The following is a 72,089-nucleotide window of genomic DNA, read 5'->3' as shown; positions in this document are numbered from 1 at the left end:
TATTTAAAGACAATTTAATAAGGTACCAGAAATTAAAATAGTTTCTATTCTTCTTTCCAATGGGGGAAAATCATGCCTGAAAAGTAATGGTTCTTAATTTCTTTTCCCCAATCATTTCAGTCTAGGTGACAAAAACTATCATCCAATTTTTTTTAATCCTTAAAAGATAGAGATAATCATTGAGTGGTTGTAAAGAATCCAAATTAAGACATGAAAATGCATAAAAATTAACTATAAAACCACTAAGGAGGGATTGAGGAACAATGACTGAATGTTACATAAGCACATCAATATTTTTGACCCAAGCTCCCAGAATAAGCATACTTGGAAGATAAATATTTTTGGTTCCCTGCTTATTTGTCTAATGCAACTGTTGTATGCAAAATTAAAACAAAAAAGAAAAATGCAAGTCAACAGTAATAACAGCTACTTATAATGAAATGTAATGTGATAGAGATTCTTCTTCTCTTTTGAGTAATTCTAACTTTTTTTTAATTTGAGATAAATATACTTTTATGACACAATTTCTACCATGAACAGTTCAAAGAAGAAAAAAGACCAAAAGAATTACTAGTAGTAGATCATTATAAGAAAGATTGCTTTAAGACACTTGAATTTCCTTCCCTTTTCATCTGACAACACAGCAGGGGGTGTTTCTGTGTGTTAATCTGTTCTCATAAATTCCTTTGGCTACCTGCTTATCCATACTTCTAAAAGATTCTATGATAAAGGGAAAAAAATTGAACTGTGCCAAGTTTCTTTCTTGGGGACCAATGTGATTTATCTCCTCCGTTACCTTTTTATATGTGATTTTGTTTGAGATTCAGAGAAGAATCCATTAGGGGTCAACCAGCAGTTTCAGACTAGGCAGGAGTTCTTCATAAAGAACCTCAAAAACAATATAACCTTTTAAAACAATATAAAATTGAGAGAAATAATACATATCATACATCCATTAGTCACTTCTCTTCCTATCTTTGTGGGTCCATTTTCCTGAAGAATATATTTGATGGAGCTTTAAGCTTGGTATATAACTGTTTTTCCTAACTTTTATCCAGTCTTCAAGTTTCCGCCAAAGTGAAAGGAATTGACGCTTCACAAAATTACCAAAACTTTAAAAATATATATCATATATGCATTTTTTTTTCATTCTGTCACATCTGAAATGAGTACTAATGTTAACAGCTTACATATAGCACTTTAAAATTTGGCAATCTCTTTGAAAATATTATCACATTTAAATCTTACAATAACCCTGTGAAGTAGGTCCTAAAGATGGTATTATTCCCATTTTGTAGATAAGCCTCCCTTAGAGGCAGAATTTTCATCTAAATCATCCAATTCTAAGTCTGGTTTATGTTTCCATACAACATGATGCCATTCTCAGTATGTACGAGTCAATTGACTTTCTTAGAGTGTTCCAGACTCTAACTAAGAATTTGGCAACTAGGTGGTTCAGGGGATTCATTGTTGGATCTAGAAGCAAGAAGACCTGAATTCAAGTACTATTTTAGAAACTTACTGCTGTGAAATGTTAAATAAATCTTTTAGCCTTTAGAGTCTGAGTTTTCTCATCTATAAAATGGGGATAATGGCACCTACCTCACAAGGTTGATGGGAAGTTCAAATGAGATATCTGTGAAGCACTTTCTAACCATAAATCGTGAAATAAATATTAGCTACATTTTATTTAACCTTTCCCTTCCTTTTCCATGACAAAAAAAAATCTAGAGATGTATTATTTCTGCTTCTAAAATTTGTTAGAAAATATCAGATGGTTTAATTTATATCTTAAATCATGCCATCAACTTTGGTTTCTGGTATTATTTAACTGACAGATTTTAGGAAGTATAAAGGCCATAACAGTATAATAGGAAACCATTGAACTTAAATGGGTCTAGCTACCAGAAGAGTTAGTGATTACACAGGAAATATAAAAGTTAATTGTTGGGTGTGAAAGGATACATTGTAGAAATTTCTCCAGAATAAGAGTTTGGCCAGATTATATTTATTTATTTTTCTTTTACAAACACATGGGTACAAAAGAAATAATGTGGAGATAATTGAGTTCATAGTAAAATTGGAGATAAAATTTTAATTCTGATATATACTGCCTTTGTGATTTTTGGTAATTAATTTAACCTTTCAGAGGCCCAGACAACCCCTTAAAAATATAAAATGTAGAGATTTTGACAATCTCCATTAATAGAATATTTACTGGCAGCTCCCTAAACCAATGAAATCACGAATATTACTTTTAATTGCATATAAAAACTAACTCAACAAGTTATTCAAATTATATGCCTCATTTAAAATTACAGAATCTGAATTTGATTAATATGTCTTTGTAATCTTTGAAAGGGTACAATTATCTTGATCTCAGTTCCTTCACCTTTTATATCAGAAGGTTGGATTAGAGATTCTTTAAGGTCCTCTCAAGTACCAAAATTCTATCAGTCTATCTACTCAACTGAGATTATTAAACATTTTTAAAGAGAATATAATTTTATTATTAGTCATCTTTATAGTTAATTCTTTAAGTTGAACAATAAAAAATTTAAATAACCATAGAGTGGACCCTTAAGTATCTCAGAAATGTTCTCTCTCCTCTCATACTCTTTTTTCTTTAAAGTAGATGTGCATTTCTATATGAATATATCTACTTGAACACAGATAGATGCATTTATAGATGTTTGTGCATATATACAGAAAGTATCATGTTCAAGCTATATGTAAATACTTATGTTAATAGATTCTACATATTATCATATCACTGATGATTATTTTGTGGGTTTGAGCATTACTATAAGTAACAATGGGAAATTTATTTAATTCATGATGCTCCAACTTTTCAACATGTATATTGCAAGTGGCCATGTTTTTAAATAGACAAGTTATTTTGATAACAGTTTATATATTTATATTTATGTTTACTCATTTTTATCTAAATCAGGTCTTTATACAATATATGGTGTGGGCCGCTTTTGGCCTGGCAAAGGATTTTGGGCAGCCCATGAAAAATGTAGAAGATATAAAAGGAAGTATAGACGTAAGGAGTGCTTTATTTATGTCCCTCATAACCCTCCTTCCACTAGTCACTATTATGCCCATAATGTAACTTGGTGGGTGGGTTGCCATCGCACACTGTCTCCTATTTGTCACCTATTCCATAGCAACTAACCACCATAAGTCTGTCTCTAGTCTGAGAGGAGAGTCTTATCATTTTGCTGTTTTCAGTTGTTATGACTTTGAACCAAGAAAAAGTGAGGCAGCCATGTACCAAGGTAGCTCACTCCCACTATGCCATGAGCAGCAGCAACACAAGGACTTCTCCTCCCTCACTGCCTGACCACCCTCCAAGCTACATGAATGTCTGGTGCTTTCTCCAAAGTCAGACACTCAGTTCAGTATTTCCTAGTATGTGAACAGCTGTTGTGGAGAATTTTTGGTTTTAATATTAAATTTTGGGGGATAACTTTGTAAAATGGATGACAAAAAGAAACAGAAGAATAAATCAGAACATAGAATGTTTAATCTGGAGTAGACAAATGGATACTGGTTGACTTAATGAGAGACAAAACATTGTGCCTTGTTTGCCTAGAAGTAATAGCCATTCCTAAGGAATACAATATTTGTTGAGATTTCAAATCAGAACATCCTTACTTAAGCAAATAGGACACCAAAGAAAAACAAATTAAGCATCCTAATTGTTGAAAATTGTCAATGTGGAGCAATGTTTTTTCAAGAAAGTAAACTCAGAAAATGAGGTGGCTACTAATGTTGGTTTTCAGGTTTCTAAAGAAATTGCTGCTGCTGGGAAGTCTTTTACTGAAGGTGACTTCATAAAGAAGTTTGATGACCTCAGTTTCTGGATTATGTCGCAATAAAAGAAAGTGTTTTTAAGAAATTGTTTAATCAGTAATCATACTTTTACTTGGAAAGTGAGCTGCTAAAAACCTATCTGTGGCCTGAAGAAGAGTAACCTATTTTAATTTTGGCCCCTATCTACTGCCAAGTTGTATAGATCTGAGCTAAATCAAAGGATATTGATGTTTTTGTGTTATATTGCTAGTCTATAATATGTTTAAAATAATATTATAGAATTTCATATGTGCAAATAAACTTAGTCATATAATATATAATAATATTGTATGTTATGTAATATTTATATCTATAATTTGCATGATGTAAATATATATGGTATATAATATACAGGACTTATATGCATATTTACATATATATCTACACAAATGTAAATACACTATTTTAATAGTATATGATGCATGAACACATTATATGGTGTATTATTATGTCTATATATAACAAAAGACTGTTAGTAAAAATAATCTCTATGAAAACATAAGTTGTTATGATATACATTTATGCAGAGTGGGGAAATCATTGATTATGTAGATTATGCATTTACCTCTACAGTAAAGTTTTAAATGCACAGAATAATTGCCAGCAATATATTAGTATATAGGATAGCACTAACATGTATATCTGTTTAATAAAGATTTCATATAATATTTTGTACACACAAAATATTAGCAAATTAGAAGCAAAACACAGATCCTCAAATATCTCAAATAGCTCTTACACTTTTTTCTCTCTCCTCTTTGTTCTTCTCTCCCTTCCTTCCTTTACCTATTTTTCACCTCTCCATTACTCCCTTTGCCTTCTCTCTCCCTATCTTTTTTCTTCCCCTCCCATTAATCACCCTTTCATCCTATGTATACTTTAATAGCACTCACCTGTTGATTGGTATATAGGTACAATAACATCTTATGCTGGGGAAAATGTCAGACCTTATCTGCATATGTGAGCATCTTGCCCTCTAGTGGTTACATCACACAGAAACTCTAAGTCCCTGTTCTCCTGATGCTATGGGAATTAATGTTTTCCCAATTATTTGTGTGTGGAAAGGAAAGAACCGAATATTTAGTTTTAGATTGGTTTAGATGGAGTTCATAAGACTAAAGGCCTGTGATATCAAAAGGAAAGAAAACATGTGGGCCCATCAAACATATGTATTTCTTATCCTTATTTTAAATATATATTAAATGATGCAGGAACATCACATTAAAGGAACATAGTACATTAGCAAAATTAATGAATTATAACAAATTGGTCAGTCTATCAACATTTACTATGTGCTGTGATAAGCACTGGAAATTTAAAGAAAGGCAAAAGGGTCCCTGCCCTCAAGGACCTACCAATATTATGGGTGAGACAACATGCAAACTACTAAATACAAACTCTCTCTCTCTCTCTCTCTCTCTCTCTCTCTCTTTCTCTCTCTCTCTCTCTCTCTCTGTCTCTCTCTCTCTCTTTCTCTACTTCTCTCTCTCTCCATATATATGTATATATATATATACATACACACACACATACACATACATAATATACAAGATATTATTAAGACTATAGTATTATTTTATTATATATTAATATTATCAATATATCAGTTATATATGTATACATATACATATATGTTTATACATTAAATGATAGATAAGTAGAAGGAAGGCACATGAATTAAAGAGTTATGGGAAATGTCTCCTATAGATGATAGAATTTAATCTATCACTTGAAGGAAGTCAGGGAATCTAGGAAGCTGAAATATGGAGGGAAAACATTCTAAACATAAAGGACAACCAGTGAAAATGCTCCAAATCCAGAGATAAAGTGTATTGTGGGAGTTATAAAAGGATGCTGGTGTCACTGAACCAAAGAATACATAGGGAGGAGGAGTGTAATGCATGAAACTGGACAGGTGGGAGAGAGGAGCTAATTTACGGAGGACTTTAAACACCAAACAAAGGATTTTGTATTTGATCCTGAAGATGACAGGGATGCATTGAAGTTTATTGAGTAATGGGGTCACATGTTTCAGCCTGAATTTCAGTTAAATTACTTTGTTGGCTGAATAAAAGGTGGATTGGATTGATGAAAGATTGAGGAAAGCAGACCCACTAGCAGATAGCTGCAATGACATAGGCATGAGGAGATGAGCACATGTACCAGAGTGTTAGCTGATCAGAGGAGAGAAGGGTGCATATTTGAGACATATTATGAAACTGAAATCAACAAGTGTGGGCAACAGATTGGATATGGATAGTATAGATAAGATAGAAGTAGAAATTAGTATTTTTTTAAATGTGCATGTATGTATATGTAGGGAGTGTGTGAGGTGTGTTGTTTTGCTCTTGTGGACATACTAGATATGCATACTGTTCAGCAGATAATCAGCAAAAGAACTTGGGCTACAGGGTCACAACTAAAAAAAAGCATAGTTTTTCCTTTACATTTTGATTCTATAGTTATCATTTAGTGTCCATAACATTTTATAATTCTAATTTATACATATTTTACAATAAATACATATTATTTACACACTTTGTATAATAAATATATGTCCTCTATTATTCAAATACAAAAATGTGTATTTTCTATTAAAACATGAATAATAACATTGAATAGTGGTAGAGAAGTTAATAGGGAGTCAGGAATATTTGCATTCTAGCTAAGTCTCTGAGATTTTAGATTGCAGAGATAATGCATTAGTACATACAGTTTCCTCAACAGGAAGGTTCCTGGCCTATCCATTCAAATCATTAAAACACCTTAACCTGTTCATTTTAAATGATATTTCTATTGCTCCTTAAGGTTTATTGGGAGGATTCCATTTTACCTCAAATCCTTGATTTATTTATTGTATGATTTATTGTATGAGTCATGTGAATGACAGCATAGAAAGCAACATAGAGTGTGTTGAGCTTGGAAATAAGAAAATTTTATTTCAAATCATACCTTTATCATAGACCATATGACCACTGGTAAGCAATTTAACTTCTCTGAACTTCAGAAAACTTTCTTTGATGGTATGCTACAGATAATTTGGTGTCTAATTTAGTGGTGAAAATTCTCACACTGGAAATTCCCATGTAGATCCTTTATTGTTGACCTCTTGGTAAAATGGAAAGAGCACAGAAGTTTGAATCAGAAAATCTATGCTCTAATTCTAGTGCCTTTACTGACTAGCTGCGGGAATTTAATCCATTTACTTCACTTACCTTATTCTTAGTTTACTCATTTATAAAATTAAAATTTGGCCTAGATATGTGTAAGAACTCTTCTAGTCATAAAGATCTATTTCTTAGTCACTTCATCTATACATCAAAGAGATTGTTTATAATGGGGAATGTTGAAATATAATCGACTCAACTGTGAACTGAGTTCAAGAACCAAAGACAAATATCTAGAAAAAATGTTATACCAATGAGTATTTATTCAGACACAGAGTATAATCACAAAATGCTTTATCCCCTCCTCTGCCACTCTCAACTGCTTGTCTTCTGATTAGTGACAAGAGGGTGATCATATCACTTCTTCTTATATAAACATTTTTAATGGGCTGATGGATATAAGAGTATAATCCTGCATTGTTATGAAGCTATAAGAAATAAAAACTTCTTGGCTGAAGAACAAAGTATAACCTATCACCTTGGGTGCATCCATATTTGTGCCACAGGGATTATTAATTCTCACACTGCTTGGATTTTTAAACTGGCAAAATGATAGCAATCAAAATTAGTAGACATTGATTAGTTTTCAATGGAGAGCAATAAATTCAAGATAAATGTCAAACATCAGTAGAAAACATAAGCATGTGGAAAACATTAACTTTCCTCCTTCAAAAATCACATGGAAAGCAACATAGCATCAACAAATAGAGAAGACTGAGGAGTAGTGGTGAATGGGGAAACTATACTGTCTAATGTTATTTATCTTGGGGAAATCTCATGCTATTCACTTCCATTTGTGAATTACTACACCCCCAATTCCAAGTGAACAGCAACCTTGGAAATCCTTGTGTTTTCTGTTTTCTTCTTTAACTCATATAACCCCTTAAAGTTATCTTACTCACCATAGTTAATAGTTAATTTAAAAATGTTGGAGTAATTTGAGCATGGAGAACCTAAACAAAAGCAATTAGTGTTCTTCATGTCCTTGGGTGGAAAAAAACAAAAACAAAAAACTACAGAAGAGTGAAATACAGGTTGAGAATGGGATCTTCTCTTTATCAATGATTACGAGCAGAAAGCCTAACACAATGAAAATAAGAAAAGGGAAATAATTACCATGAGTGAAGACATTTAATCATAGTTCCTGGTAAAAGGATGCAATAAATACTGACAGAAAAACTGTAACTTGAAAATAAAAAAAAAACCTGTAACTTGGCAGCACATTATTTACTGAAAAATAATAAAGGATTATGAAGAACAAGTCATGCCAGGACTACGTACCTATTTCAGTTGTACATTAATTACACACACACACACACACACACACACACACATACAAACTCTGTGAAAGAGGAATGGAACAAAGATCAAATACACAATGTTTATTTTAGTAAAGCACTTAATGCAACATTTAGTGAAATTTTATTTGCAAACTAATTTAGAATTGGCTTATGCATTAAAAATGCCATTACATGAATTTAAAAAGAATGCAAAATTATTGTACTGCACAAATATAACATGTAAAGATGCCAAGCAGTGTTGATGAGGCTATCTAAGACCAGGAAATAAGACATTAGAGAAATATAGTAAAGATCTACCAATAAAACATCTGTCAATAGGATAGATAGTTTACCTATGCACAATATACTCCTTGTCTGTTTCCTAGGTGCTTTACATAGTGCCCGGGTTACTATGAGTTCTAAATTAATATTGATGCATGATCATAAACTTTAAAAAAAAATAAGAGACAAATGAGGGGCAGGTAGGTGGTGCAGTGCATAGTACTGTAGCCTTGGAGTCAGGAGGATCTGAATTCACAACAAGCCTCAGACACTTGACTGCTAGTAGCTGTGTGACCCTGGGCAAGCCACTTAACCCCGTTGCCTCACCAAAAACAATCAAACAGAAAAAGAGTCAAATCTTAATCCCAGATGAATTAATTTAGTAAAAGCAAACCTAAAATCAGGACAGTAAATTACTAAGGAGTATAAATTTTTAGGCTTGGATAAGACTTTTCAAGTTGTGTACTAAAATTCTCACTTGCAGCATGAAGTCAGTCAGTCAATAAATGTTTATTACAAGATTTTAGAACAATTTCTTCCAAATGGCTCTCACTAGAACTGTAATTAGTAAAATTGGTACCTGTGGCAAATTTAGAGGAGTAAGGACTTGAGTGTGGGAGGATGATCTAAGGCAGTGCTTCTTAAAGTTTTTTCACTCAGGACCCATGAGGTGGTGACCCAGAATTTAATGAGGGCTGAAGGAATAGCCACATTTGTGTAACACAAAGGTGGACTGAGTCAGTAAATCAATAAGCAATTATTATGCACCAGTTATTGCCAAGCACTGTGTTAAGCATTGGTAACATAAAGAAAGACAAATGGCAGTCTCAGCTCTCAAAGAATTCAGTCTAATGGAAGATACAACAAACATCAATGTATAAAAATAGATATAAGATAAATTAGAGATAATCAGCAGAGATAAGATACTAGCATTAAAAGGGAGACTTGAAAGACTTTTTGCAGAAGTTAAGATCTTAAGTGGAACCTGAAGGGAGACAAATAGGCCTGGAAATGGGAGTTAAAGAATACTAGGCATTGGACAATGCCAGTGAAAATTCTTAACGTATTGAGATTAACTCTGTTGTGTAAAAAACAGCAAGGTTGACAGTGCTGTTGGATCACTGAGTATGTGGTAATGAGTAAGGTATGTGAGACTCAAACGTTAGAAATGGGCCAGGTAATGAAAGGCATGGTCAGACCTATGCTTTGGGAAGGTCGATTTGACAGTTAAATAGAGAAGGGATAAGAATGCAGAGAGACTTTCAGAAAGCACATAAATCACCAGCAGCAGACTTGCAATCATTGGAGAGTGAAACAATGAGGAACCATAGGGATGGCAGCATTGTCAGAGGAGAGAAGGGACTATATATTACAGATGATATAATGATAAAATATACAGGTATTGGCAACAGATTGGATATAGTGGGTGAGAGAGACAGTATTTGTGGATGTCATCTAGGTTGTTACAAATTCTCCCAACAAATGGTCTATCACTTTAATTATATGTTTTGTAAACCTAGCTTCACAAACAGGTGCTGTTGATTGTATTTTTCTACTGTGTCCTCTGGAACTTAATTCTATGCCTGCCCTGCCAAGTCTGAGTTCTGCATCTCCTCACTATCTCAATTACTCTATATATATTTTATATTTAATTTCATATGCATGTTGTTTCTTAACACTAAAATGTAAATTCCTTAAGGGCAAGAAAATTTTTCATTTTTGGCTTTGTATCACCAGCTCTTAATCTAGTGCTTAACGTATAATGCTTATTGAAACAAACTGAATTGAATTAAATTTAACTCTGTTGAATTGAGAGCCATTTGTCCAATCTTATTTGGAGATTAACATCTCCTTTCAGAGAAGTACCACACTCACCTGCATTGTTTAAATATGAACTACTGGTAAAAAGCACTGACTAAGTATCTTGCTGAATAAATAGAGTAAATATTTCTTTCCGAGAGAGTCAATGATATTTTATCTCTTAACTTCATATCCCTCTATAGGACAAGGACTTATTATCAATGAATGTGTGGAATTACAGATTTACCTAAACGGAAATCAGCTCTTAGCATCCAATTGCTGGCAAAACCTCACCTTCTTTCCAAATTATATATCACTAAATTAATATTTCAACTGAAAATTATATGGCTTGGTATAATGTTTTCTCTTAGACTGTAGAAAACATTCTTTGAATCCATATGCCATATTGTTACCCCTGCCATAGTATTGAAAAATAAATTCAAAATATGTAACAAGTAAGCAATGTTAAAAAAAAAAAAAGAAAAGAAATCTAACCAGTGTCTGTAAGACTATCACACTTATAGACCTCAAGCATCCTGGAGACATAAAATCAATTTGGATAAAGAAGTTCTAAGGAATGTATAATTTAGGTTTGTTGAGTTCCACATGCTTATGCCATCCCTGTTTCTCCAAATGCTGGTGAGGAAACGAAGAAATTTAATCAACACAGTTTCTCTAGGATATTGGAATCATGTATCTACCACAGCTACTTATTAAATGAGAACACCGAAACTCTAGACTCAGTATTTTGTCATTGCCTGAATAATAGAACTTGGGATTTGATATGAATCAATTTCTCCTCCTCCCCAGTAATATCTTTTATACAGTTTTTTACCATTCCCCCAGCAAATTCTATGGTTCAGTATATCAAATTGAGAGAGGGTCAGAGGAGGTTAAAATTGTTAAAGATATAGAATTTCTATGATTATGATAAACTAAATTCTTTGGATCTTTATTAAGAAACATTTTCAATGTTTTTAAAATAATATTTCAAATAAATCTCAATTACTTATATTGGTGTGAAGTAAGGTTTGAAATAAGAAAAAGGGAAAGTGTTGGCTAATGTTATACTCACTCCAAAAGACAAGTAAAGCAATATAAAACTTTATTGAACTAAAATAGTAGCATGAAATAAAAATTATAATTATTTCCATTTATATAGTATCATCTAACAATACCAAGGAACTTATCAATTCAAATTTCACCAACTCACAGCCTCATTTAATCTTATCCCTCTGCAGGAATACTCAGGAGATGTAAATAGACAAATTATGAACTTGGCTTTCATTCTCCAAAATTGACATAGGTTAGGTAGTTATTCAACCAATCAATTACCAACCAAAGGTACCTTTTATGCTTATTATGCATCAAAAATTGAAACATACAATACAAAGGTAGTGTTGTGGATAGAGAGACAAAAATAAAATGGCCCTTTCCCTCAAAGACCTTCTATTATTTTAAAGATGATGACATATACATATGCATGCAGATATACAACAAATACGAGGTAATTAGTGGTAAGGGAAAATGGTAGTTAGAGGAAAGGTGATTACACATGAACAGATATACTGATATATGTGTGTGTGTGTGTGTGTGTGTGTGCAGATATAGATATAGATATATAGATAGCAATCATCTAAAATTAGCCTGCAATGGTAGGTTCAAGTCAGATTGTCAAGAATGTGTTTATATTTAATCCTAGAGCTAATAGAGAGCCTCTGCAATTTATTGAAGAGGAGAATGAATGGTAAAACTTACACTTTAGGAATATCATTTAGGCACCTGAAAGAATAGATGGTAAAATGGACAGCATTGAGACAGAGTGACTAGTTAGAAGGTTACTTGTTGAAAAGTCCTTGAGAAAAATGATGAGGGCCCAAATTAGATCATTTCTTGTGTGAAGTAAACAGGGCAGATTGAGAGAAGTTGTAAAAATAGAATGGACAAGACTACATTAACTTGTCTAGAATTCATCAATTCCTCTCCCCTTATTCATTCTTAAAATGCATAGATTCAATCAGAGCTCAGCTTGTAAGCTCTCTCCTGTGAGAAAAAAAAATTCTTTTTTATAATACATTTATTAATTTAATTTTAGTTTTCAGCATTCCTTTCCATAACATTTTGAGTTTCAAATTTTCTCCCCATCTCTCTCCTCCCCCCACCCCAAGATGGCATGTAAATTGATATAGGTTCAATATATACATTCATATTAAATATATTTTCACATTAGTCATATTGTAAAGAAGAATTAGAACCAATGGGAGCAATCAAGAGAAAGAAGAAACAGGACAGAGAGAGAGAGAGAGTGAGAGAGAGAGAGAGAGAGAGAGAGAGAATAATGTGCTTCCATCTGCATTCAGACTCCATAGCCCTTTTTCTGGAAGTGGACAGCATTTTCCATCTTTTGGAGTTGTCTTAGATACTTGCATTGGTAAGAAGACATAAAATCTATATCTCCCTCCCCACTGTTTCTACTTTTATTTCTCTTTTCTCCTTTTCCTTCCTCACTAGAGTTTTGCTTTTGACTACCACCTCCCTCAATCTGCCTTCCCTTGTATCAGCCCCCTCCATTTTCTTGCCCTTTTCCCTTAATACTCCTTCTCTCCCTTCTAACCACCCCTCCCTTTTGTTTTCCCTTTCCTCTCATACTGCCTATATGGAAAGTTAGATTTCTATACCTAACTGACTATGATATTCCCCCCTTGAGCCAGATCCAATTCAAACTCCTTTCTTCTTCTCCTATTACAATCCCTTTTCACCACTTAATTAGGTATTTTATCATCACATCAAATTCAATTTATGCCCACACTCTCTGTCTATTTAGATCCTTTTTAAATGCTGTAATAAAGATATAGTTCTCAAGAGTTACAAGTATCCTCTTTCCATGTAGGGATGTAAACAGTTTGCCCTTCTTGAATAACATGTTTGTTTTTTCTTTCCTGTTTACCTTTTTATGTCTCCCTTGAGTCCTGCATTTGGATATCAAATTTTCTATTGAGCTCTGGTCTTTTCATCAGGAAGATCTGAAACTTTTCTGTTTCATTGAATGTCCATCTCCTTGCCTGAAAGATTATGCTTAATTTTGCTGGATAGTTGATCCTTGGTTGTAATCCAAGCTCCTTTGCCTTCTAGAATATCATGTTCCAAGCCCTCTAATCTTTTTATGTAGAAGCTGCAAAGTCATGCATAATCCTGACTGGTTCCACAATATTTGAATTGTTTCTTTCTGGCTATTTGCAGTATTTTCTCCTTAACTCAATAATTCTGGAATTTGGCTAAAATATTCCTTAATGTTTTCAATTTGGGATCTCTTTCAGGAGGTGATTGGTAGATTCTTTAAATGACTAATTTATCCTCTGATTCTAGGGCATCAGGGCAGTTTTCTTTGATGATTTCTTAAAATATTTTTTTTTGATCATGGCTTTCAGGTAGAGCAATAATTCTTACATTATCTCTCCTGGATCTATTTTCCAGGTCAGTTGTTTGTCCAGTGATATTTTATGTATTCTTCTATATTTTCATTCTTTTGATTTTGTTTCACTGATTCTTGATGTCTCATGGAGTCGTTAGCTTCCACTTACTCAATTCTAATTTTTAATGAAGTTTTTTCTTCGGTTAGCTTTGTGTACCTCCTTTTCCATTTTGACAATTCTACTTTTGAAGGAGTTGTTTTTAGTTGGTGTACTTTTTTTTGTATTTTGTCCATTGTATTTTTAAAGAAATTGCTCAATTTTTTTCTACTTCTCATATTTAACATTTAAAATCGCTCTTCTAAGAAGGCTTTTTTTTTTTTGGCTTGAGACCAGTTCATTATCCCCTTTGAGGTTTCAGATGTGGATAAGTTGACTATGGTATCCTCTTCTGAATTTGTGTTTTGATGTTCTTTCTCACCATAAAAAAATAATCTATGGTCTTTGTTTTTCTTTGTTGCTTTTTCCTTATGGTGTTTGCCTTTTTCCTGGCTTTTAAAATTAATCTCTTATTCTGTGGCACAGGGGTACTGTCCCAGTCTTCTTCTGCTGAGGGCTAGAGGCCTGATTACTGGCAATGTATGCTGGAGCCTCAGATGCTGGCAGCTGGAGGCTGTAGCAGTCTGGTAGCTTACCTGTTGCTGAGATGGAGCTGGTGGTGGTGGCTGCTGTGTGCCGAGGTCAGGTGAGTTTTTTTTTCTGTATTTCCCTTGGGTTATACTGAAGTTCATGGGGTGGGGCGTGGGGCTGGGAGTGGTCTGGCCACTGGAAGTTATCTCTTCTCCTGGGGCTATGCTCTAGCATGGGTAGGTTCAGCTGCTGGCAGATGTCTGCTGATGCACGAGATGATTGTTTACACTGGCGTCTGCCAGTTCCCTTGCCTGTGCTGAGGCATTCAGTGTTGGCACTTGCCTGCTCCATCACCCTAGGGACCAGAATCTCTCACTGCTTTGCTGAGGCTGGGCTTACTGCTGGTTTGCTGGGATGCCTCCTATCCTGTACCAGTCCCCTTCAGTCACAACAAGAGGGGCCTTTCCTGTTAATCCCTCTATCCTCACGAGCTAAAAAACTGTTGCACCCCATCTACCTGCTGATTCCACTCTTCCAGGAGTTTTCCTAGAGCAGTATTTTCTGGGTTTTTCAAGGTCAGCAAGGGAAATTGAGAGCAACTTACTTCTTACTACTTCATCTTGGCTCCTCGAGAATCATTTGTTTTGTTTTGTTTTGTTTTGTTTTAAGGCAATTGAGGTTAAGTGACTTGCCCAGGGTCACACAGCTAGTAAGTGTCAAGTGTTTGGTCTGAGACCAGATTTGAGGTCAGGTCCTCCTGACTTCAAGGCCAGTGCTCTATCCACTGTACCACCTAGCTACCCAGAGAAGCATTTCTTTATTTTTTCATTTTGAAATTTATTTATTTTAGTTTTCAACATTTACTTCCACAAGATTTTGAGTTCCAAATTTTCACCCCATTTCACCCCTCCCCCCACCCCAGGACAGCATGCATGATGAATATTCCTATCCCTAGTTTGCCCTCCTTTCTATCTCTCCCCCCCCTTCTCTTGTCCCCTTCCCCTTCTACTTTCCTGTACGGCAGGATAGATTTCTGTATCTCATTTCCTGTATTTCCTATTTCCCAGTTGCATGTGAAAACATTTTTTTAAACATGCGTTTTTAAAACTTTGGGTTCAAAATTTTCTCCCTTCCTCCCTTCCCACCCACCCTCATTGAAAAGGCATACAACACAGGATAGGTTGTAAAAGTGCAGTTATGCAAAACACTTCCATAGTCGTCATGTTGTGAAAAACTAACTCTATTTCCTTTAACCCTATCCCACCCCCCCATTTATTCTATTCTTTCTTTTGACCCTGTCCCTCCTCAGAAGTGTTTGCTGATTACCCCCTTTCCCAGTCTGCCCTCTTCTCTATCATGCCCCTGTTCTCTTGACCCTTCTCTCCCTATTTTCCTGTAATGGTAAGACAGATTTCCATACCCAATTGAGTGTATATGTTATTCCCTCCTTAAGCCAAATCCTATGAGAATAAGATTCACTAATTCCCTCTCACCTTCCCCTGTTTCCCCTCCACTGTAAGAGCCTTTTCAGTTTTTTTTGAGATAATTTACCCCATTCTACCTCTCCCTTTCTCCTTCTCCCAGTACAATCCTCTCTCAACTCTTACTTTTAATCTCCAGATATGACCCCTTCATCTTCTACTCACCCTGTGCCCTCTATCTATCTATCTATCTATCTATATATATATATATATATACATACATACATATAATTTTTCCTCTCCAACTACCCTAATACTGACAAATGTCTCATGAGTTATAAATACCATCTTTCCATTCAGGAATGTGAACAGTTCAACCTTAATAAGTCTCTTATGAATTCTCTTTCCTGTTTACCTCTTCATGTTCCACTTGAGTCTAGTATTTGAAAGTCAAATTTTCTATTCAGTTCTGGTCTTTTCATCAAGAATGCTTGAAAGTCTTCTATTTCACTGAATGACCATTTTTCCCCTGAAGGATTATACTCAGTTTTTCTAGGTAGGTGATTCTTGATTGTAATCCTATCTCCTTTGCCCTCCAGAATATTATATTCCATGCCCTGTGGTCCCTTAATGTAGAAGCTGCTAGATCTTGTGTTTTCCTGACTGTGTTTCCACAATACTTGAATTGTTTCTTTCTGGCTGCTTGCAATATTTTCTCCTTGACCTGAGAACTCTGGAATTTGGTTACAACATTCCTAGGAGTTTTCCTTTGGGGATCTCTTTCAGGAGGAGATCAGTGGATTCTTTCCATTTCTATTTTACCCTCTGGTTCTAAAATATCAGGACACTTTTCCTTGATAATTTATTAAAAAATGACGTCTAAACTTTTTTTTTGATCATGGCTTTCAGGTAGTCCAATAATTTTTAAATTAACTCTCCTGGATCTATTTTCCAGGTCACTTGTTGTGTTTTGTTTTGTTTTTCCAATGAGATGTTTCACATTGTTTTCTAATTTTTCATTCTTTTGGATTTGTTTTACAGTGTCTTGATTTTTTATAAAGGCACTAGCTTCCAATTGCTCTATTCTAATTTTTAAGGAAGTATTTTCTTCAGTAAGCTTCTGGACTCCCTTTTCCATTTGGCCAATTTTCCTTTTTAGGGCATTCTTCTCCTCATTGGCTTTTTGGACCTCTTTTTCCATTTGGGTTAGTTTATTTTTTAAGGTGTTATTTTCTTCAGTATTTTTTTGGGTCTCCTTTAGCAAGCTGTTGACTTGTTTTTTGTGATTTTCTTGCATCACTCTCATTTTTCTTCCCAATTTTTCCTCTACTTCTCTTACTTGCTTTCCAAAATCCTTTTTGAACTCTTCCAAAGCCTGGGATTGATTCAAATTTTTCTTGGAGGCTTTGGATGTAGGAGCTTTGACTTTGTTGTCTTCTGGTTGTATGTTTTGATCTTCTTTGTCACCGAAGAAAGATTCTGTGGTCTGGCTTTTTTGAGAGGTTTGGTCATGATCCCAGCCAATTATTTGAGTTATAAACTCTTTATTAAGGTAGAGGTCTGCTTCCGGTGTGGAGAATGCACTGTTCCAAGATTCAGGGGTTTGTACAGCTGATTTTAAAGATACTTCTAGGGACCTGAAAATTTTCAGTTCTTCCAAGATGGGATGATAAGGGGTGAGGTATTTAACCCTTTCCTGTCCTGTGCCCTGGTCTATGAGTGACCACAAGCACTCTTTTCTGTCTTGGAACTGTGAGGAGAATTTCCTCTCTTTCGCCACTACAAGCTCTACCAAGCCAGTGCTCTTGCTTGCCCCAGGACCACCCCCCAGAACTGTGACCCAGATCCAAGCACTGTTAAAGCAAGAGATTCCTGCCTCAGCACTGGCAAAGAGATCCCTGCAATCCCCCACTTATCAGGCACCAGATTCCCCCTCAGTCTGGAGGCCTGAAGCTCAGAAGGCAGCCGCTGCCCCGGGGCCATGCTTGGGAACTGGGGCTGAGAACTAGCTTCTCTCTTGCCACAGAAACAGACTGCTCCCACTGACCTAAGTAGTCTGGTGTTCGTGGGTTAAGAAATCTGTAAACTGCCACAGTGCCTGAGCTTCAGTCCTCTGAGGCCTGCCCCAGATTCGCTGTGGCTGGTGTGCCCACGCTGAACTGAGCTCCTCTCCCAGCCTGGCATGATATACCTTTCTGTTCAACCATCCAGGTTATCCTGGGCTGGAAATTTGTTTCACTCTGTCTTTTTTGTGGGTTCTGCTTCTTTAGAATTTGTTCAGAGTCATTTTTATAGGTATTTGGAGGGGTTTGGGGGAGGGCTCAAGCAAGTCACTGCTTTCACTCCACCATCTTGGCTCTGCCCCCAGAAGCATTTCTTTATCACTTTTATTGATAGCACTCTTTCACTCTTCTTTTCCTTTAAATTGTCATTTCTATATTTATTGCTAAAATATTTTATTCTCCCAATAGTATGTAAACTCCTTCATGGCAGAGTCTTTTTGTTTTTGTGTCCTCAGCACCTAGCCCAATGCTTTGCATATCTTAAGAACATAATAAATGTATGTTGTTTTGGATAAATGGATAAACATAAATGCAGACAAGATATACCTATATATTTAGGTAGCAAAATATGCAAGTTCATATGTAGATATATTCAAAGACACAGATAGATTAATAGAAATAAAAGATCCCTATTTAATCCTTTATTTGCTTCAACTTCCACTGTTACATTACAGACAAAGATAGAGATAATTTGGTAATCATTTCGATCATTCTATGAGAGCTTCTGGAATTCTTGTCTAAATCAGCTGTACATTAAAAAGATTCTCTGAAGTTCATTTTTCCAAATGGAGTTGTACCTACAGCTTCACTGAACATATTCATCAAAGAGCAGAGATAATTAAATACCTCCTATTCTCATGTTCCCTGATTGAAAAAAAAAGAGAGAAGTAAAAGAAAAAGATAGGAAATAAAAGTTAATATTTTACTTATTGGAAATTCTAGAAATTCATATACAATCTTAATATTAGCATATATATATATTTCATATGGTTAAGTAAAAATATGTGAAACTTTGAAAGAACCATCAAATAAGAAACTGTTGCCACCATTGCATTAAAGCAGGGCAAATATTTAAGATGCCCATAGTAAAAATGATAGTATCTTTCTTTTCTATACAATGCTTGCTAATTTTCCCTATATACTTCTGGATTGTGCATGTGTGTCTTCTCTATGAGCTTGAATCTATCAGGAACAAAAAATAATTTTACATGGCCTGAACATAGAGAGGAGAGAAAACTATCTAAGATTCTCTGTGAACACTCATTATAGGCCTTTAAGAACAATAATCTTCCTTAGTTATCCTTTGCTGCTTCTGAGCAGAGTGTTATTTGTTACATAAAATAGTCTGGGAGCAACCCATTAGAGACCATTATTTTATTGCCCAGGAGAACATCCATGGATTTCCTATGCCCTTGATTTTCCTAATCCTCCCCAAGATTTCTGGCTTTTCATATGCCACTACTCATGAGAACAAATCCTTAGAGAAGTCAATACTTTTGCTTGTTATCAATTTTGATTTTAAAAAATGATAGAAGAAATCAGTGGCCAAAATGTGAATTGGGAATTAAACATCAATGACCCTTGGATATCCCTTAGTAAGAGGAGAATGTAGCTTTCTTTTACTTGTTTTTTCAGGTATATATACTAAAATCCAGACATGTAGAATAATTTAACAAGCATGACTCAAAGTATTTGAACTTTCTATCTGTATGGATCCAGACACAAATTAAGAAGCCTACATACAAGATCACTAGGGTCCTGAAAGATCAGGGCAGAGTTGTTTGGTGATCTATAGCATGTGCCATAGTTACAGATCATAAAGTTTGAGGTGAAAGATAACTCAGATATTATGCATTACAAATCCCTTATTTAATAGATGTGGAAACTGAGGGAAGAGATATTAATTTATTTACCCAAGATCATATAGGTAGCAAGGAGTGGAGCCAGGATTTCAATTTAGGTCTTCTTAACTTTAAGAACAGCATTAAGTCTCCAAGTTCTGCAAGTCTCTCATTGTTGAGAGAGGAAAATCACCTTACCCCCTCCTTTCAGCCACTGAAGTTTAGAAAAAAAGGCCTGGCCTACTGAGAGAACATTATTTATAATCTTTTACATAAATGCCATTGATGATAGTATTTTTGTATCTTATTGTTACCATTTAACATTCTAAGTGTCCATTATATGTTGGGTGATAAATATACACCTAACTCATTCTTTGTCCTAAAAGACAGATAGAAGCAAGAGAATATGTTAAGAGAACAGTGGATAGTCATGGAATCAGTACCGCTCAGAGATTTGGAATGCATTGGCAATCCTTCTCTCATCCTTCTTGTAGCATTTGTCACTGTTGAGCTCACATTTTAGGTATACTTTCTCCCTAGGATTTCATGACATATCTGCTATGTTTTGTAACTTCATGCCTCACTGATAACTCCTTTTCTTTTTTTTTTCTTTTTCTTTCTTTTAGTGTTTTACTTAGCATTTTATTTTTCCCAAATTACATGTAAAAACAATTTTAACATTTATTTTTAAAACTTCAAGTTCAGTTCTCTCCCTTCCTTCCTCCCCCCACCCCATTGAGAAAGCAAGCAATTTGATGTAGATTATACATTTGTAGTTGTGCAAAGCATAGACCAAAACAACAACAATAACAACAAAACAAAAACAAAACACCATTCAATCTGTGTTCTGACACCATCAGTTCTTTGTCTGAGGATGAATAGCATTTTTCCTCTTAAGTACTTCGGAGTTGTCTTGGATCATTGTATTGCTGAGAATAGTTGTCATTCACACAGATCATCACACAATATTTCTATTGCTTTGTGCACAGTACCTTTAATAAGATAATATAAAAATTATTGGACTATCTGAAAGCCATGATCAAAAAAAGAGCCTAGACTTCTTCTTTCAAGAAATTATCCCACTCAGAGGATCTGTTTTGGGATCTCTCACTAGGGTTCACAGCTTGGTCAGCAAGATAGGGACGTTTCTGGGCCCTACCATAGCAGGGTCCCCGGGGCAACTCCACTCCTGGGGCTGGTGGGCTGGGGAGGGCAGGCAGGTGGGGACCTAGGGACGTAGGCAAGGAAGGAGCAGAGAGGGGAGGAGAGAGTCAGCCTGCTGTGAGTGGACAGTTTAGGGAAGGAAAGAAGGCTGCAACTTAGTGCTGCCATGGCTGGAGCTGCAAAGGATCAACTGCTTTGGCCTCAGGAGCTGTAGCTGACTCAGTCACTGTCCTACCTGCTACTGCCTCCACTTTGCAGACAGAGCTCAGAGGCCCAGCATGGCCACCACTGTCTTGCAATGGGATTCCTATTCATCATTTCTTACAGCACAATAGTATCCTATCATAATCATATACCACAATTTGTTCAGCCATTACACAGTTGATGGACATCTCTGTGATTTCCAATTCTTTGCCACCAGAAAAGAGTGGCTATAAATATTTTAATATATATAGGTCCTTTCTCTTTTTTTTAAATTTCTTTTGGGATACAGATCTAGTAGAGGTATTGCTAGGTCAAAGGGTATTCATGGTTTTATATCCCTTTGGACATAGTTCCAAATTGCTCTACAGAATGATTAAATCAGTTCACAACTCCATCAACAGTACATTAATGTCTCATTTTCCCACATTCCCTCCAACATTTGTCATTTTCCTTTTCTGTCCTATTAGTCAATCTCATAGGTGGTACCTCAGAATTGGTTTAATTTGCGGTTCTCCAATCAATAGTAAGCTACTTTTCTTATATAGCTGAAGATAGTTTTAGTGTCTTCATCTGAAAATTTCATATCTTTTGATCATTTATCAATTTGGGAATGGCTCTTATTTTTATAAATTTGACTCAGTTGTCTATATGTTTGAGAAATGAGGCCTTTATCAGAGAAACTTCCTTATTTTTTTTTATTTTACAGTTACTATTGCTAACTGTATTTCCTTCCATCCCATTTCCCCCATTCATTTTATTCTCTCTCTCGGTGTCTGTGGGCTGAAAGGTTTGGAAACTGCTACTACTGCTACTGATTCAGTCTCCCTGAAGCTTGTTCCTGGTTTGTTGAGGCCCAGTCTGCACTGGCAAGGCCTGCACTGGACTGAGCTCCTCTCTCGTCCTGGTGCAACATACCTTTCCTGATGAACCTTTCCAAGTTATATTTGCCTGGAAAAAAAGTTTCACTTTATCTTTTTGTGAGTTCTGCCACTCCAGAATTTGTTTAGAGTCATCATATAGAGTCATTTAGAGGACTTTGGGGGAGAGCTCAGGTGAGTCTCTGTGTTTACTCTGCCATCTTGGCCTCTCCTGATATCTCACTTTTAGTCTATTTTATGGAATCACTATCCATGTACTCCTTATGCCTGAGTGAGTTTCAGGAGTCTGCCAAAGTTGTTTCCCTGTGTATTCTCTTTATTTTATGTTTTGGCAATTTCATCAGTTCTCATGGGCAATCCCTATTTAGATAACTTCAAAATCTAGGTATTTCAAATCCAACATGTCCAAGATTGAGCTCATATATTTACCTTAAACCAACGTCTCTTAATTTCCCTTTTTTATGTTGAAACCACTATTCTTACAACCACTAGGCTTTTAAACCTTATGCTCCTTCTTGACTCTTTACTTTCTCCTGTCCATTCAGGTGCTAAGATGGATGCTTCATAGTATTTCCTCACCATTCATGACACAACAACCTCAGTTGAGGTCATCATTACCTTTTACCTGGATTTTTGTACTAAGTTCCTAAAAACTCACTCTACATCTAGCCTCTACCTGCCACCAATCTGTCCCTCACAAGCCTTCAAACTTGGAATTTCTAAAGGCCCTATCACCAACTTACTTGAGAAGTATCAGTAGCTCCTTATTGTATTTAGGATAAAATATGAACTCCTTTCTAAAACGTTAAGTCCTTCTGAAATGTGAAACATAATCTGTTTTCAATCTGCCTTTCCAGGTTCATTCAATATTTTTTTTCTCACAAATGGTATTTCAAGAGGTGGAGTCAAGTTACCAAAGAAGAGGAAAGAAGTTGTCTAAACTCTCCCCAATTTCCTTCAAATCATTTTAAATCATGCATAAAAATGAATTTTGAAGCAGCAGAATGTACAAAAGGATGAGGAGATACAATTTTCCAGGCCAAATAATTTAGGAGGATTATAGGAAAGGTCTGTCTCACTTAGATAAAAAGGGAGCACAGCCCAGCACACACAGCACCTGAGCAAGCCAGCAGGAGGCCCCTAGGCCCAGTGCATATAAACAACCAAGGCCCTAGGGTCCTGCAAAACAGGTTAGTGGCACAATTGGCCAGATGTGAGGCTTCTATCCCTTGCAAAGCAAGTTAGTTGACAGGTCTGGCAAGTCAAGAAACCCCAGAATAGTTGGCTAGAGTAGACTTGGTGACCTCAGCACAGGAAGTAAACTGTCAGCCTTAGAAGCCCTAGTGCAGAAAGAAAATGATCAGTCCCTCCTTTTCTCTCAGTTCCACTCCACTCGTGCAACATACTTGGGAGAGTATATCTTGTTCCACAGGAGCAGAGCTCAGTTTTAAAAATTATTAAATAGGCTGGAAAATGAGCAAAAATATAACTCAAAAAACCCTAATGATAGAAAACTACTGTGGTTACAGGTAAGATCAAAACACAAATTCAGAATAGGGCAACAGTATCAAAACACCTACATATAAAGCCTCAAAGAGAAATATGAATTAGTGTCAGGACCAAAAAGTCCCCTAAGAAGAGCTCCAAAAGGATTTTTTAAAGTAAATAAAAAAAGTGGAAGAAAAATTGGGGGAAAATGAGTTATGCAAGAGAATCATGAAAAGGAAGCACAAAAAATTGGAAAGAAAAAAAAACAAACAAAAAACAAAACTAAAACACCTCCTTCCCCATCAGTTGGGGAATGGCTGAACAAGTTGTGATATATGAATGTAATGCAATTATTATTGTGCTATAGGAAATGATGAGTGGGCAGACTTCAGAAAAACCTGGAAAGATTTGTATGGACTGATGTTGAGTGAAGTGAGAAGAACCAGGAGAAAGTTGCACACAGTAACAGCCATGTTGTGCAGTGACTAACATTGATAGACTTTGCCCTTCTCAGCAATGCAAGGATCTAAGACATCTCCAAAGTCTCATGATGAAAAATGCTACCCACATCCACAGAAAGAACTATGGAGTTTGAATACAGATTGATGCATACTATTTGCTATTTTTTTTCTGTTTTGTTTTGCTTTCTCTTTCTTGTGGCTCCTCCTATTGGTTCTAATTCTTCCTTACAACATCACTAATGTGAAAATATGTTTAATAGGAATGAATATATATATATATAAATATATATATTATATATATATATATAGCCTATATTAGATTGAGTGAGGTCTTGGAGAGGGAGGTAGGGAAGGAGGGGGAGAAAAATTTAAAACTCAAAATCTTATTGAAGTAATTGTTGATAAATTAAAATAAATTAATAAAAATATACTTGGAGGACAAAAAAAATCAAATTGGTCAAATAGAAAAGGAAACACAAAAGCTACTTGGAAAAAATAATTCCTTAAAAATTAGAATTTGGCAAGTGGAAGATAACATTATGAGACAACAAGAATAAATCAAAAAATGAGAAAATAGAAGAAAATGTAAAATACATCATTGGAAATAAAATTGACCTGGAAAATAGATCCAGGAGAGATAATTTAAGAATTATTGGACTACCTGAAAGCCTAGAGAGAGAGAGAGAGAGAGAGAGAGAGAGAGAGAGAGAGAGATGTCAGGACAGCATCTTTCAAGGAATTATCAAGAAAAACTGCCCTGGTATCCTAGAACCAGAGGGTAAAATAGCAATTAAAACAATCCAGTAATCACATCCTGAAATAGATCCCAAATTGAAAACTCCAAGGAATATTACAACCAAATTCCAGAACTCTCAGGTGAAAGAGAAATGACTAGAAAAAATATAAATATTGAGGAGCCACAGGTAGAACTACACAGAATTTAGCAGCTTCAAAATTAAATGATTAGATGGCTTGTAATGTGATATATCAGAAGGCAAATGTGCTTGGATTATAACTAAGTGTCACCTATATAGCAAAATTGAGCATAATCTTTCAGGGGAAGAAATGGATATTCAATGAAATAAGAAACATCCCTGATGAAAAGAACAGATTTTAATACAATTCATATACAAGAATCAAATAGAATAAAATGTTAAACAAGAAAAAAAGGTATTCAATAAGGTTAAATTATTTATATCCTTACATGGCAAGATGAGACTTGTTATTTCTTGGGGGGGGGCGGTGAGGTAATCACGATTAAATGACTTGGCCCGGGTCACACAGCTAGTGAGGATCATGTGTCTGAGGCTGGATTTGAATTCTCATCCTCCTGACTATAGGAACAGTGTTCTAGCCACTGCACCTAACTCCCCCAATATTTGTAATTCTTAAGAACTATATCATTATTAGGACAGTTGGAAGGAATATACATAGACAGAGTGTGTGAGTATAAATTGATTTTGATGGGATGGTACAAAATATTTCAACCAAGTTGCCTTAAATATCATTCCCAATTTAGTACATCCTATTTCCTACTTCTGGGCCTTTGAATAGATTGCCCCCTCATGCTCTTAAATGTTCTCCCATATTATTTCTGCTTTATAGAATGAATAAATCCTTTCAAACTTGGCCCAAATGCCATCTCCTATATAAGAACTTTCCTTAGTCTGCTAATTGTAACTCTCCCTAAATATTTTGTGCTCAAATCACATGTATTACATACCTTTTAAAAATATCTATATGTATATTGTTTCTCGCATTAGATGGAAAACTTTTTAAGGACAAAGACCTTTTTTTCAAAAATTTGTAGCCCCAGCAGTAGTATAATTTCTGGCTTATAAAGAGAATTTGGTAAATTTTGATATGGATCGAAACATCATTACCTTCCTCCTCTCTTTACTCCCTCCCACAAAAAGACACACAAAACTGAGATGCGTGATTTTTCAGATATAAAGCAGGCTATAATATTTCCTTGATATAGGAAGATGATGCTACTGAATTGCCCCCTTGTAATTGCTAATATTTATATACTGATGTAACATTTACAAGCACTTTACAACAATAAGGAAGATATTAATTCACAACAAAAGAAGTGGATATATATATATATATATTTCCCATTCCCACAGTGCCAGGCACAGAAATCTTAATAAATGGTAATTCAATTATTCATCTGTTCATTTATTCATTCATAGCATTTACAGTATTCTTCTATGGCCACATAGAGTAATTTTGAGTAATGTGATTTAAATGAGTTCTCCTGATTCCAGAGGCAGTGATTTTTCTCTTTTATTCAGTGCCACAATGATGATAGGTGGTAATAAACCAACTATCTATACTCTGTCTCTTGGTGCCTCTTGTGTGGTTGGTTTGTTCGGAAGATAATCACTAATAATGGAACAAAGCTTTTCAACCAAGTTTTATCAGGTTTTGTCACCTGAAAATTGAAAAGTTTGAACAAAATAATTTCTAATGTCTCTTCAGAATCTAAAATCACAAGATTATATTATTCCCTTCACATATCTCTCATTATAACTGTAATTAGGAAATCTAACTGGCAAATTTGATGAAAAAGGAGTAGGGTATAGAAGAAAGGTTTAAATCAGTGATGTCAAATACAGATAGAAATAGGGACCACTAGGATCCCTACAGGTCACATTTTGGGTTAATTTTAAAATGGAATATTACATATATTTTATTTTGTAAAGTATTTTGTAATTATGTTTTAATCTGCTTCTGCCTTTAGAAGTGTTTTTTCAGCTTTTTTATTAATTTATTTTGAATTATCAACAATCACTTCCATAAGCTTTTGAGTTTTAAATTTTTCTCCCCTCTCCACCTCACCTCACTCTCCTAGATGGCTCACAATCTGATATAGGCTATACATATATATTCCTATTAAACATATTTTCACATTAGTCATATTGTAAGTAAGAATTAGAACCAATAGGAGGAAACAAAACACAACAGAAGAAAAAAAATAGCAAGTAGTATGCTTTGATCTGCATTCAAACTCCATAGTTTTCTCTTCTTTGTGGATAGCTTTTTCCATCACAAGGCCTTTGGAGATGTCTTAGATCCTTGTATTGTTGAGAACAGTTAAGTTTATCAATATTAGTCATCTCACAACGTGGCTGATACTGTGCACAACAATTTCCTGGTCTTGCTCACTTCACTCAGCATCAGAACATACAAGTCTTTCCAAATTTTTTTCTGAAGTCAGCTTATTCATCTTTTCTTATAGCATAATAGTATTCCATTACATTCATATACCACAACTTGTTCAGCAATTCCCCAATTGATGGGCATCCTCTCAATTTCCAATTCTTTGCCAGCACAAAATGAGCTGCTATAAATATTTTTGTAAGTGTGGGTCCTTTTCCCATTTATATGGTATCTTTGGGATATAGCCCTAGAAGTTCTATTGATGGGTCAAAGGGTATGCACATTTTTACAGCTTTTTGGGCATAGTTCCAAATTACTCTGCAAAATATTTGGATCAGTTCACAACTCCACCAACAATGCATTAGTGTTCCAATTTTCCCACATCTTTTCTAGCATTTATCATTTTCCTGTTTTCTCATTTTCACCAATCTGATAGGTGTGATGTGGTACTTCAGAGTTGTTTTGATTTGCATTTCTTTAATTAATGGTGATTTAGAGCATTTTTTCATATGACTATAGATGGCTTTAATTTCTTCATCTGAGAATTGTCCATTCGTATCCCTTCATCATTTATCAACTGTGGAAAGACTTGTATTCTTATTAATTTGACTCAATTCTCTATATATTTTAGAAATGAGACCCTTATGAGAGACACTGGTTGTAAAAATTTCCAATTTTCTACTTTCCTTCCAATCTTAGTTGCACTGGCTTTGTTTGTGCAAACACTTTTTAATCTAATGTAATCAAAGTTATCCATTTTGCTTTTTGTAATGTTCTCTATCTCCTGTTTGGTTATGAATTCTTCTTTTCTCCATAAATCTGATAAGTAAACTATTCCTTGCTCTTCCAATTTGCTTACAGTATCAGCCTTTATATCTAATTCATGAACCCATTTTGACTTTATTTTGGTATAGGGTGTGAGACTTTTATCTACGCCTAGTTTCTGCTATACTCTTTACCAGTTTTACCAGTAGTTTTTGTCAGAGTGAGTTCTTATCCCAGAAGTTGGGGTCTTTGGGTTTATCAAATAATAGATTACTATAGTCATTGACTATGTGTCTTGCATACTTAACCTATTCCACTGATCCATCACTCTATTTCTTAGCCAGTACCAAGCAGTTTTGATGATTGCTACTTTATAATACAATTTAAGACCAGGAATGGGTAGGCCACCTTTTCCTGCATTTTTTTTTTCATTAGTTCCCTTGAAATTCTGGGCCTTTTGTTCTTCCAAATGAATCTTATTACTTTTTTTAACTCTATAAAATAAGTTTGTGGTAATGTGATTGGTATAGCAGTGAATAAGTAAATTAGCTTAGGGAGAATTGTCATTTTTATTATATTAGCTCGGGCTACCCATGAACAACTGATGTTTTTCCAATTATTTAGATCTGGCTTTATTTGTGAGAAAAGTGTTTTTTAATTGTGTTCATATAGTTCCTGGGTTTATTTTGGGTGGTAGACTACTCAAATTTTATAATGTCTACAGTAAGTTTTAATGGAATTTCTCTTTCTATCTCTTGCTGTTGGGCTTTGTTCATAATATATAGAAATGCAGATGATTTATGTGGGTTTATTTTATAGTCTGCAACTTTGCTGAAGTTGTTTATTATTTCAAATAGTTTTTTTTTACTTGATTCTCTAGGATTCTCTAAGTATATCATGTCATCTGCAAAGAGTGATAGCTTTGTTTCTTCTTTGCCTATTCTAATACCTTCAATTTCTTTTTCTTCTCTTATTGCTAAAGCTAATGTTTCCAGTACAATATTGAATAACAATTGTAATAATGGATATCCTTGTTTCACCCTCAATCTTATTGGAAATGCTTCTAGCTTGTCCCCATTACATATAATGCTTGCTGAAGGTTTTAGGTAGATGCTATTTATTATTTCAAAGAAGATTCCATTTATTTCAATGCTCTCTAGTGTTTTTAATAGGAATGAGTGTTGTATTTTATCAAAAGCTTTTTCTGCATCTATTGAGATGATCATGTGGTTTCTATTAGATTTGGTGCTGATATGATCAATTATGTTGATAGTTTTCCTAATATTGAACCAGCCCTGCAAATCCTGGTATAAATCCCACATGGTCATAGTGTATTATTCTTGTGATAAGTTGCTGTAATCTATTTCCTAATATTGTATTTAAAATTTTTGCATCTATGTTCATTGGAGCAATTGGTCTATGATTTTCTTTCTCTGTTTTGACTCTTCCTGGTTTGGGTATCAGCACCATATTTGTATCATAAAAAGAATTTGGTAAGACTCCTTCTTCACCAAATAGTCTACATAGTATTGGAATTAATTGTTCTTTAAATGTTTGATAAAATTCACTAGTAAATCCATCTGTCCCTGGAGATTTTTCCTAGGGAGTTCATCAATGGCTTGATCAATTTCTTTTTCTGAGATGGGGCTATATAAGTATTTTACTTCCTGTTTGGTTAATCTGGGCAATTTAGATTTTTATAAATACGTATCCATTTCACTAAGATTGTCAAATTTATTGGCATACAGTTGGGCAAAATAGTTCCTAATTATGGTTTAATTTCTTCTTCCTTAGTGGTGAATTCACTCTTTTCATTCTTGATACTTGTAATTTGGTGTCTAATTGAGGATTTTTAATTTGTTCTTTTTCTAGTTTTTTTTTAATTGTAAGCCCAATTCATTGATCTTCTCTTTTTCTATTTTATTTATGTAAGAATTTAGAGATATAAAATTTCCCCTCAGATCTACTTTCATTGCATCCCATAACTTTTAGTATGTTGTTTCATTATTGTCATTCTCTTGAATGAAGTTATTGATTGTTTCTATAATTTGTTGTTTGACCAATCATTTTTTGGGATTAGATTATTTAGTTTCCAATTATTTTTAGCCTATCTTTCCATGGCACTTTATTACATATCATTTTTATTGCATCATGATCTGAAAAAGATGTATTTAATATTTCTGCCTTTCTGCATTAGAATGTGAGGTTTTTATGCCCTAGCACATGTTCAATTTTTGTGTATGTGCCATGGACCGCTGAGAAAAAGTATATTGCTTTCTATCTCCATTCAATTTTCTCCAGAGGTCAATCATACCTAACTTTTCTAATATTCTATTCACCTCCTTAACTTCTTTCTTGTTTATTTTGTGGTTAAATTTATCTGGTTCAGAGAGGGGGAGGTTGAGGTCCCACATTAGTATAGTTTCACTGTCTATTTCTTCCTGTAACTCCCTGAACTTCTCCTCTAAGAATTTGGATGCTATACCATTTGGTGCATATATGTTTAGTAATGATATTACTTCATTGTCTATGGTGTTTTTTAACAGTATGTAGTTTCCTTCTCTATCTCTTTTGATAAGATCTATTTTTGTTTTTGCTTTGTCTGAGATCAAGATTGTTACCCCTGCTTTTTTTACTTCAGCTGAAGCATAATGTATTCTGCTCCAGCCTTTTACCTTTACCCTGTGTGTGCCGCTGTTTTTCAAATATTTTTTTCCTGTAAACACCATATTGTAGGATTATAGTTTTTATTCCATTCTGCTATCTGCTTCCATTTTATGGGAGTGTTCATCCCATTCACATTCACAGTTATGATTACTATCTTTGTCTTTCTTTGCATCCTTCCCCCCCATTTATGTTTTTCTTTCTCCTTCTTCCTTTTCCTTCCTCACTAGTGTTTTACTTTTGACCACTGCCTCCTTCAGTCCTGAGTCCTCCCTTCTATTAACCCCTTCCCTTTTCTTCCCCTTTACCCTTATTGCTTCTCCCATCCCTCCTACCCCCCTCCATTTTCTTTCCCCTTTTCCCTCCTAATGCTTATAGGGCAAGTTAAATTTCTATACCTAACTGATTATGTTATTCCCTTCTTGAGCTAAATCTGATGAGAGTAAGGTTCAAACAATCATCATCTCCCTCCCTTCTTTCCCTCTGCTGTAATAAATTTCTGTATCCCTTCCTGTAATGTAATTTACCCTTGTCTGCCTCTTCCTTTCCTTTTATTTCATTACATTTTCTTAGATCAGATTAATCCATGTACTTGGATCCATTTAACTCACTTGATTAGGTTTTTTTTTTTTATCATTACATCAAAGTCAACTTATTTCCACCCCTTTTATGGATACCCCATTAACATGGTATAATAACAATACAGTTCTCAAGAGTTGCAAGTGTCATCTTCCCTTGTAAGGATGTAAATAATTTGTTCTTATTAACAACATATTGTATCTTTCTGTCCTATTTACCTTTTTATGTCTCTCTTGAGTTTTGTATTTGAAGATCAAATTTTCTCTTGAACTCTGGTCTTTTTATCAGGAAAGTTTGGAAGTCCCCTATTTTGTTGAATATCCATCTGCTCCCCTGAAAGATCATGCTCATTTTCACTGGGTACCTGATCCTTCATTTTAATCCAAGTTCTTTTGCTTTACAGAATATCATGTTCCATGTTATATGGTCTTTTACCATAGAAGCTGTAAGGTCATGTGTAATCCTGACTGTGGTTCCATGATATTTAAATTGTTACTTTCTGGCTGCTTGCAGTATTTTCTCTTTGACCTTGTAATTTTGGAATTTGGCTACTATATTCCTCGGCGTTCTCAATTTGGGATCTATTTCAGTAGGTGATCAGTGGTTTCTTTCTATGGCTATTTTACCCTCTGGTTCTAGGACCTCAGGGCAGTTTTCCTTTATGATTTCCTGAAAGATACTGTCCAGGCTCTTTTTTTCATTATGATTTTCAGGTAGAAAAATAATTTTTATATTGTCTCTCCTGGATCAATTTTCCAGGCAGTTGTTTTACTAATGAGGTATTTTATCTTTTCATCTATTTTTTTCATTTTTTTTGTTTCTGTTTGACTGATTCTTGCTCTCTGAGCTTCCATTTGCCTGATTCTAATTTTTAACAAATTGTTTTCTTTTATTAGATTTTGCACCTCCTTCTCCATTTGGCCAATTGTATTTTTTAAGGATTTGTTTTCTTCAGTGTACTTTTTTTTCCAGTTGGCTGATTGTATGTTTTAAGGACTCTTCTACCTCTCTCATTTGACTTTTAAAATCCTTCTTGAGCTCTTCTAAAAAGGCTTTTTGTGCTTCAGACCAGTTCATATTCCCTTTTGAGGTTCCAGATGTGGGTTTATTAACAATGTTGTCCTCTTTAGAATTTCTGCCATGATCTTCAGTGTTCTCATACTATGAATCTATGGTACATTTCTTTTTGCTCATGGTATTTGCTTATTTCCTGGCCTTTAAAGAGATTGAGCTTTCCTGTGGGGGAGCAGAGGGCACTGATCCAAGCTTCTTATGTTGAAAGCCTAGTTCTTGGTCACTTACTTTGTGTGCTGGGGCCTCCGATGTTGGCAGATAAAGGCTGTAGGGTTCTGACATCTTACCTGGTGTTGGGCTGGAATCAGCAAGGCTGGAACTCTCTGGCAACTCTAAGTTGCCGGCTTTTCCTTTCCTTTTGCTTTCTTCAGCTCCTTTCAGATGGATGTTGCAGGGTTATATCTGCTTGGGTCACCTTGTAGTACTGCTTCTCTTATTTTTGCATAGGCACTGGGAGAGCTGGTTGCTGTAGAATGCCGAGGCATCTGGTGGTTTTCTGAGCTGATTTCCACCAGTTCCCCAGCCCTAGTGAGGCACTTAGGAGTTGAGGTGCTGGTGTTTGCCTGCTCCACCACCCAGGTTTCAGGATCTGCTCCTGGCCTGCTGAGGTGTGGCTTTCTGCTACTTTGCTGGGAGGCCTCTGGTTCAGTACTGCTCTCCTTTCCCCAGGGCAAGAGGGGCCTTTCCCATCAATCCATCAAGATACCTGGGCTATTGGACTGCTGCACCCTGTCTTTCTTCTGGTTCAGCTGTTCCAGGGTTTTTCCTGAAGCAATATTTTCTGGGATTTCAGAGGTTGATACTGGAGAGTGAAAGCTACTTACTTTTTACCCTGCCATCTTGGTTCCTGGGCCTTTGGAAGTGTTTTGAGCTACATACCACCTACCATCTGTGTGTCTGACACCTTTAGTACAAAGGAATGATCCATCTTGTATATCATTTAATTAGATAGTCAGTTAACAGTCAATAAACTTTTAGTTAACAGCTATATATGCCAGTCATTTTTCTAAGTGCTATGGTTATAAAGTAAGGCAAAAGACAGTCCTTTGTCTCAAGGAAGTAGTTATCTAATGGATAAAACAATATGAAAATAACTTTGTAAGAAAAAGACACGTACAAGATTATTTGGAGATAATTAACAGAGAAAAGGCATTCACATTAAGGGGAATTGGGAAACACTTCTGGTAGAAGGGAAGAATTTAACTGACACTAAAAGGAAGCAAGAGAAAGCAAGGGGCAGAAATAAGAATTGAGAGAATTTCAGGCATGAGTAGAACTTTGTAAATGCTTAGATTTGGGAAATGAGGTGTCTTCTGTGAGGAACAATGAGCAGGCCAGTGTCACTGAATATCAATGTATGGCACACCTTACAGAGTAAAGTTTAAGAGATTGGAAAGATACAAGGGGGTTAAATTGTGCTGTGCTTTGAATGTCAAACAGAGGATTCTACATTGGATTCTGGCACCAATGAGGAATACAGTTTATTTGAGAACTAGAAGCAGCTATCATGAAAATTGAGGAGTATGATGTTTGACCCAGGAGAACAAGGTACTTAAACTGGACTGGAACTCGGGTGGAAACTAAGACAACTTCAGATCTGAAATCATTGGGGAGGGAAGTATGGCATAGAGGCACAGAAATGATAACAACAAGGTTCTAGTGGGGATGGTGTAAACTTTAAATTAAATAATTGATGCTGTTAGGTGGAAAGTTTGAAAGTGGAAGTTGAGAGAATAGGGATATGAGAACTCAACCTCTAGTTCTGTTGATTAATGGTATGAAAGAAAGTGTGGCCAACCTCGGCAAAAAAGCTAGGTTTCTGTGAGCAACAGGAGAAAAAAAATATGAGAAAAAACAATGTGGACAGAAAGATATTGTGTTAAAAAGAGCATTTCAGAACACAGATGAGGATAGGGACTCAGGAATTCTAGTATTAAGCTGTATTGAAATGACAGTGTGGGGAGAAACAGCAAAAGTAGGGGGTTTGAAGAGTTGGAGAAGCAATTAGTACTAGGAAAGACAAACTCCACCACAACCTTGTCAGTCAGTAAACATTTATTAAGCACCTGCTTATATGTCACTTACTAAACCATGCACTAGGGATAGAGAGGCAAAAGATTATTCCTGGTTTCAAGAAATTCAATTTAATGGGGGAGCAAGCAGCGATGTACAAATAAGTTATTACAAAACAAATTAGAAATAATTCAACAAAGGGAAGCCACTAAAACCAAGGGGATTGGGAAAGACTTCTTCAGAAGGGAGACTTTTACTTAGGATTTGAAGGAATCCAGAGAAGGCAAAAGTCAGGGATAATGAGAGAGAACATCGTAGGCATGGGTGACTGCTTATGTAAATGCCTGGAATGAAGAGAGGGAATAGCAAAGTGGTCACTGTCACTGGATTGTAGAATATGTATGTTGGAACTGGGAGTGTAAGGTATAAGACTGGAAAGGTGGAAAGGTAGGTTATGAAGTGTTTTGAATATCAAACCAAAGATTTTATATTTGATCATAGAGGTAAATGAAAGCTATTAGAGTTTATCGAGTGTGTGCGTGGACATGGGAAATGACATGATCAGATTTGCTCTTTAGAAAGATCTCTTTAACAGCTGAGTGGAGGGCAGATTGAAGTAGTGAGAGACTTGTAGTGAGCAGACTCATTAGTATGCTTTTGAAATGGGAAAAGGTATTGCCTGTTTTTTTCCCCCTGTCTCCAATCTCAACTGTCAACAGCCTCACTCCTTCATTCTCCTCTGGGTAGCATCCATCCACTAAATCCCATGGGAACATAGGCAGATAATTTGGGAACACAAGAAAAAAAAAGACTTAGATCTTAGGGTCAGAAAGTAATATTTACTCAGAATGGTGTATATTCAGGGTGGGAAAAAGTCCTACCCTAGTTAGGTCTCTGTTTCACAACTAGCCCTTCCTTGTTTACTCACTGCCACCTATAAAGTCCAGGACCTTTACACTGTATGCCTGGATAAATGTTATCTGTTTCCCATTTCTTATTCATTAAATTCATCCTGCACCATCAAAGTAAAAGGTGAATGTTTTTGAGAGTAGAGCCAAAAAACAAACAAAACAACAACAACAACAACAAAAACCTCTAACCACCTATGCCACCTATGTAGATTTCTAGGCTCCAGATTGCTTTTCCTCTTATTTCCATGTTTGAATAGTTTCCTGAATAAAGCACACAAAAGAGAATGCTGAAACCTATTTGTTCCAAACTTCAGAAAGTGGTGTGAGCAACACAGATTGAACCAAAGAACATGTAATTGGGGTAAATGTTATAAGTCCATTTATCCCTTCTATTCAATTCTATGGAAAGAAGCTGCAGAAAAAATACTATTAAGTGTTGAAGATTGATCAGCTAGTCTGGGAAATGACTCACAAGGAATGCTATCATAATGCCAAAAATAACACATTAATAATGTCACTTTCCCAAATTCTCTTACAATCTCAATGGACATTTCCAAATCTCTTATTACATCTCTGCACATGAAAGATTTACAAGCCATGTAGAAATCAGATTGGGAAAATTTCCTAGTATTAATGGCATTGTTCAACATGCTGTTTTATAATACTATATTAAGAATTATATTGTTATACAATAATAATGAAATACAATGCAAATATTACTTGATAATGAGCACTAAGCTTTTCACATTGCATTAACAGTATGTAAAGTACACTATAGTGTAACATTAACACAACATGATCAATGAGATTCATATTATTGTCTACACTTTTATGCACTTAAAAGGAAAAAAAAAACTCATGCAAAGGATATCCCCAAAGTCTTAGTGCTGTTAAAATGGAGCATGTCCCAAAAGTCTTAGTGCAGTTAAAATCCACCAAGACTTTTGGGACATTTTGTATTTTACACTGTTGTATATATTATATGTTCTTCTGAAGGTTGTCAGAGTAAAGCAAAGTTTATTTTGTGATTGTTTTACCCTTTGAACTCTGGAGGTGTTTGTTGTATTTGCCTGTGGTGAGACACACACACATATACACATACCCACATATATCTGTGCATATGTATATGAATGCATGTACGTATATGCATGTTAATATACATACACCCATATATCTCACATACATATATGTGTATATACAAACACACAAATATATGTATATATACATACATACACACACACACATATCCATTCAGTGAGCTACTCTAAGAATCATCTTCTTTGATAGTTTTCCTCTTTTCAAGTTCTTAATATTCCCAATCAGTCTGATTACTAAAGGAAGTAAGCATAAAGTAAAGTGCTTCACTCTACAATATTGAAGGTTTATTTCCTATGATGACTGAGTCTTGTCAAAAACATCACAAGTAGGGTAGTACAAGTCAAGTTTGCTTTTTAGTGGATTTGGAAAGGACATAGGTTGGAATATTTAATTATCTTACTTCAGATAACAGTATAATCATGTACTCTGAGATATCTTTTCTTTTTAAATCTCTGCTTTTATGAGCCCTACCCATTAATTCTTCAATCCTATCCCATAAAATCTTGAATAATATCTTGGGTTGGAAGACATCTTAAATGTCATTTTATCCGAGCCTTTCATTTTATTGGTTATGGAACTGATGCCTAGAGATATTAAATGACTTGTACAAGATCATAGAAGTCAGCAATGATAAAGATTGAGTACACTAATTAAAGTTCTTTGAATAAAAATACAATTTTTTTTCCATTAGAGTACTGCATTGTCTCACTGCCATATCTCTCCTAAAGACTTTCTTATTATACTAATCCCATAGTGGAAAAAATACCTACATCAGAGATCATGAATCCATTGATATACATATACATATATATATATATATATATATATATATATATTTCATTTGTGCCCTGATTCCTCAAATAGATTCCAGAAGTATCTTATATTCTCTTTCAGCCCCATTTGTAATGATTATACATTGCAAATGCTCAGTATATAACCTCCTATTCAATAAACTAACTTTAGAATCAAACATAAAATAATATATTTAGCTTTTAAGTCCTTTAAAATGGTACCCTTTCCTACTTTTCCATTCTTTTTATACCTTACTCCCTGCAACCTGCCCTGTCATCTAGTAACACCAGCCTCTTTGCTGTGCTTTTCATAAACTTTATCTCTGAACTCTGAGCATTCTCACTTAGCTGTTCTCCATGTCTGAAATTCTCTCTCTGTCCCTGTCTCTGTCTCTGTGTCTCTGTGTCTGTCTGTCTGTCTGTCTCTCACTCTCTCCATTTCTGCCTCCTAACTTCTGTGGGTTCCTTCAAGTCTCAGCTAAAGGTCGATCTTCTATAAGAAGCCTTTCCCATCCCTCTTTACTTGCTTGCAAGTCTAAATCCTCCTTAATGTTGAAATTATTCTCAATTTCTATTGTGTATATCTTGTTTCAGTATAGTTGTTTGCAAATCTTTCCCCCATTGGAATTTAACCTATTAATTAATTTTCTTTGTATCCCTAAGTGCTTAACACAGTGCCAGGCACATAATAGGTGTTTAATGATTCTTAATTGACTGATTGACAAAGTCAGTCCTGAATAATCATTAAAGTTGTTTTAGGAAATTTAACACAGACTGTCATGCAATGATAATCATCAAAAGAATATGGAAAAATTCAATTTTCCTTAATGATAGTGAAGTCATTTGAGGGCTCAAGTATCCCTTGTCTTCTCAATATTTACGATAGTAGATCATACTAAGTAAAATTCTCCCAGCTGGAGCACATCCTATTGTTCATTCAAGGTTTAACTTAAGTACACTTCTGTAGCCCCAAATGCATGTAATCCCTCCTCCCATTTATTGTCTTCACTTAGTTTACTCTAACTGGGTTTTCTGAGATCCTAAAAGTTTCCAATGAAGTACAAAAATCTTTTTTTTCTGATTCAGTTTGACATCAAAGTCATCCTCTTCTCTGCATAATCCTTATATCACTTATGAGAGCAGCTTTATTGAAAAACTTCCTATCATGAAGGTTATTTGCTCTTGTGTAATTATTCACTTAGTTGTGCTTAGAATAAATTGATAATGAATTCATTGTGAACTGACACATTATAGATCTGCACTTGCTGTGAATTTTTCCACTCACCTTAAGCTTCACAGCCTGGGAGAAATTGGGATGGGGTCAGATATCTGTGATGATTCTGTCACATCATTAATTTATTCTGTTTGTCTTTTTTAAATCAGCACATCATGATTAATTTTGAGAGTTTGGCACCCCTTGTAATGTATTTGGTGCATCATATTTTTTTCCACTAAAATAAACTGAAATGAAATGTTCCCAGATGCTTGGTAGTTAATTGGGGCAGCTGATGAGCATCAGCTTAGAACCTGTAGATTATTGTATTTGTTTTTTTTCCTAAAAGGCATTGGTTATCAAACGATTCATTTGTTACTGTCAAGTAGTACCCTTGTGGTTGAAAAATATTGTTCACAGCTTTGCCTCAGAAAATTGTGAGTTCCATACATAATCAACTTATGTGTAGTCCCTTTCTTCTAAAGAACTTTGCAAGATATAATTTTGTGACTCTACGGCATTGTAAAAATTCTCAGTATATGAGAGCAGATTGCATGTTACCATTTGGGTGTCAGTGAAAAAAATGAAGTTAAATTTCTACCATGATGTAATATAAATGAGTAGTAGAACTGAGTATGGAACCAATGTCTCCCAAAGCCAGTTCTGATCTCAGTCAAAAAGAGTAAAGATGCATTCAGGTTTCCTAATTAATTCATATAGCTACTTTATGAATGTCTTCACTGCCTATCCAGTTGGGTGAGTGGGCCATCTAATCCTGCAATTTTAACATCCTTTCTATTGTTAAGTTTATAACTACAATTTACATTGCAGGTAATATACAATATGAATTTATTAAATTCTTACTAGGTGCCAGGCACATAGGGTTTTTTTTGGTTATGTTTCAATTATTATTGTATATTCAGATGTATTTTTTTTATTTTGCATTTAAATACAAATGCAAGACAGTCCAGGTTCTCAAGGAACTTATATTCAAATAGTGGAAGAATACATATTACATACCACATATATAGGAGACTACACACAGAACTGGGAAGGGCCATTTTCTTTAGGGAAGTCACAAGGATGATGAGTGAAGAAAAATGAAAGTTAATTAACACACCCTATCCAAAAGCAACTGTAGCATTAATTTTATTCCCCAGACCAAGAATAATGGTTAGACTACTAGATAGGAAGATGTGTTTTTGAATCATCCATCAGACATTTATTAAATATATTCACCTGGGTAAGTCATTTAGCCTCTATGACCCCCAGTTTCTTCATTTTAAAAATGAATATATTAGTGCTATTGTGAGAATCAAGTAATAAAAATCAATTATGCATTAAGAAAACCATATGCATGTACATTTTATACTTTGCTTTGATGATACAATAACAAATAAAGCATTTTCTTCTCTCAAGATGTTTATTATATTGGAGAAAACAAGATTTTACTAATATAAGTAAAAACAAAATACATATTTGGTGATTTGGGAAAAATCAGGAAAATATGGCAAAGGTATTGAGCTGGGTATAGAATAAAGCTAGAGATTCTAAAGGACAGAGGGAAGCAATGAGGAAGGGTATCAAGGGTAGCACTGAATCAGGAAATGCAGTAATGTGGGTTGGAAGCAGTAATAACACCAACTTAGATTCACTGTAGAATGTGTGAATAGGAGAAATATGTAATTAGACTAGAAAAAGAAGGCTAGATCTAGATTGTAAAGGACAATAAATGTCAAACAGAAAAATATTATATTTTATACTAGAGATAAGGAGGAACATTAAAGATTTTTGATAAGGACAGTGATCTGGTATTTGGAAGTTGTGTGATAGCTTGAAGAAAAGAGAAACCTGAGGCAGGGAGACCATTTAAAAGGTTAGTGCAATAATCCATTTAAAGGGGATGAGGGCCTGCTAGGATGATGTTAATTTGAGACAAAGGTCAGAAGTTAGAAATATTTTGGAGGCACAATTATTAAAACTTCATAAATGACAAAGATCAGAGAATTAGAGAATGAGAAATGGTAATTATTGGGGAAGGTTCACTTAGGAAATTGGACAATCTGACATGCTTGGATTAGGAGAATAAGAGGGGAAAATGGTTATGTAGTACCTTTGTATTAAGAGTTCCACTCTCAACACTCCTGTGAATTGTAGAAATCAGTGTCAGTTATATTTCAAATATAAAGCATAAAAACAAAAAAAAGGTTGATTTTGGTTTTAGTGGCCCTTATTATGTATAAATTGTTGTAGAAAGTCTACTTCTATTACTACTACTATTATTTATTATTAGTTTTACTTTATTAATGAAAAGCTTATGATAACAAGGTTTTGTGTGTGTGTGTGTGTGTGTGTATGTGTGTGTGTGCGTGTATTCCGTTGGACCTTGTCCAAGAGCCACACTGCTCTCTGTATGTTTGCCCATTCATCTACCCCCACCATGGTCCGGCTCCAGGTTCACCATGACCACCACCACCACCTTCAAGGGCCTTGACCCCAATGACAGGAATAGCTCCCGGGTGTTATAACCTCCAGGTGATGGGTCTACTTATACTTTGGGTTTTTATGAGCCTACAGAATCACCAGTGAGAAAGAACAAAAAGGCATCCAATATTTTTGGAACATCTGAACAAAATTAACCTTCTTGGCCAAGTCAGCAGAGGCTCTCTCTGGTAAGGATAATTCTGAACCTTCTGGACTCCGAAGATGAAACTTCTGAAGATGGTTCTGGAGATTTTTTTAGATGCAAAAGGGGAAGGTGCTGTTCATGAAAATGTGTAAACAGCCTTCCAAGTTAACCTGGGATGGAATGAAGAGAAATCTGTGCCTGCTGCCCCTGTTCCCAGCCCAGTTGCATCAGCACCAGCACTATCCAGAAGAAATCCACCTGGTGGCAAGTCGAGCTTAGTGCTTGGTTAAATATGACCTTTTTCCCCCTCCCCTCAGTGCTTGTGAACTGCACAACTTGAGCCTGACTGTACATCTCTTTAAATTTTCTTTCATTAAAAAAGCACTTTAGGTAAAACACACACACACACACACACACACACACACACAACCATATGATAGATTTTGAAGAGGAACCACAAATAAAAAGGGTGTAATGCTGCTCATGTTATCTCCCCCTTCTCCTTCAAAGCTATGAAAGAAAATTTGGAAATTCCTCTGATGTTAGTAGTCAACAGGCTAGGTGTTTGTGTAAACTGATCCCTAGATGTATGTGACAAAATATAGAATGGAATTTTTATGTACATAGCATGAAGAGTTAGAGTTTGATCTGAGTATCTGCAGAGCAAAGGCAGCTATATGGCATTGTAGATAGAGAGGTTGACTTGAAGTCATGAAGACCTGAACTCAATTCATTCTTCAGACACTTACTAGATATGTGGCTAGGCAAATCATTTATGTGTCTCTGCTTCAGTTTCCTCTTCTGTAAAATGAGAAAAATAATGTATACTTCACATGACTATTGTGAGGATCAAATAAGATAACATATGTAAGATGATTTATTTACAAATTTGAGTTTTAAAATGCTTACTGTTATTAATATTATCATTATCATTACTATTATTGTTGCTTTATCAAAGCTGAAGAAATAGTAAATTTGAGTCACTATGCATATCATTTTGGAATAGGGCAAGAGTTGGTCCTAGAACTAGATGAGGATCAATGTTTTATGATGGTACTTCAAATTCTAAATTTGAGAATGCACTAAGACTATAATAACAAAGACATTTCAGATTTACGTGTTTGATTGGCATAGTTACCAGGATTATTGGCAGGGAGAAAAGGGTTTCCTGAGGAAATTGACAGAATATGTGAAATTATCTATTTCTTTTTAGAATAAACATTTGTGGAGAAATTTACCATTCAGCCTTTAGTTATAACCTGGAGTAGAATCTCTTTGTGACATCTACTACCTACTTCCTCATTCCCTATCTACATTTTTTCATTTGCCAGTTTATTGACTTTAATAGGATGTTGCAAGGGTTATTGAGGCAAAGTGCACAGAAGGTTTCTTATTTCTTTGGGAAAAAAATAGCTTCAATACATTAGTACATATTCATTTTTCATTTGTTCATTCAACATAAATTTTGAAGCATAAAACATGGTTTTATGAATGTAATAAGTGTCAATATCTTTTCTGCTTGCTGTATCCTTAAAATTTAGTAATTTCCAATTTTTTTGTGTGTTTTCTCACATATATGCTGATAATAAGGTTTAGGCCTGCAAAAATTCTTAGAGAGTATCTGGTCCAAAGGTTATTAAACTATTTTGCATCATGGTAGTCTAGCAGAGTACAGAACTATTTTCAGAATCATGTTTTAAAATGCATAAAATAAAATACATAAGATTACAAGGAAAATCCTTTAAAATGAGTAAACACGAATTTTAAAAATTTAATCTAAATTTTATTAACCAGAGGATGAGAAACATTGATCTAGTCCAGTTTCTTCATTTTACAGATGAGGAAGCAGAACACTAATGGATTGTCTAAGGTCCCAAAGAAAGTACATAGAAGAAGTATTAGAACTACAACCTTCTGATTTCTACTCACCCCCACCAATGAGAACATTTATCATGATTCATTTAATATTTATGAACACACTTATGGCCTAACACCATTTGATCATTCCTTTCCTAATGATGCTTATCATTATCATGTATCAGGTATTAAGTACTGCATCAGCAGATAGTTAACAGGAAGAAAAAAAAAGAAGCTTCCAATTTGTGGAAATGCTGCTGCTGAAAGATTTATTGTCTTATATCCACCTATCATCTTTAGCTAATTAATTTTCTCGTTCACCTGAAGATCTAGCTTTAATTTAGAAAAAAAAGTGTATGTGTATACACATGTATATATATATGTATGTATATATATGTTTTTACAAACAGAGACATATAAATATACATGCATATATGCATACACACACATACATAAAATCCATCTGCCTATCTATATCTATTTCTATATATTTCCCTTACTTCAGATGGTGGAGTAAAAAGTAGGATTCAAGAAATAAAGTTATTTGTTTTGATGAAAGAATAATGATATTCCCAGAATCTTCTATTTATTTCTCACTGATAGAATTAGATAGAACTGAAGAAATATTGTTAAATACTGAGGAAGTTCATTCAAGGTTTGGGGAAAAATTTGTCTAAATAAAAGTCATTTCAACTACCATAAATGGAATAACAGATTTGAGCAATATAATTTAGTTCAGGGGGCAGAACCAAGATGGCAGATTAAAGGCAGGAACCCACCTAAACTCTCCTCCAAACCCCTGAAAATAACTTTAAATGACTTTAAACAAATTCTAAAGCAGCAGAACTCACAGAAAATAAAGTAAAACAATGTTCTGGCCCAAGACAACTTCAAAAGTCAGCAGGAAAGGTCTTTTGCATCAGGGTGACAGAGGAGTTCAGTCCAGCATAGGTTACACCAGATCAGACTGACCCCCAGCAAACCTGGAACAGAACTCTGGGGGACTGAATCAATAGCAGCAGTGGTGATTTCCACACCTCTCAGTCCTTAAACACCAAAGACAACTTAGAAAGTCAGTCAGAAAGGTCTGTTGCACCTGGGTGAGAGTGGAGTGTAGTCTGGTGCAGGCTGTGCCAGCATAGACTCAGGCCCAGCAAACCAGGAGCAAACTTTGGGAGCCACTGAATCAGAAGGGGCAGTAGCTGATTCTGGAGTTCTCAGGCAACACATGGTAAGGAGGTGGAATAACTGGTCAGAAGGAGGTAACAGGGGTCTCTTTGCTAGCACTGAGGCAGGACTCTGTTGCTTTGCCTATACTCAGATCCAGGTTGCAGACCTGGATGGCAGTCCCAGGGCAAAGAGGAACATTATGACAACAGAGCTTGCAGCCACAGTGGAAGGGGTCCATCCTCACAGTTCCAGGGCAAAAGAGTTCTTATGGTCCCTTGCAGACTAGAGCACAGGCAAGGAGAATACTAAAGACATCTCTTTATATCACATCAACTTGCAAGAACTAAAAACTTAACAGTTCCTTAAAAGTATCTCTGAAAACAGTTGCCAAAAAAAAAAAAAACATTGAAACTTGGGACAGTGTGCCCTCCACCCTTTAAGCAAAACCCTACTTTAACAAAGAGTTAAAAGTCAACTAATAGGATGGGAAAATAAATAAAGAAAAAAAAATCATACCATAGAAAGTTACTATGGTGACAAGGAATATCCAAACACACACTCAGGAGAAAAAACAAAGTCAAAACTCCAATATCAAAAGTCTCCAAGAAAAATTTGAGTCTCAGTCCATGGAAGAGCTCAAAATGGACTTTTAAAATCAAGTAAGAGAGGTAGAAGAAAACTTGGAAAGAGAAATGAGAGTGATGCAAGAAAATCATGAAAAACAAGTCAACCACATGGTAAAGGAGGCACACACACAATACTGATGAAAACATCATCTTAAAAAACAGATTAGGCCAAATGATTTTAAAAAAAGCCAATGAGAAGAAGAATTCCTTAAAAAGCAGAATAGGTACAATAGAAGAAAAGGCATAAAAATTCATTGAATAAAATGAAATCATTAAAAAGTAGAATTTGCCAAATGGAACAGGTGGTTTAAAAAAGCTAACTGTGGAAAATAAGTCCTTAAAAATTAGAATTGAGAAAATGGAAGTTAATGACTATATGAGAAATCAAGAAAAAATAAAACAAATCCAAAAGAATAAAAATAAGAGAAGAAAATGTGAAATATCTCACTGAATAAACAACAGACATGAAAAATAGATCCAGGAGAGATAATTTAAAGATTATTAGAGTATCTGAAAGCCATGATAAAAAAAAGAGCCTCGATATCATCTTTCAAGAAATTATCAAGCAACACTATTCTGATATTCTAGATCTATGGAGTAAAATAGACATTGAAAGAATCCACCAATCACCTCCTGAAAAATATTCCAAAATGAAAACTGCAAGAAATATTACAGCCAAATTCCAGAGCTTTAAGATCAAGGAGAAAATGTTGCAAGTAGCCAGAAATAATTTGAATATCATGGAGCCAGAGTCAGGATAACACAAAATTTAGCAGTTTCTACGTTAAAGAATCAGAGGACTTGGAATATGATATTCAGGAAGGCAAAGGAGCAAGGATTACAACCAAGAATAGCCTACCTAGCAAGACCAAGTATACCTTTTCAGCATAAAAAAATGGATATTCAATGAAATAGAGAAATTTCAAGCATTCTTGATGAAAAGACCAGAGCTAAATAGAAAATATGACTTTCAAATACAAAACTGAAAAGAAGATTAAAAAAATATAAACAGGAAAGGGAAATCATAAGGGACTTATAAGAACTTCACTATTATTAGGGAAAGGTATATATATATATATAGAGAGAGAGAGAGAGAGATTGAGAGAGAACAGATGTGAGTTGAATATAAAGAGATGACATAAAAATAAAATTAAGGGGTAAGAGAGGAATGTGCTGGGAGAAAGAGAATGAGATAAATGGTCTCACATAAAGTATGTAAGAAAAAGCTTTTACAATGGAGGAGAAGAGAAAGGAGGTGAGGAGGAGTGAGTGAACCTTACTTTCATCAGATTTAGCTCAAAGGATAATATATAGATACAACTGGTTATAGAAATCTATCTTACCCTACAGTAAAGTAGGAGGGGAAGGGGATGAGAGAAAGGGAGATGATAGAAGGAAGGGTAGGTTGGGGGAGGGGCCAGTCAGAAGGAACAACATTTTTGAGGAGGGACAGAATGAAAGGAGAGAGAGATTAGACTCCCCTAGGGAAATGTGATAGAGGGAAATACATTTAACGAAAGTGCAAAAAAAATTGAAATGAGTTGATAAAGGCCTCATTTCTCAAACATATAAAGAAATGAGTCAAATTTATAAAAAAAAATAATTAACACTATCTATAGCCATGTGAAAAAAAATTCTCTAAGGTCCACTTTCTGGAGCCAAGGTGGAGGAGTAAGAAGTAAATTGCTCTCACTATCCCTTATTAACTTCTGAAAGCACAGAAAATATCACTCCAAGAAAAACCCTGGAACAACTTAACCAGAAGAAGGATGGGGTGCCACAGTCTGGTAGCCCAGGAAGCTTGAGGGATTAATGGGAATGTCCCCTCTTGCCCTGGAGGATGAGGAGCAGCACAGAACAGGAGGCATCCCAGCAAGCCAGTGGAAAACCCCACTTCAGCATACCAGGGGGAGATCATGAATCCCAGGTGATAGAGCAGGGAAACACTAACACCAGGACCCCAAAGTGCCTCAGTATCGGTGAGACAATCAGTGGAAACTGGTTTGGACAGCCACCATATGCCACATCACTCTATGGCAGCCAAGTCTCCCAGTGCCTCAGCAAAACTCTGGGGAAGCATAGTTCCTAGGGGAAAAGCCCCAGGTAGAGAAACATCCTGCAGCAGATAAACATCCATATGAAAAGAGCCAAAGAAATTAAAAGAAAAGGTCCAGGTGAGCAAGCAACCTCCAGGGGTCAGATTACCCAATCCTAACCCTAGAATTCCAGTGTTACTGATTCCAGTCCAACACTAGGTAATTTGCCAGAACCCTACAACCTCCAAATGACATCAGAGGCCCCAGCACACCACACCAGGGACCAGGCCCCAGCCTCCCAACACAAGAAGATTGGGTCAGTGCCCCCTGCTCCCCAGCAGGAGAGCTCAATCTTTTTAAAGGCCATGAAATAAGCAAACACCCTGAGTGAAAAAAACAAAAGATACTATAGATTCTTATTATGGGAACAGTGAAGATCACAGCAGAAATTCTGAAGACGATAACAATGTCAACAAACCCACATCTGAAACCTCAAATAACAAATAATTACAAAGGGAATATGAATTGCTCTTAAGCCCAACAATCCATTTTGAAAGAGCTCAATAAGCATTTTAAAAGTCAAATAAGAGAGGAAGGAAAAAAATAGGAAAAGAAATGAGAGGTATGCAAAAGACAGTCAACAGCTTCGAAAAATAAGGATAAAAATTAACTGAAGAAAACAACTTCTTAAAAAGCAGAATTGGCCAAACAGAAAAAGAGACACAAAAACTCAGTGGAGAAAAATTCCTTAAAAAATAAAATGGGCTAAATGGAAAAGGAGGTACAAAATCTAATAGAAGAAAACTGTCTGTTAAAATTAGAATTGGGCAAATAGAAGCTAAGGACTCTATGAGAGAGCAAGAATTAGTCAAACAGAAACAAACTAATGAAAAAAAAGTAGATGAAAATGTAAAATACCTCATTGGAAAACAACTGACCTGGAAAATAGATCCAGGAGGGACAATTTAAAAATTATTGGTCTACCTGAAAATCATGATAAAAAAAGAGCCTGGACAGGATCTTTCAAGAAATCATCAGGGAAAACTGCGCTGATGTCCTAGAACCACAGGGTAAAATAGCCATAGAAAGAATCCACCCCTCACCTCCTGAAAGACATCCTAAATTGAAAATGACAAGGAATATAGTAGCCAAATTTCAAAATAACAAAAGGTCAAAGAGAAAATACTATATGCAACTAGAAAGAAACAATTTAAATATTGTGGAACCACAGTAAGGATTATGCAGGACATAGCAGCTTCTACATTAAAAGTTCCTAAGGCTTTCCCCTCAGAGCTGGTGGCAGTGTGGCTGTTCTGTGATCATGGCAAAAATCAAGGCCAGGGAACTTGGTGGGAAGAAGAAGAAGGAGCTATTCAACAGTTAGATGATTTAAAGGTGGAACTTGCCCAATTGAGAGTGGCCAAGGTCATTGGAAGGACTGCATCCAAGCTTTCTAAGATCCGAGTCATCCGAAAATCTATTGCCTGAGTTCTGACTGTCATCAACCAGAAACAAAAAGAGAACTTCAGGAAATTCTATAAGGGCAAGAAATACAAGTCCCAGGACCTGTGGCCCAAGAAGTCCCATGCCATGCACCACAGGCTTAATAAGTACGAGGAAAGCCTCAAGACCAAAAAACAACAGAGGAAGGAATGCCTGTATTCCCTTTGGAAATTTGCTGTGAAGGCATAATTTGTTAAGGTGTTCAATAAAAAGACAAATTGTTATAACCTGAAAAAAAAAACTTTCCTAGGGCATGCAATACAATATTCCATAAGACAAAAGAGCTTGGATTACAACCAAGAATCAGCTACCCAGCAAAAATGAGCATAATCTTTCAGGGGAAGAGATAGACATTGAATGAAATAAAGGAAACTTCCAAACTTACAAGACTCAAGAAAGACATAAAAAAGTAAAGGGGGCATGAAAAACAACAACATGTCATTAATGAGGGCAAACTGTTTACATCTCTACAAGGGAAGATAACACTTGTAACTCTTGATAACTGTATTGTTATTACACCATTTTAAAGGGGTATACATATAGAAAGTGGGTATAAGTTGACTTTGATGTAATGATAAAAAAATCTAATCAAGTGGGTTAAAAGGATCTAAGTAAGTGGATTAATCTGATCTAACTAAGGGGATCTACTGTGAGAAAAGAAAAAGAGGAGGCAGACAAGGGTAAATTACTTTACAGGAAAAGGCACAGAAACCTATTACAGTAGAGGGAAAGAAGGGAGGGAGTTGAATATTGTTTGAACCTTACTCTCATCAGATTTGGATCAAGAAGGGAAGAACATGATCAGTTAGGTGTAGAAAACTACCTTGCCCTATAAGCAGTAGGAGGGAAAAGGGAAATAAAAGGGATGAGGGATAGAAGGAGAGAAGAAATAGTAAGGGTAAAAGGGATGAAAAGCAAGGGGACTAATAGAAGGGAGTTGGGACAGAGGGAAGAGGTGGTCAAAAGCAAAACACTACTGAAGAGGGAAAGGGAGAAAGGAGAAAGGAAAGCATAAACAAAGGGAAAATAGGATGGAGAAAAAGACACAGACAGTAATCATAACTGAGAATGTGAATGGAATGAACTCTTATAAAATGGAAGGGGATAGCAGAATGGATTAAAAACCATAATGTTACAGTATGTTGTTTAGAGGAAAGACATTTGAAACATAGGGGCACATGCAGGGTAAAGGTAAAAGAAGGCTGGAGTAGAATATAGTATACTTTCACTGAAGTAGAAAAACAAAACAAAACAAACAAAAAAATCAAAAAACAGGTAGCAATCCTGATCTCAGACAAAGCAACATCAAAAATAGATCTTACAAAAGAGATTAGGAAGGAAACTACATCCTTTTAGGTACCATAGACAATGAAGCAATGTCATTACTAAAGACATGTGCACCAAATGGTATGGCATCCAAATTCTTAGAGAAGAAGTTCTGGGAGTTACAGGAAGAAATAAAGAGCAAAACTATAATAGTGGGTACCTCAAACTCTGCCTCTCTGAACTAGATAACTCTACCCATGAAACAAACAAGAAAGAAGTTAAGGAGGTGAATAGCATATTAGAAAAATTAGGTATGGTAGACCTCTGGAGAAAACTTAATGGGGATAGAAAGGAATATACTTTGTCCTCAGTGATACATGGCACATACACAAAAATCGACTATGTACTGAGGCATAAAAACCTCACAATCAATTACAGAAAGGTAGACATATTAATGCATCCTTTTCATAACATGATGCAATGAAAAATTTTATGTAATAAAGGGCCATGGAAAGAGAGACTAAAAATAATTGGAAATGGAAACTAAATAATCTAATCCTGAAAAGTGAAAGGGTCAAAAAACAAATCATAGAAACAATCAATAACTTCATTCAAGAGAATGCCATTAATGAGACAACATACCAAAAGTTATGGGATGCAGCAAAAGCAATTCTCAGGGGAAGTTTTATTTCTCTAAATACTTACATGAATGAAATATCAAAAAAGGAGATCAATGAATTGGGAATTCAACTAAAAAAATTGAAAAAGAACAAATTAAAATTTTCAAGTAAAGATCAAATTAGAAATACTGAAAACCAAAGGAAAAATAAGAAATTTGAAATTAAGAAAACTATTGAAGTAATAAATAAAACTAGGTGCTAGTTTTATGGAAAAAAATAGTAAAATAGGTAAACTCAAGGTTAATTTAATTAAAAAAGAAGAAAACCAAATTACCAGAATCAAAAATGAAAAGGATGAGTCCACCACCAAGGAAGAGGAAATGAAAACAATAATTTTGCCCAACTGTATGCTAGTAAATTTGACAATCTTAGTGAAATGGATGAATATTTACAAAATATTTACAAAAATATAAATTGCCCAGACTAACAGAAGAGGAAGTAAAATACTTAAATAGCCTTATCTCAGGAAAATAAATTGAACAAACCATTGATGAATTCCCTAGAAAAAAATCTCTAGGGACACATGAATTTACAAGTGAATTTTATCAAGCATTTAAAGCACAATTCATTCTAATACTATATTGACTATTTGGGAAAATAGGTGAAGAAGGAGCCTTACCAAATTCTTTTTATGATATGAATATGGTGCTGATACTTTAACCAGGAAGAGTCAAAGTAGAAAAAGAAAATTATAGACTAATTTCCCAAATGAATATAGATGCAAAAATTTTAAATAACATATTAGCAAATAGATTACAGCAATTTATTACAAGAATAATACACTATGACCTGGTAGGATTTATACCAGGAATACAGGGCAGGTTCAATATTAGGAAAACTATCAGCATAATTGATTATATCAACAATAAAAGGAAGAGAAACCACATTATCATCTAAGTAGATGCAGAAAAAGTTTTTGACAAAATATATCACCCATTCCTATTAAAAACACTAGAGTGCATGTGTCTTCCTTAAATCTTCCTTAAAATAATAAATAGCATCTACCTGAAACCTTCAGCAAGCATCACATGTAATGGGGACAAACTAGACACATTTCCAATAAGATCAGGGGTGAAACAAGGATATGCATTATCAGCACTGTTGTTCAATATCATGCTGCAAACATTGGCTTTAGCAATAAGAGAAGAAAAAGCAATTGAAAATATTAAAATAGGCAAAGAAGATACAAAGCTATTATTATTTGCAGATGGTATGGATGAAATACTTAGAAAATGCTAGAAAATCAAGTAAAAAACTATTTGAGGAGTGACGGAGGCAGAGCCAACATAGCAGAGTGAAAGCAGTGACTTGCTTGAGCTCTCCCCCAAACCCTTGTAAATACCTATAAAAATGACTGTAAACAAATTCTAAAGCAGCAAAACTCACAAAAAGACAGAGTGAAACAAATTTCCAGGCCAAGACAACCTGGATGGTTGATCAGAAAGGAACAATGTGGTAGGTGGGGAGTGGAGCGCAGTTCAGCGTGGGAGCACAGGCCACAGTGAACCTGGAGCAGGCCTCAGAGGACTGAATCACAGGCAGCTGTGGCAGTTTCCAGACTTCTCAATCCATGAATTCCAAAGACATCTTAGAAGGTCAGTGGGAAAAATCTGTTTCTGCAGTGAGGGAGAAGCTAGGACTCAGCCCCAGTTCCCTAGCTTGGCCCCGGGTAGCACCTGTCTCCTGAGCTTCCAGCCCACAAACTGAGGTGGAATTGAGTGACTGATCAGAGGGGGATTGCAGAAATCTCTTCACCAGTGTTGAGGCAGGAATCTCTTGCTTTGCCCGTGCTTGGATCTGGGTCACAATCAATCAGTAACTTCATCAATGAGAAGGACAATAACTAGAAAACATGCCAAAACTTATGGTATATATCCAACGAAGTTTGTAAGGGAAGTTTTATATCTCTAAAGGCTTACATGAATAAAATACAGAAAGAGATACAATGAATTGGGCATGCAACTAAAAAAGCTAGAAAAAAAGGAAATTAGAAATCCCCAATTGCATAGCAAATTAGAAATTCTGAAAATCAAGGGAAAGATTAATAAATTTGAAATTAAGAAATCTATTGAACTAATCAATAAAACAGGGCTGGTTTTATGAAAAAAAATATACAGAAATCTTGGTTAATTTGATCTAAAATAAAAAAGGAAGAAAACCAAATTACCAGTATCAAAAATAAAAAGGGTAAATCCACTGCAAATTAAGAGAAAATTAAAATAATAATCAGGAACTATTTTGCCCAACTTTATGTTATCAAAGCTGACAATCTTTGTAAAATTGATGCATATTTACACAAATGTAAGTTGACCAGATTAACAAAAAAGGAAATAAAACACTTAAATAATCCTATTTTAGAAAAATAAATTGAAGAAGCCATTAATGAAATCCTTAAGAAAAAATCTCCAGGATTTACAAGTGAATTCTACTAAACATTTAAAGAACAAATAATTGTAATACTATGTAAACTATTTGGGAAAAAAAGGTGCAGAAGAAGTCCTACCAAATTATTTTTAAGATACAAATATGTTGCTGATACCTAAACCAGGAAGAGCCAAGACAGAGAAAGAAAATTATGGATCAATATCCCTAATGAATATAGATGAAAATATTTTAAATAAAATATTAGCAAAGAGATTATAGCAACCTGTCTTGAGGACAATATACTATGACCAGGAAGGATTTATACCAGGAATGTAGGGCTGGTTCAATAGTAGGAAAATTATCAGCATAATTGACCATATCAACATCAAAACTAACAGAAATCACATGATTGTCTCAATAGAAGTAGCAGAAGCTTTTGACAAAATATAACACCCATTTCTATTAAAAACACTAGACAGCATAGAAATATATGGAGTCTTGATTGAAATTATAAGGAGTGTTTATCTAAAATCATCAGTGAGCATTATATATAATAGGGATATGGTAGGAACATTTGCAGTAAGATCGAGGGTGGAACAAGGATGTCCATTATTACCACTCTTATTCAATATTATACTAGACATATTAGCTTTAGCAATAAGAGAAGAAAAAAAGAAAAGGAAGTAATTAGAATAAGCAACGAACAAAGGTATCACACTTTGCAGATGATATGATGGTATACATGGAGAATCTTAGAAAATCAAGCAAAAAACTCTTTGAAATAATAAACAAATTTAGCAAAGTTGAAAGTTATAAAATAAACCCACATAAATCTTTGGAATTTTTACATGTTACTAACAAAGTCCATTAGCAAGAGATAGAAAAAGAAATTCCATTTAAAATTACTTTGGACATTATAAAATATTTGGGAGTCTACCTTCCAAAACACACCCAGGAACAATAGGAACTCAATTACAAAACACTTTACACATAAATAATGTCAGATGCAAATACTTGGAAAAATGTCAGTTGCTCATGGTGGGGCAAACTAATATAATAAAAATGGCAATTCTGCCTACATTAATTTACTTATTCAGTGCCATACTAATGAAAATACCAAAATATTTAATTTATAGAGCTAGAAAAATAATAACAAAATTCATATGGAAGAACAAATGTTCCAGAATATTAAGGGAATTAATGAAAAGAAATGCAAGGGAAGGTGGTCTAGCCATACCAGATCTTAATTGTATTATTAGACTGTTGATGGAAAATGTTAATAAAAGAAAAAGAAAGAAAAGAAGAGAAAAATAAATACTACGTTCAGTTTTGCTGGGTAGTTGATTCTTTGTTATAATCTAAGCTTTTTTGTTTTCTGGAATGTCATATTTCAAGCCCTTTGATCCTTTCATGTAGAAGTTGCTAAATCCTGTGTAATCCTGACTGTGTCTCCATGATATTTGAATTGTTTCTTTCTGGCTCTTTGCAGTATTTGCTCCTTGACCTATTAATTCTTGAATTTGGCCACAGGGGGATCTCTTTCAGGAGGTGATCAGTGGATTCTTTCAATGACTATTTTACCATCTGTTCCTAGGACCTCAGCACAGTTTTCCTTGGTCATTTCTTGAAAGATATTGTCCAGGCTTTTTTTTTCACCAATCAATTAATCAATCAAAAATAACTTATTTATTAAGTACCTACTATGTTTCAAATAGTGTACTAGTTAAAAGCAATAAGATTATCTATCTTAACTGTCTTCTTCACTTTAATCCAACAATGAACACCTGAATTTAGCCCCCCATTAATTTTTAACTAAACACCTTAACTAATCTATTGCTCAAAATCTATTCCCTCTCCATTTCATCCTCTATTCAGCTACCAAAATGATATTTTCAAAGCACAATTCCAGAACTGTCACTGCCCTCCAAAAGAGATTCCACTGTTTTTCTATTGTCTTTCTGCTGTTATTTAGTTGTTTTCTATTGTGTTCAACTCTTTACAACCCCTTTTGTGTTTTTCTTGGCTAAGATACTAGTGTGGCTTGCTACTTCTTTCTCCAGCTCATTTTACAGATGAAGAAACTGAGAAAAATAGTATTAAGTTACTTGTCTAGGGTCACACAAATAGTATCTAAGGCTAGACTTGAACTAAGGTCTTTCTGACTCTAGGCTTAGCACTTTATCCACTGTACCAACTAGCTGTCCTCTTGTCTTTAGTATCCAATAAAAACTCCTCTGTTTGCTATTTAAAGACTTTCCCAACCTGCCTCCTGCTTCCCAGCTTATTGGACAATACTACTCCTTCACACATTCAACAAGGTAGTTAGAATGACTGTCTCCTCTTCCTCAACATGCAACTTTCCAGCTCTAAAACTATGAAAAAAAATACTCTCTTTGGAGGAACTTAGTACAAATGCTATCTTTGGCACAAGGCTTGTGTGATATTGGAGATATTGTTAACCAGAATCTTATTTTCTTTAACTATAAAACGAGAAGGTTGGACTGGATGGCTTTTGAAGCCATTTTCTTCTACAAACCTTTGCCCCTATGATCTTTTTTCTATACTTCTGCACAGGCTGTCCCCCATATCTGGAAAGCACTCCTTTCTAATCTCTGCCCCTGAGAATCTCTAGTTTCCTTCAAAGCTTAGTCTATATATACTATGTAATACCTGTCACCTTTCTTGACCTCCCAGTTTAATGTTTCTCCTTCTAAATTACTTAGTATTTATTCTGTGTATTCATTTGTGTGCATATGTCATGACTAGTATATACGTCACTCTGTTTTCCCCTCATTATAACAGTGGGGCTAAATTAAATTCTTCATTGTTAATTCTTGGCTAGGTGGTGGATGTAAGGAATCTGTAACATATAAGCCAAGAAGAACTCTAAAGATGAAAGGAGTAAAATTCATCAGCAAATTATACAAATGAAAACAAAGATAGGTTTACATTTGAAAAGGGTAAGGCAATCATAAAAAAGGAGTGCTGACAAATTTTTTTGAGTAAGGAGCATAGCCAAGAAAAGAAGGAAGAATATCTGTCCTAGGCAGGTCTCCAAAAATGTAGGCTCAAATGGGGAACTTATCAAGGGAGAGGTCCTGTTGTGACAGAGGGATGTTTCAGGATGAGAAATTCCTGGATTTTGAAGGAAATTCTAAGGTTGGAGGCTAGCTGAATTATTTTGGCAAAGTCCTTGATGTATAGAATTACAGGTGAGAGAGATAAGAAGCACATTTGGTCTAAGAACATATCCCAAATGAAAACTCCAAATGCAACTCAAGGTACTGCACATCTTATTTATCCCATTCCTTCAAATGACCTCTGAAGTCTGAAGACTTATACTGCTTCATCTTCACCATCCATCGCAACAAAGAAAGAATTAAAGTAAAAGAAAATAAAAACATTAGTAAGTAGATAAGTAAACCCAAAGTAACATTTTAACATATTCTTTATTTTGGAGAATTTAAAATGCTACAATAAAAACAAATAAGTCACCAAAAGACTATCCAGAAAGAAAAGCATGAAGTTTGGTAGAGTCTACCAGGTACAGGGAAATGGAAAAATGAAGAATGTGGAAAGCATGAAGCTGCGGGGAAAAAAAAAAGTAACAATTTATATAATCAATAAGTATTTGCCACATTGTAACAAGGACAATGTATTGTTTTTTCACACTGCAGCTTGCTTCCATTTAGAAAGCTACTGTTTTGTTTTTGCTTCCATTTAGAAATCTACTGTTTTGTTTTTGTTTGTGTGTGTGTGTGTGTGTGTGCAGCAACATAGACATATTACTGTACAGTTCGATTGCCCTAATAATCAACTACACATCTGTCAAATTAATTGATTTGATAATTCCCTCTCCATTTCTTCCTCTACCTAGCTATCAAAATGATATTTTCATTTTCCTCTACTTCCATATAAATGTTTATAAAGTGTCTAGAGGCTGAATTCATCTAGAAAATCATTATGAGATGCCATAATTATTATATATCTCTATAATCTCCAGGATTTTTTCAGTTCAGCATATGCTCAAATATGTTTTTTTTAAAACCATGGACAAAATTTTCAAGGAAGCTTTAATGTATGTAAACATTCATAGTTCTAAAGCCTTTGAAAAAAGAGTATTTGTCAGGGGGCAGTGAGGTGGCACAGCAGTTAGAGCTCTGGCCTTGGAGTCAGGAGGACCTCAGTCCAAATCTAGCCTCAGACATTTGACACTTACAAGCTGTATGACCCTGGGCAAGTCACTTAACCCCAGTCACCTCACCACTGCCCAAAAAAAAGAGTATTTCTCAAGCTAACATTTGTCAAACTAACGTGACAAACACTGCTTTTTACCAAGGCATTTCTCATTTTAAAGGAATATTAGACCTTCCCAGTTCCAAAAATAGTCTTTAAAGTATGGCTTTATAGATAAGATCTACATTTCTTCTCCTGGGGTGAGGAGGAGCATTGGCGTGGTGGTGCTTGTATTGGTGGTGAAGAGAGAATCCTCCTCACATTTCCAAGACAGAAAAGAGTGTTTGTGGTCACTCATAGACCAGAGCACAGGCCAGGAAAGGAGTAAACACCGCACCCTTGATCATAGAACCTTGGAAATAACTGAAAATTTACAGGTCCCTAGAAGTAACTCTGAAAACAGCTGCACAAAAACCCTGAAGCTTGGGACAGTACATTCTCCACACTGGAAACAGACCCCTATCTTAACAAAGAGTTCATAACTCAAATAATTGGCCGGAATCATGAGCAAGCAGGGCAAAAAGAGTCAGACTATATTGTCTTACTTTGGTGACAAAGAAGATCAAAACATACAACCAGAAGAAGACAAAAAAGTCAAAGCTCCTATATCCAAAGCCTCCAATAAAAATATGAATTGGTCCCAGGCCATGGAAGAGCTCAAAAAGGATTTTGAGAAGAAAGTAAGAGAAGTAGAGGAAAAACTGAGAGTGATGCTAAAGGAGACCCAAACAAATACTAAAGAAAATAACACCTTAAAAATAGCCTAACCCAAATAGCAAAAGAGTTCAAAAAACCAATGAGGAGATGCCCTAAAAAGCAAAATTGGTCAAATGGAAAAGGAAGTCCAAATGCTTACTGAAGAAAATACTTCCTTAAAAATTAGAGTGGAGTAATTGGAAGCTAGTGACTATATGAGAAATCAAGGCACTGTAAAACTAATCCAAAAGAATGAAAAAATGAAGGGAATGTGAAATATCTCATTGGAAAAAAAACAACTGACCTGGAAAATAGATCCAGGAGAGATAATTTTAAAATTATTGGACTATCTGAAAGCCATGATCAAAAAAAAGAGCTTAGACATCATCTTTCAAGAAATTATCAAGGAAAACTGCCCTGATAATTTAGAATCAGAGGGCAAAATAGAAATTGAAAGAATCCGCTGATCACCTCCTGAAAGAGACCCCCAAAGGAAAAATCTTAAGAATATTGTAGCCAATGGGGCAGCTAGGTGGTGCAGTGGATTGAGCACCAGCCCTGAAGTTAGGAGGACCTGAGTTCAAATCTGGCCTCAGACCGAACACTTGACATGTACTAGCTATGTGACCTTGGGCAAGTCACTTAACCCTGATTGCCTCACTAAAAAAAACAAACAAACAAAAAAAAATGAATATTGTCGCCAAGTTCCAGAATTCCCAGGTAAAGGAGAGAATATTGCAGGCATCCAGAAAGAAACAATTCAAGTGTTGTGGTAACACAATCAATATAACAAGGGATTTGGCAATTTCTACATTGAGGGAGCAGATCTGGATGATATTCTATCTGATATTCCAGAGGGCAAAGGAGATAGGATTACAACCAAGAATCACCTACCCAGCAAAATTGAGCATAATCCTTCAGGGTAAAAAATGATCATTCAATGAAATAGGGGACTTTCAAGCATTCCTATGGAAAAGACCACAGCTGAATATGAAACTCAACTTTCAAATACAAGACTCAAGTGAAACATGAAGAGGTAAACAGGAAAGAGAAATCATAAGAGACTTATTAAGGTTGAACTGTTTACATTCCTGCATGGAAAGATGATATTTGTAACTCATGAGTTTGTCAGTATTAGGGTGTGGGGAAATTATATGTATGTAACTAGCTAGCTATAGATAGATAGATAGATAGATAGATAGATAGATAGATAGATAGATAGATAGATAGATAGATAGATGGCACAGGGTGAGTTGAAGATGAAAGGGTGATGTCTGGAAAATAAAATTAAGGGGTGAGAGAGGATTATTCTGGGAGAAGGAGAAAGGGAGAAGTAGAATGGGGTAAATTATCTCACATGAAACAGACAAGAAAAGGTTATTACAGTGGGGGGGAAATGGGAGAAGGTGAGAGGGAATGAGTCAATCTTATTCTCATAGGATTTGGCTTAAGGAGGTAATAACATACACAATGGGCTATGGAAATCTATCTTACCTTACAGGAAAACAAAGGAGGAAGGGGACAAGAGAGCAAGAGGTTGATAAAGGGGAGGGCAAATTGGGGGAGGGGATAATCAGAAGCAAACACTTCTGAGGAGGGACCAGATCAAAAGAGAGAATAGAATAAATGGGGGGTAGGATAGGATGAAGGGAAATATATTTAGTTTTTTACAACATGACTACTATGGAAGTATTTTACATGACTACACATCTATAACCTGTATGGAGATGCTTGTCTTTTCAATGAGGGTGGGTGGGGAGGGAGGAAAGGAGAAAATATGGAACCCAAAGTTTTAAAAACACATGTCAAAAAATAAAAAAATAATTAATTAAAAAAATGTTTGCTTCTGATTACCTCATCCACCAATCTGCCCTCCTTTCTATAATCTCCTCTCTCTTATTCCCTTACCCCTTTTTTCCTGTAGGGTGAGACAGATTTCCATACCCAATTTAGTGTGTATGTTATTACCTCCTTAAACCAAATCTGATGGGAGTAAAATTCACTCATTCCCTCTCACCTCTCCCCTCTTCTCCTCCACTGCAAAAAGTTTTTCTTGTCTCTTTTATGTGAGATAATCTACCCCATTTTACCTCTCCCATTCTCTTTCTCTCAGTAAGTAAATCAAGTAAAAAAGTACTTGAAATTATACTTAAAATGATATACTTATTATACTAATATATTATACTAATAACTATACTTGAAATAATAGACAACTTTAGTAAAGCTTCAAGCTAAAAATTAAAACCACAGAAATCATTAGTATTTCTATATATTACCTAAATTAATTTACTTATTCAATACCATAGCAATCAAACTACCAAAAATCATCTTATAGAGCTAGAAAAAATAATAACAAGATTCATTTGGAATAACAAAATTCCAGAATATCAAGGGAAATAATGAAAAGAAATGCAGGGGAAGGTGGCCTAGCAGTTCCAGATCTTAAATTGTATTATAAAGCAGCAATCATCAAAACTAATTGTTAGTAGCTAAGAAATAAAGTGCTGGATCATTGGAATAGGTTAGGTATGCAAGAAACAGTAGTTAATGACTATAGTAATCTTCTATTTGATAAACCCAAAGACCCCAGCTCCTGGGATAAGAACTCACTATTTGACAAAAATTGCTGGGAAAATTGGAAAAGAGTGTGGCAGAAACTAGGCATAGACCCAAATCTTACACCATATACCAAAATGAAGTCAAAATGGGTACACAGTTTATATATAAAGACTGATAACATAAGGAAACTGGGAGAGAAAGGAATAGTTTACTTTTCAGATTTATGGAGAACAGAATCATTTATGACCAAACAAGAGTTATAAAACATTACAAAATGCAAAATTTATAATTTTGATTACATTACATTGAAAAGCTTTTGCACAAACAAAGCCAATGCAACCAAGGTTAAGAGGGAAGCAGAAAATTGAGAAAAAAAATTTTTACAACTGGTGTCTTTGATAAGGGCCTCATTTCTAAAATATATAGAGAATTCAGTCAAATTTATAAGAATATAAGTCGTTCCCCAATTGATAAATAGTCAAAGGATATGAACAGGCAGTTCTCAGATGAAAAAAATTAAAACTATAGTCACACGAAAAAGTGCTCTACCTCATTAGTGATTAGAGAAAAACAAATAAAAACTGTGAAGTAATTCATCACAAGTCTCAGATTGGTCAACATGACAAAACAGGAAAATGATTAATGTTGGAGAAAATGTGGGAAAATTGGAACACTAATGCATTGTTGGTGGAGTTGTGAAATGATCCAACCATTTTGGAGAGCAATTTGGAACTATGCCCAAAGGGCTATAAAAATGTGCAATAGCACTTCTAGGGCTGTATCTTGAAGAGATTGTAAAAATTGGGAAAAGGACCCATGTGTACAAAAATATTTATAGCAGCTTTCTGTCATGGTAAGGAATTGGAAATTGAGAGGATGCCTATTAATTAGAGAATGGCTGAACAAGTTGTGGTATATGAATGTAATGGAATACTATTGTGCTATAAGTAATGATGAGCAAGTGGACTTCAGAAAAACCTGGAAAGACTTGTATGGACTGATGACGAATTCAGTAAGCAGAATCAGGAGAACGTTGTACATAGTAACAGTCACATTGTGCAGTGACTAACATTGATAGGCCACTCTTCTCAGCAATACAAATATCTAAGACATATTCAAAAGTCTCATGATGGAAAATGCTGTCCACATCCAAAGGAAAAAGAAAAATTTTGGAATTTGAATGCAGATCGAAGCATATGATTTACTCTTTTTTTACCCCTTCTGTTTTGTTTTCTCTCTTTTTTCTTGTGGTTCATCTTATGGGTTCTAATTCTTTACAACATGACTAAGGTGAAAATATGTTTAATAGGGATGTACATGTAGAGATTATATCAGATTTCATGCTGTCTCTAGGAGGAAGGCATGGAGGGAGGGGGAGAAAATTAAAAATTCAAAAGCTTTTGGAAGTGATTGTTGAAAAAAATAATGAATTAATTAGTTAAAAAAAGATAAGGACTATTTGAATTGTTCTCTATGTACTTATTCCTCTTTGGAGTGTACTTGAAATGTGTGGAAGAAGATTTAGAATGTTTTCTTTTTTTCTTTTCCTTCTTATTAAACAATTTATTTGTTAATTTTGAATTTTCAACATTTACTTCCATAAGATTTTGAGTTTTAAATTTTCTCCCCCATCCTCTCCTCTCCTTTCCCCAAGACAACATGAAGTTTGATACAGGCTCTACATATCTGTTAATAGTAAGCTCATTTTCACATTAGTCATGATGCAAAGAGGAATTAGAACCAATGGGAGGAACAAAGAGAAAGAATCAAAACAAAACAAAACAAAAGGAAAGGAAATAGTATGCTTCCATCTGCATTCAGATTGCATAGTTTTGTTTTGTTTTGTTTCTGTATGTGAACAGCTTTTTTCCATTGTGAGTCTTGTGGGGTTGTCTTAGTTCTTTGCATTGCTGAGAAGATCTAAATCTATCAAAATCAGTCATCACACAAAGTGGCTGTTAATGTGTACAATGCTCTCCTGGTTCTGCTCACTTCACTCAGCATTAGTTCATATAAGTCCATGTTTTTCTGAAATCTGCCTGCTCATCATTTCTTGTAGCACAATAGTATTCCATTACAATTATATAGCACAGTTTGTTCAGCCATCCCCCAATTGATGGGCATCCCCTCAATTTCCAATTCTTGGAATTGGAAAGAGCTGCTATAAATATTTTTGCACATGTGGGTACCTTTCCTGTTTTCATGATCTCTTTGGCATACAGACATAGAATTGGTATTGCTGGGTAAAAGGGTATGCACAGTTCTATAGCCTTCTTAGTATAGTTCCAAATTGCTCTCCAGAATGGTTAGATCATTCACAACTACACCAACGATGCATTAACATTCCTCTCCAACATTTATCATTTTCCTGTTTTGTCATGTTAGCCAATCTGGTCAGTGTGATGTGGTGCCTCAAAGTTGTTTTGATTTGCATTTGTCTAATCAATAGTGATAGAGCATTTTTATTATGATTATAGGTAGCTTTAATTTCTTTCTCTGAAAATATCCTATTCATATCCTTTGAACATTTATCAATTGTGGAATGACTTGTATTTTTATAAATTCGATTTGGTTTTCTATATATTTTAGAAATGAGGCCTTTATCAGAGACACTGGTTGTAAAAAAATGTTTCCCAGTTTTCTGCTTCCCTTCTAGTCTTGATTGTATTAACTATGCCTGTGTAATAGTTTTTGCAATTTAATGTAATAAAAGTCATCCCTTTTGCATTAAATAGTGTTCTCTATCTCTTGTTTGGCCATAATTCTTCCTTTCTTTATAGATCTGGTAAACTATTCCTTGCTCTCCTATATTGTTTATAGTATCTGTATTTGTATCTAACTCAGGTACCCATTTTGATATTATCTTTGTATAATGTGTAAGAGGGTGATCCGTGCCTAGTTTCTGCCATATTATTTTTCAGTTTTCCCAGCAGTTTCTGTCAAATCATAAGTTCCTATCCTGCAAGATGGAGTTTTTGGATTTATCAAATAGTAGATTATTATAGTCATTGACTGTTTTGTCTTGTATACCTAGCCTATTCAACTGATCCACCGCTCTATTTCTTAGCCAGTACATCTTAGCTTTGATGGTTGCTGCTTTATAATACAAATTTAGATCTGAATGACTAGGCCACCTTCCCTAGCATTTCTTTTCATTAATTACCTCAATATTGTGGACTTTTTGTTCTTCCAAATAAATATTGTTATTATTTTTTCTAGGTCTATAAAATAATTTTTGAAGTTTCATCAGTATGGCACTGAATAAATAAATTAATTTAGGTAGACTTGTCATTTTCATTATATTAGCTCAGACTACCCATGAACAATTGATTTTTATCCAATTATTTAGATGTGACTTTATTTGTGTGACAAGTTTTTTCTAATTATGTTCATATAGTTCCTGACTTTGTTTTGGCAGGTGAACTCCCAAATATTTTATAATGTCTACTGTAACTTTAAATGGAATTTCTCTTTCTAACTCTTGCTGTTGGAATTTGTTAGTAATATATAGAAATGCTATTTATGTGGGTTTATTTTATATCCTGTAACTTTGCAGAATTTGTTTATTATTTCAAGTAATGTTTTATTTGATTCTCTAAGATTCTCTAGGTATATCATCACAGCATCTCAAGGAGTGATAACTTTGGTTCTTTGCCTATTCTAATACCTTCAATTTCTTTTTCTTCTCTTATTGTTAAAGCTAACATTTCTAGTGAAATATTGAGTAACAGTGGTGATAATGGACATCTTTGTTTCACCTCTATTCTTATTGGAAATGCTTCTAGATTATCACCATTGCATATAATACTTGCTTGTGGTTTTAGATAGATGCTACATTTTATTTTAAGGAACACTTCATTTATATCTATGTTCTCTAGGTTCTTTTTTTTAAATAGGAATGGGTTCTCTATTATGTCAAAAGTTTTTTCTGCATCTATTGAGATAATCATATGATTTCTGTTAGTTTTGTTGTTTATATGATTAATTATGCTGATAGTTTTCCTAGTATTGAACCAGCCCTTCATTCCTAGTATAAATCCTACCTGTTCATAGTGTATTATTGTCAAGACAAGTTGCTGTAATATCTTTGCTAATAGTTTATTTAGAATTTTCATATCTTTATTCATCAAGGAAATCGGTCTATAGTTTTATTTCTCTTTTGGTTCTTACTAGTTGAGGTATTGCCACCATATTTGTGCCATAAAAAGAACTTTGTAGGTTTCCTTCTTCACTTATTTTTCAAAATAGTTTAAATAGTATTGGGATTAGTTGTTCTTTAAATGTTTAGTAGAATTCAATTGTAAATCTATCTGACCTCAATTATTTTTTCTTAGGGAGTTTGTTGATGGCTTATTCAATTTCTTTTTCTGAAATGGGGTTATTTAAATATTCTATTTCCTCTTTTTGCAATCTGAGCAATTTATATTTATGTAATATTCACTAAGATTTCAGTTTATTGGTACACAGTTGGGCTAAATACTTTCTAATTATTGTTTTAATTTTCTCTTCATTGGTGGTAAATTTATCTACTTTATTGTTTTCTTCAAAAATCAAATCTTAGTTTTACCTATTAGTTCTATAGTTTTCTTAATTTCAATTTTATTAATCTTTCCTTTGATTTTCAGAATTTCTAAGGTGGTGTTTATTTATTTATTTATTTTTAGGCAATTGGGGTTAAGTGACTTGCCCAGGGTCAAGTGTTTGGTCTGAGGCTGGATTTGAACTCAGGTCCTCTTGACTTCAGGGCTAGTGCTCTATCCACTGCATCATCTAGCTGCCCTTGACCCACTAATTTTTTTAAGATTAGATTATATAATTTCCAATTAATTTTCAGTCTTTCTTTCCATGGCCCTTTCTTATATGTAATTTTTATTGCATCATGATCTGAAAAGGGTGCATTTATTATTTCTGCCTTTCTCCATTGGATAGTGATGTTTTTATGTCCTAGTACATGGTCAATTTTTTTTTGCAAGTGCCACACACTGCTGAGAAAAAGGTATATTCCTTTCTATCCCCATTCATTTTTCTCCATGGGACTATCATATCTAACTTTTCCAAAATTTTATTCTATTCTCTTCTTAAATTATAAAATTTTCAAATTCTATTCTCTTTTTTTTATTTTGTGTTTAGATTTATCTAGTTCTGAGAGGGGGAGATTAAAGTCCCCTACCAGTATAGTTTTGTTGTCTGTTTCTTCCTGTCACTCCCTTAACTTTTCCTCTAGGAATTTCGATGCTATACCATTTAATTCATACATGTTTACTAATGATATTACTTCACTGTCTATGGTGCTTATTAGCAGGATATAGTTTTCTTCCTTATCTCTTTTAAAAGGACCTTTTTTTTTTTGCTTTTGTTCTGTTTGTTTGCTACCCCTGCTTTTTTGTTTTGTCTTCAGCTGAAGCATAATATATTCTGATCCAGCCTTTTATCTTTACTCTGTGTGTATCCCTCTGCTTCAAATTTGTTTCTTGTAAACAACATATTGTAGAATTATGGTTTTTAATTCACTCTGCTCTCTGCCACCATTTTATGGGAGATTTCATCCCATTCACATTCAAAGCTACTATCTGTGTCTTTTTCTCCATCCTATTTCTCCTTATTTATGTTTTTCTTTCCCCTTAATCCCTTTCCTTCCTCACTAGAGTTTTGTTTCTCACCACCACCTCCCTAGGTCTACCCTCCTTCTATTAGCACCCTTCCTTTTCTTCCCCTCTACTCTTATTACATTATCACTCTCTTGTATTCACTCCGTCTCTTTTCTTTTCCCTTTACCCTCCTGCTTCCTATATGGTAGGTTAGATTTCTATAACTAACTGATTATTTTATTCCCTCTTTGAAACAAACCTGATGAGTGTAAAGGTCAAACAATGCTAGACCTCTCTTATTTCCCTCTACTGTAATAGGTTTACCTGTCTTTTCATGTAATGTAATTTACCCTTGGCTGCCTCTTTCTTTCCTTTTCTCTCAGTATAATCCCTTAATTGGATCCACTCAATCCACTTAATTAGATTCACTTATCCCATTTATTTAGAGATTTTTATCATGACATCAAATTTAACTTATAACCACCCCCTCTGTCTATGCATACCCCTTTTAAATGGCATAATAACAATACAATTCTCGAGAGTTACAAGTGTCATCTTCCCCTGTAGGGATGTGAACAGTTTGTCCTTATTAATAACACACACACACACACACACACACACACACACATATATATATACATATATATTTATCTTATTCACCTTTTATGCTTCTCTTGAGTCTTGTATTTTAAGATCAAATTTTCTGTTGAGCTCTGGTTTTTTCATCCGGAAGATTTGGAAATCCCCTATTTCATTGAATGTCTAACTCCTCCCTTGAAAGATTAAGCTCAGTTTTGCTGAGTAGTTGACCCTTGGTTGTAATCCAAGCTCTTTTGTCACACAGAATATTGTATTCCATGCCCTATGATCTTTTCATGTCAAAACTGCAAGGTCTTGCATAATCCTGACAATGGTTCCATGATATTTAAATTGTTTCTTTATGACTGCTTGCAGTATTTTGTCCTTGACCTGATAATTCTGGAATTTGGCTACAATATTCCTTGGCATTTTCAATTTGGGATCTCTTTCAGGAGGCAATTGGTGGATTCTTTCAATGGTCATTTAACCCTCTGATTCTAGGGCCTCAGGACAGTTTTCCTTGCCCTCATAATTTTGCAATTTGGTTACAATATTCCTTGGCATTTTCAATTTGGGATCTTTTTCAGGACATAAGTGGTGGATTCTTTTGTTTCCTATCTTACCTGTGGTTCTGGGACCTCAGGGCAATTTCCCTTGATGATTTCCTGAAAAATGCTGTACAGTCTCTTTTTTCATCATGGTTTTCAGGTAGAACAATAATTTCTAAATTGTCTCTCCTGGATCTATTTTCCATGCCATTTGTTTTACAAATGAGGTACTTTACATTTTCTTCTATTTTTTTCATTCTTTTGTTTCTGTTTGACTGATTTTCTCTCTCTCATAGAGTCATTAACTTCCACTTGCCCAATTCTAATTTTTAGCAAATTGTTTTCTTCTATTAGGTTTCGTACCTGTTTTTCCATTTCACCCATTTTACTTTTAAGGAGCTCTCCTCAGTGAGTTTTTGTGCCTCCTTTTCCATTTGGCCAATTCTGCTTTTTAAGGCATTATTTTCTTCATTGTACCTTTCTTTTCCAGTTAGCCAATTGTATTTTTTAGGAACTTGTATTCTTCAGTGTACTTTTTTTTCCCATTTGGCCAATTATATTTTTTAAGGAATTGTTTTCTACAGTTAATTTTTGTCCTTCTTTTTCCAAGCTATTGACTCTCTCTTGCATATCTCTCATTTATTTTCCCATTTTTTCTCCTACCTCCATTATTTGATTTTTAAAATCCTTCTTGAGCTCTTCCATAAAGGATTCCAGGAAGGCTTTTTGGGCTTGAGACCAGTTCATATTCCCTTTTGAGGTTTCTGATATGGGTATAGTGACAATGTTGTCCTCTTCTGAATCTCTGTCTTGATCTTCCCTCTCCCCATAATAAGAATTCATGGTCATTGTCCACTTCTTTTTTCCTCACAGTGTTTGTTTATTTCCTTACTTTTAAAGAAATTGAGTTCTCCTACTGCAGAATAGGGGGCACTGACCCAGTCTTCTTGTAGTAAGTGTCTGAGGTCTTGTCACTGGCTTTGTGTGCTGGCGCCTCACATGCTATTAGTTGGAGAGTATAAGGTTCTGGTAGCTTATTTGGTATTGGTCTGGAATCAGCAACATTAGAGCTCTCAGAGTAGAAGTGGGGAATGTAACCCCTGGGGGATGTCTGCTCACTTAAGCCTTACACTCTTTTCTTTGGCTCCTGCTCATCTGAGTCTTGCACAGGGATGTTTTGCTGCTGTAGGATGTCTGTCAGCCTGGAACTTTATCTCTTGGAGCTGTACTTTCCAGAGTTTTGCTGAGCCACTCAGTGATTTGGCTGCTGGAGAATGCCAAGCTGGTGTCTACAGGTTCTCCTGCCTGTACTGAGCCACTTGGGGGTCTTGGTGTTGGTGTTTGCCTGCTCCACCACCCCGGCACTCAGCATCTCCCCCAATATGCTGACCCCTTTCCATGGTCATTGTCCATGGAGCTTTCGATGGACTTGCTGGGATGCCTCCTGTTCTCTACTGCTCTCCCTTCCTCAGAGTGAATGGTGCCTTTCTCATTAATCCCCCAAGCTTCCTGGTCTACAACACTGCTGCACCCCATCTTTCTGCTGGTTTAGCTGTTCTAGTGTTTTCCTGGGGTAATATTTTTTACGGGCTTTCAGAGGTCAACAAGGGAGGGTGAGAGTGACTTACTTCTTACTCTACTATCTTGGCTCCCAGAAGCAAAAGTCTGGAGAGATTTTCATCACTCCAGAGTAGGGATTTTTAGCCTATGATCTGTGATTTTTTTTCAAATAGCTTAACAACCATATTTTTGCATAATAATTTTACTTTTAATATGAAGTACTTAATTTTATACTTTTAAAATCTTCTAGTAATAGATCCCATAGTCTTCAGTAAACTTTCAAAAGATTCTGTAAAACAGCAGCACAGGCACCGTCCTGCCCAGACCCACACATTCTTTAAAAAGTCCTGCTCAAGAAGAAACAACTTCCAGGGGTGGGGAACCTGTGGCCCTGAGGTTACATGTGGCCCTCTACATACTCAAGTGTGAACTTTGATTGAACCCAAATTTCACAAATCAAATCCCCTTAAAAAGATTTTTTTCCCATAAAACATGGACTCAGTCAAAAGGTGACATCTAAGAACCTAGAAGGCCACATGTGGCCTCAAGTCCACAGGTTCCACACTCCTACACCAGTGGAGTGGGGGGGGGGTTGGTTGATTTTAATTCAATGTAATTGTAGCTACAAAATGACACTATAGTGATCTACTCTGTGTGCTCTCCTCAATCTCCTCAACTAAGGCATAAAGTCAATATCCCACCTTAACCCATTTTCACTCGACATTACAATGCACACTCACTCTAGGGAGGAAAGGAAGATCCTGCTCATTTCTTCTTTCAGCACTATGCCACTTCAGTTCTCTATTGGATTTAAATCTCTATCTGAAAGGGTGACTAAGGTTGCAAGGAAAAGGGATATGGGTGCTTTCTCAACAGAAAGGACAATTATATTTATTTCTTCAAATATTTGAGCACAAATTCCCTTAGTTACTTTTTTTTTCCTTCTTTTAGTTACACATTTCCAAATTCTTTAAGAATTTCTTATCTGGTATGATTTCAAGACACTCCCCTCTTTTTCACCCTACTTAAATATTTTCAAATTGGTTAATATTCCTTTTGAAATTGATCTCTCAGAATTAACAACATCATTTTAATATCATCTGTCCAACACAGTGAATAATCTCTGACCTTGGCTGTATGTAAGATAGTTCTTCCAGTAGAGTCAATATAAATGTTTTCAATATGATTTCTCTTCCATAGAGTAATTTCAAGTATAAGAGTTGTATGGAGAAAATTCCCCTTGCTCTCAGAGCTATCATGAACAGAACTGCAGTGAACTAAGCAAAAAAGGAAAGGAAAGCTATGGCCATGTAACCCTGTATAAGGAGAACCTGGAAGTTGAAGTGAAAGGGAGACAGATAAAACATGGATTCTCAGAATTTTATACTCAGCAATTTGTCTTATATATTTCTGGTTTCTCCTATTTAAATTGCTTTTTTAAAGCTCAACTCTTTTTTTTCTTCAAATATACCACTTCCCATTTCTGGATTTGCTTCTGACTACTTTTTTGCTCCTTCATGTTTCTATGTTCTGAGGATAAATAGTACATTTGGTATTTCTATGTACTTCTCAGCTTTTCCTTTCTTATTTCCTGGATAATTGACCTACTTTCTCCCTTAGCTTTCTTACTGGCTGCTGGTTAGAGATGTTATTCCTTGTCCCAAGCCTTGCTCCTTTACCTTGGGAGTAGATACTGGTAAGAAAAAAAAAAACACTTGAATACTTGCAATAGTTCATGAGAAGTTTTGCAGTTGGTGTCTCTGTCAGGAAAAATAAAAAATGGTATGGTGAAAATGCCTTCTTTTCTATTCCAAATGTCTTTTCCCAACATATAATATTGAGAAATATATGTATTGGCAAACCACAGAGTCTATGCTTCTTGTTGCAAAAACTTTCTTCAAATTGATATAGCAAAAAAGCACCAAATATATTAGCTATCCTATTGGAAAAAGTGATCTGGGCATCATTAACACCATCATCATGCCTCATATATTTATAGTTTTTTTTAATTATGAAGTGCTTTTATATATGTTATTTCACTTAATTTTTATTGACCCTGTAAGACAGGCAGGAGCATTATTATCATTTTCATTTTACTGTTACAATTAACTAACTTGATAAAGGTCAGTGTTACTTTAGAGATCACAATATTAAATACTGAAAGGTTTTAAAATAACCTCATCTGCTCTCACTGCACATTTTACAGATAAGGAAAAAGGAGAACTAGAAAGTTCAAATGGCTTTCATAAGAATTCTCAGCAATTAAATATTCTCATACCTAACCTAGAGCTTCATCCATGGAAAAGCAATGTATTTCACTGTATATAATGAAAACATACTTTGAAATTCTTGTTTATCTTTTCTCTTGTTATAATTTTATGTGCATTCATTTAAACATTTATGTAGTTATGGCCCTGAAGAGAAAGTAGTTAATATTTTTTTTATATTATAACTAGCCTGTCAGCATTCACATTCATGTATTTATTTATGTAATTAATTAAAATATTTTATTTTCCAGCATCAATGAATTGAAATGTCTCATTTACAAAATTCCCCTGGGAAAGATCAGAGGAGGAAGCAATAGCATACATTTAGGATTATGATACAATTAATACTAAGTAGAACTAATCTGCCATGTTATATCTGTCAGTTAAATCTAAGATGTTGAGACAACAAGGTTTAATGACAAACCAGATTCAAATAGTTGAAGAGCAAGATGTTTTGAAATATTTCTCATATTAGGAGAAAATTATTGTGATGATTTCTTAAGGTAGGAAGATGTATGCATGTTTACATTGTTTGGTTATTAACAAGTCTTTTAAAATGCAAATTATTATCACAGGGAAGTTTGAAAGTACAGCTTTCTGAACCATTTATTTTATCTATCACAACTATTACCTCCTTCAGGCAAGCATCTTGAAATACTTTGCAACAATGACTTCATTAATCAAAAGTAAGACTAAATAAATATGTCATTATACATAAGCAGAGAAGGTAAGCATTTCTTCTGGGAGGATGAAAATCACCATAAGTGGTAGCCCCTTTCAGCTAGCTATTTAAATGGTGGTTTTATAATTAATTGGCTTTTCAGTGATTCTTGTACATACACAAACACATTTTTGACAGGTAAATTTGAAAAGATATTTTAAAACCAAATAAGTTTAGACAACATTGTAAAAGAGAATACTAAAAATAATTTGAAGAGTATAGGAACAGTTCAATAAATATATATTCTTCCTCATATCCAACACTGAATCAAACATATATCTTCTCAATTCTATCACTACAATATCTTTTGTACATAATGTTCCTTTTATTCACTTAAATATCCAACATTCCAAGTCAGGACTTTATATTCTCTTACCTGGAATATTGTAATTGACCAGTAATCTGATTTATGACTTGCAAATTGCTCTAAGGTCTAACTTTCCAGTCTTTCTCTCTCCAGTAATCCTCATGTAGTTACCAAAATTATCTTCTTAAAACACAATTATGCTATTTCCATGACAATAGAGAGACTCCAAGGAAAGGAAGTTATTGAGATAAATTGTGCAAAGGAATTTTAATTCCTGAGTTTTGAGGAGTTATATATAAATTCTGGAGATTTTTACAACTGAAACATTAATGGGTTGAGGAAGTGGTCTAAAGTTTTATGAAAAATGAAGAAAATATTTTAAATTATAAATTCATATCTTGCAAAGTGCATTGAAGTTATAGCCATAGAATCTGATCTCTGTTATTCACTACATTTTGACCTTAGGCAAATCACTTTCCATTTTTTGACCTTAGTTTACTTAACTGTAAAATAAGAAGATTAAAAGAGATACTTTTGTCCATCTCATAAATTATGATACTATCACCCTATCACAAATAAAACTGCAAGAGACGTCCAACTATTCCACCAATGACCGATATGAACCCCAAGATGAGGTTCCAGAATGAGTACTCAAAGCCATTAAAGGTTATTGT

The 72,089-nt window shown here is 34.9% G+C and overlaps 2 pseudogenes; both read left to right on the top strand.

Annotated features, from left to right (window-relative positions):
* Positions 1–40,685: 40,685 nt before the first annotated feature.
* On the top strand, positions 40,686–41,142 carry LOC114035933 (annotated as a pseudogene).
* A 6,720-nt stretch (positions 41,143–47,862) lies between these two features.
* LOC114035919 lies at positions 47,863–48,233 on the top strand (annotated as a pseudogene).
* Positions 48,234–72,089: the final 23,856 nt, after the last annotated feature.

This window comes from Vombatus ursinus, unplaced genomic scaffold, assembly GCF_900497805.2.
Source record: "Vombatus ursinus unplaced genomic scaffold, bare-nosed wombat genome assembly UNPS02009573.1, whole genome shotgun sequence".
Lineage (NCBI taxonomy): Eukaryota > Metazoa > Chordata > Mammalia > Diprotodontia > Vombatidae > Vombatus > Vombatus ursinus.
Note: the sequence above shows the minus strand (reverse complement) of the source record. Positions and strands in the feature narration are given on the sequence as shown.